The sequence below is a fragment of the Chamaea fasciata genome, unplaced genomic scaffold, assembly GCF_029207755.1.
Source record: "Chamaea fasciata isolate MVZ Bird 193981 ecotype frontalis unplaced genomic scaffold, bChaFas1.0.hap1 SCAF_14, whole genome shotgun sequence".
NCBI classification, from domain to species: domain Eukaryota; kingdom Metazoa; phylum Chordata; class Aves; order Passeriformes; family Sylviidae; genus Chamaea; species Chamaea fasciata.
Window position 1 is genome coordinate 20,706 of NW_027094099.1, and position 72,089 is coordinate 92,794.

The window sequence follows — 72,089 nt, forward strand, 5'->3', positions numbered from 1 at the left end:
CCTGCCGGGACACCCTGCCATCCCAGCGACCAGCCCGGGACTTTTCCACTGTTTCAGCTTGGTGCTCTGAGGATCCTGCAGGGACAGCGAAACCAAACTGCCCTGGGTTTTGTGAAACAAAGCCCTCAAGGTTCTTGGTACTGTTGTCGTTTGTCATTAATGCTGCAGTTGTTTGGTGGGGGGGAGTTTTTGTGTTTGTTTGCTTTGTATTACATACTAGTAAAGAACTGCTATTCCTATTTCCCAAATCTTTGCCAAAGAGCCCCTGATTGTAATTTTACCTGGCAGATACCTGTCTTCCCAAACCAAGACAAGGAGGAAGGACAAATCTCACTCCCTCCGCTTCCAATGAGTGTATATTGTGTGTTGTATACTCCCTTGGGGTGTTTGCCACCTTTCCTGAGGGTGAACTTGTAGGATTTGTTGCAAACTTATTCACAAGAAATGTTGTGTGTACCTATTAGAGTTTTAGAGTGAGTTAGGGATTTGGCAAGGGTGAATTGTTTAAGTTGAAAATAATTTTTGGGTGTAACAGATCAACCCCTGCATACTACAGATAAAAATACTTGCAAGAACCTTTCCCTTTTTCATTTATCATTATGCACACTGCTTCACTGGAAAAGGCCTCACAGGATGTGTTTGGAGAGGAGCCTGCTTTTCCATTAAACAACAAGGAATATTTTACTTTTGAAAGAAAGAGACAAAAACATGCCATTTTTTTTTTTAATGGCACGTTCTTAGTTATCAGATTAACAACATTTTTGGAGGGGTATTCAAGCAAGTATTAAGCGTAAAACATACAAATAAACGTACTCTGACTTTCAGCAATCCTTTAAGAACTGGAGACTTCTCTTAAAGCAGGATCCCTTTCCTTCTGGGTGGATCACCTTTAGGTATTCCTCCAAACAAGCTGCAGCTGTCCCATGTGACACTGGCAGGGGCAGCTCTGGGCCGTGGTGCTTCCCCAGGAGTTTTTGGCGGCTGACTCTTGCTTAGGTAATTTAGTAATTGTGCTGCCACCTTCGGGATCCCCAAAAGGTCTGTCTCCCACATGCCTGCATGTTGCAAGACTCTATTTCATTTCCATATGTTCCTCTTTTCTGTGCACGATTGGTCTTTGGACGGATAAAGGAGGGGTTTTAGCACCTGTTAATGAATTAATTAAATGGTGGATGTACTGATGTAATCTCTACAAAATGATTCTGTTAGATACTTTGGAGACTTCTGTTTTGCTTGTGTGATCTTTACTATTTGAGGGAAACTTTGAAACTCCTGATGGGCCTTGAGTGATTTTTACTTCTTGGACAGACCGTGCTTCTCTTGTCTTTCTACTTGTTGTCCCCTTAATTTTAGCCCCTAGAGGGCTAAACTTTACAGTTTCATTAAATAAATCATAAATACTTCAGTTTATAAATAATATAGATGTTCATTGTATATTTTTATATAATTTAATTTTGTCCCCTACAGGGCTAAAATTTGGAGGGTGAGTGCTGCTCTTCAGGAAAACCTGGTGATGGAACAAATGAGGTGCAGCTGGCATCAGTCAAGGTTTCAGTTAGACAGAGTGGAAACTCTGCAGTTGGACCAAGTGCCTTCATCAGAGCAGCAAGTTCCAGAGCTCCTTCACTGTGGCACCTTCGGGCTTGGTGGTAGGAGAACCTGACACAGTGAGTGTAAAGCAATGACACCTGGGCTTGCAGAGTCTGGCTGAGTAAAATCTGGTCTAAGTTCTGTTGTTTTACAGAAGAAAAATGTTGTAGCTGATCTGTCAAACACAGTAGACTCAAAGTGAGGGCCTGGCAGTGACTCTGTAAGAAGAAATGGTTTCTAAAACAGGGTAAAAAAGTGGGAGCTGGCTGCTGAAGATTGATAGCAGAGATTTTTTTTGGCTTGGTTGTCGCACTAGTGATTCCACGTGGTATATTTTGATGCTTTTCAGTTTAGATTGCTGTACAAGTATGAAGTTAAGGCATTAAAAAAAGACCCTCAAATTTGTCTCTTCAACGGGCTCTAGTACAATTACGTGGTAGTAAATGCATCAACAAATATTGGTTTTAGTTATTTTTTGAAATAGCTCTTAAAAAGCATCCCATATCTTGAGAATTCATTGGAGCCTTCCTTAATTGTTTGGCATTTCAGTGTGTGTAGGCAGTAGAGCATGTGAGCAGCTGTAACCACGTTCGTGCGGTCAGTTTTGCAAATACATGAAAAAACTTGCTCATGGGAGAGTCACAGCCCACTTGTGTTTACAACCTGAGACTGGTACAGTGAGTAAAAACAAGCTGGGATACTTGTAGGAACAACAAAAACCCAGGAAACCTTGAGAAATCTTTGGAATCAAAATCATTGTGTGTTTATGGCCAGTGCAGTGCTAAGAGAGCCAGGACATGTGGCATGTTAATGTTTGGGTTTGGTTTTTTAGTGTCCACTTAAAATTAGTAACATGGCTCAGATTTTTCAATACAGATCTCTTAGGTACTGGAGGTAGTTAAGTGTGTCATACTAAACACTCTGGGAGTTGAAAATGTTGCTTTGTGTGAGTATTTATATTTTCTGAAACTCAGCTGTGCATGCTTTTTGTTCGCCGTTGAAATGCTGTAACCACAGCTGAATTGAAATTGGTCGGTCCAAAGGAGCTGATACAATTTTATCTGTTTGCTCATCTAACTTAGAGCAAGAAATAGGCACAGACTATGGACTGAGGGATGTTCACCGGTATGTTTGAAAATTTGTGTTTGATAATTGAAGTTAAATATCATGAGAAAACCTCATAAACAGGGGTGAAATTCAACATGTAAAGTGCTTGTTTTCCTTTGTGGCCTCGTGTGAACTGTCTTGCAGATCAAACTTCTAACTCCTTCTATGTGAGTTAGCATTAGCAATAAGTGGCAAAGTCCATCCTGTTGTTAAGAATTTGGATGCTGTGTAGGGTAAATCCACCTTTTCCCCCTATTGTTTGGCCTCTCTTCTTACCATTTCTGTAATCATCAATGATTGAGTAAATCCCCAGGAGCATTTTGTGGTAGTGATGCAACCACACTTGCCATTTTGTGAGTGTGTGATAAATACGTATTAAATGGTACCAAATGAGCTCAGCAGAGATAACAGGTTGTGTGCTTTTCTCTAGAGGCAAGAACACCAGGTGTGGCCTGGTGTTGGGATCGTGGATCACAGGAATCAGTCGATGACCTCAGTTTTAAAACACCAGTCTGGCTGCATTTGGTCTGCTCTGCTGTCCTCTGGAATCTCTGCTGTATGTGCAACTACAAACCCTTGATTTATAAATTTACTTAAAACATTACAAATCTCATACTGATGTAAGACTGCTCCTCCGAGGAAAGGTTTATTAAAGAAACAAATCTTACGTGAGAAGACTGCAGAGAAGAGATGCATTTTGCCATAGCTGTATGGCTGAACCTATGGGGGTGGACAGAAATTCTGAATCTTTTCTTCCGGCCCCTGTGTTGGAGGAAGGGTTAGGTTGGAATCCTGCAGTTTTCTAAAGTAGTGTCTTGGAAGAGAGAGGAATGAGTCCCAGGCTGAGCCTTCCTTTAGGAGAGGAGCTGCAGGTATCCCGTCATGCCGTGCGCCGCTTTGCGCCTCGGTGTATCCCGTCATGCGCCGCGCCGCTTTGCGCCTCGGTGTATCCCGTCATGCCCCGTTCCGCCGCTTTGCGCCTCGGTGTATCCCGTCATGCCCCGTTCCACCGCTTTGCGCCTCGGTGTATCCCGTCGTGCCCCGCGGCGCTCTGCGCCTCGGTGTATCCCGTCATGCCCTGCGGTGCCGCTCTGCGCCCCGGTGTATCCCGTCATGCCCCGCGGTGCCGCTTTGCTCCTCGGCGTACAAATGACGTCACCCGCGCTTATTTCGCCGCTCATTTGCATAAGTTTACATAAGGCTGGCGCCTCGGTGAGGTGGGCGGGGTCTGAGTCACGCCCAGGCCCCTCCCAGTACAAACCAGTAACTCCCAGTCCCCGTGGTCAGTGACGTCATTCGCATTTATTTGTGCTCTCATTTACATAAGTTTGCATATCGGCGCGGTGGGCGGGGTCAGAGCCGCGTTGGCCCCTCCCACTTCCTCCCAGTAGAACCAAGTAACCCCCAGGCCCCGCCCAGTTTGCCCCGCCCTTGTTGTCGCTCCATAAAAGGGAAGGGGGCGTGGCTTGATGAGGGGCGTGGTCGGTTTACATGTGGGGGAGGGGCAAAGGGTAAACCACGCCCAGAAACCCCGAAACCAGTTTAAACCAGTATAAACCAGTAACCCCCAAACCCACTCCCAGTCCATCCCAGTATAAACCAGTGACCCCAAACCCACTCCCAGTCCATACCAGTATCAAACCAGTAACCCCCAAACCCACTCCCAGTCCATCCCAGTATCAAACCAGTGACCCCAAACCCACTCCCAGTCCATCCCAGTATAAACCAGTGACCCCAAACCCACTCCCAGTCCATCCCAGTATAAACCAGTGACCCCAAACCCACTCCCAGTCCATCCCAGTACAAACCAGTAACCCCCAAACCCACTCTCAGTCCATCCCAGTATAAACCAGTAACCCCCAAAGCCACTCCCAGTCCATCCCAGTACAAACCAGTAACCCCCAAACCCACTCTCAGTCCATCCCAGTATAAACCAGTAACCCCCAAAGCCACTCCCAGTCCATCCCAGTACAAACCAGTGACCCCCAAACCCACTCCCAGTCCATCCCAGTACAAACCAGTAACCCCCAAACCCACTCCCAGTCCATCCCAGTACAAACCAGTGACCCCAAACCCACTCCCAGTCCATCCCAGTATAAACCAGTGACCCCAAACCCACTCCCAGTCCATCCCAGTACAAACCAGTGACCCCAAACCCACTCCCAGTCTATCCCAGTATAAACCAGTGACCCCAAACCCACTCCCAGTCCATCCCAGTACAAACCAGTGCCCTCCAGTCCCCATTCCAGTGCCCTCACCTGTCCGTACTGGTTTGAACTGGGATCTCTCGACGCTCGGTGACCTCCAGGGAGCGGCTCAGGGCCAGGGCCTGGCGCTGGGGGATACTGGGAGTTAATGGTTTATACTGGTTTGTACTGGTTTGTACTGGTTTGGGGGTTTTCCTTACTGGTTTGTACTGGGAGGGGCTTTAGGGGTCACCGGGATGAACTGGGAAGGGATTTGGGGTGACTGGTTTGTACTGGTTTATACTGGTTTGGGGTTTTTCTTTCCTGGTTTGTACTGGTTTGTACTGGGAGGGGGTTTGGGGGGGTTTTGGGATTTTTGGGGAGAATTTGGGGATTTTGGGGATCTAAAAATTCCAATTTTTAGTGGGAATTTTGGAGTCATTTTCTGGGATTTTGGGGCTCTGAAATCCTGATTTTTAATGGGAATTTTTGGGGTGAATTTTTGGCGTTTTGGGAGGGAATTTTGGGGATAATTTGAGGGATTTTGGGGCTTCAAAAAACCCCATTTTTCAGTCGGAATTTTGGGGTCATTTTTTGGGATTTTGGGGCTCTGAAATCCTGATTTTTAGTGGGAATTTTTGGGTCATTTTTAGGGCATTTTCGGTGAATTTTGGGGGATTTCGGGGCTCTAAAAGTTCCAATTTTTAGTGGGAATTTTGGGGTGAATTTTGGGGGATTTGGGGGCGTTAAAAATCTCAGTTTTGGGAGGGAATTTTGGAGTAAATTTTTGGGATTTTGGGTGGAAATTTTGGGGTGAATTTTTGGGGATTTTGGGGCTCTGAAAATCCCAATTTTTAGTGGAAATTTTGGGGTTTTTTGATGGATTTTAGTTGGGAATTTTGCGGTGAATTTTTGGGATTTTGGGTGGAAATTTTGGGGGTTTTGGAACTTCAAAAATTCCAATTTTGGGGTGAATTTTGGGGATTTTTGAGGCTCTAAAAATCCCAATTTTCAGCGGGAATTTTGGGGTAAAATTGAGGGATTTTGAGGCTTAAAAATTTTCAGTTTTCAGTGGAAATTTTCGGGTCATTTTTTGGGATTTTGAGTGGAAATTTTGGGGTGAATTTTTGAGATTTTTTTGGGATCGAAAAATTTTAATTAAAAAAATTAAATAAATAATTATTTAGTTAATTTAATTAAAATTAAAATAAAATTAAATTTCAATAAATTTTCAGCTCGCCGGTTTTTGTTGTTGTTGTTTTGCTGTCGCCGCGGTTGTTTTTTTTTTTTTTTGTGGGAGTTTGAGGCGGTTTTTGGGAAAATTTTTCCCCTCAGGTTTTGCCGATTTGGGGACTTTTTTTCTTTTTAAAGCGATTTTTTTCCCCAAAAAATGTCGTTTCACCCCTCTAAAATCCCCATTTTCCCCCCTAAAATCTCCCTTTCTTCCCCAAAATCTCCATTTTCCCCCCAAATTTCTGTCTTATCCGGCAAAACCCCCCGCGCGCCGCCATCTTGTACGGCAACCCCGAGCGGCCAAACCACCCCAAAGCCGACAAATTTTCCCGTTCCCCCCCCAAAATCTCTATTAGTCTCTCTAAAATTTCTTTTTTTTCCCTTAAATCCCATTTTTCCCCCCAAATCTCCATTTTCTTCGTTTTTGTACGGCAAAAAACCCCCGCGCGCCGCCCTCTTGTACGGCAAGATCCTCCGGGCGCCGCCATTTTGCCGCCCGCTCCTCACCCCTCACACCGCGCCGCCATTTTGTACGGCAACCCCCAGCGGTCAAACCACCCCAAAACTCCCTAAATTTTGCCGTTTTCCCCCCAAATTTAGAGTCGGAGATTTCCATTTTTATCTCTAAAATCCACTTTTTCCCCCAAATCCCCTTTTTCCACCCAAATCTCCGTTTTCTCCATTTTGTACGGCACGATCCTCAAAACGCCGCCATTCTGTCGTCCTCACGTCTCCCTCAAACAGCGCCGCCATTTTGTACGGCAACCCCCAGCGGCCAAACCGCCCCAAAACCTCCCGATTTTATCCGTTTTTTCTCCAAATTTAGAATTGGAAAATCCAATTTTTATCTCTGAAATCCCCTTTTTCCCCGAAATCCCCTTTTTTCCTCCCAAATCTCCGTTTTCTGTATTCTGTATGGCGAAATCTCCGAGCCGCCATTTTGTCGCCCTCACACCGCGCCGCCATTTTGTACGGCAAGCCCCGGAGGCCAAACCGCCCCAAAACCTCCCGATTTTATCCGTTTTTTGCCCCAAAAAACGAGTCGGATATTTCCGTTTTTTAATTCTTTTGAATTTTCCAGGATCCCGCCTCAGCCCAACGTGTCTTTCCAGGGTCTTTTCGGGGTGTCTGAGGGCGCGGCCGGAGCGGCCCCGGGGGAGCTCAGCCGGTTTTGAGCGAAGGTTTGCCGGAGAGGGCCTGATTAAACAAACAAAAAAACCCCGAAATAAATAAAAATGTAAAAATATCATTCTGGGGAGGGATTCCCCCTTCCCCCAAATTTTTGGGGGTTTTTTTTGGGAGGGGTTTTTTGGTCACCTTTGGCCGCCAGCTGCAGGTGGTTCCGGAGGCGCCAGCGGCGCTGATCGGCCTCGTGCGTGGCCTTGGCAAATGAGGAGACAGGGGAAGGAGGCAGCTCTTAGGGACAGAATTATTCCTTTTATCCTCTCTATGCCTGTTGAAGTACTGCCTTGCCTTAGGGGGATAACTCAAGCAAACACCTGTTGGATGCCATTGTGTTTTCAGGGATGATTTAGGGATGGCTGCCCATTTCTAGTGATCCTGTTCAGAAGTGGTTTAAAATGTACAGTAGTGTAGGCGGAAAGTCAAGCTAGAGCTGCTGTGACAGTGCTTCCATCATCTGTCAGCATCCTGAGTGTTGTGAGCTAAACCTGAAATTTGATTTGAACTGCCTGATATCTGCCAAGGGGCAGGATATCATTGCTGGAGAGAAATCCTCTCATCTTCCGCGACTCCATCCCCAGTCAGATGGAAGAACAGGTTGGTATCCAGAGGTGAATGGCACTGGACCTTTACGGGGCACAGAAATCATCCATATCCCCATGCTTTTAAGGAAAAGGATTCTGAGCAGAGGGCCCTTTGGCTCTGCGGCAGAAACTGTTTGGAAAAAGTTGCTTTAATAATAAGATTCTGACTGAAGAGTTTTGCAGACGATGGTTTGCTTATGGAAATGGTCAAGCGGTCGTTCTGGTATTTGGACACCAGGTTACAAAAAGAGAAAAACTACTGTATCGGTGTACATGAAGTGAATGAAAAAGTAGATTAAAGGAAAAGTTCAGAAGCCAAAGCTGGAGAGAGGTTCAGAGTAACCCAAAATTGCCATCCAAGATCTTGGGGAGGAGGGTTGTAACCTTTCTGAGGTATTACTGTGCGTGTACTCCCTAACTAATACATTGGGTATGTTAGACCAAACCAGACAATTAATTTTTAACACAGAAGGACTTTGAGGACAACTCTGACACCCAGAGGAAAGAAAAGGCTTAATGGAAAGTTTCCATCTTCGAATCACTGCTAAAGTAGAAGTGCTGTTTTGTTAGTGGAAAATGTCAGTGAAATTTCAAATAATTGTGTATTCCTGAGAGGTGTCACTACAGTAAATCCCCTTTGTGGAATAGTTAAGTCACAATTGAAATTTGGTGCTGTGCAGTAGTCCATTGTTCTGGTACTTAAACTCTTTAGGGAACAGTCCCCATAAGGGGTAATGATTTGCTGGTGGCCAAGAAATGTATTTTCTGTATGATCCAGGCGGAGAAGTAAAGGAAGAAATGCTGTGAAATAGACACATTTTTTGTACACCTGAAAAGAGACTTGGATGTGATATGCAGGCAGATATCAGCTTTAAATTCGATGTAGTCAATGTTAATGGTATTAACATAGAGATCTTTATCAGCAGAGGTGTATTCAGGCTTCTTCTATTTTCCTGTCCATTTGCTTCAGTGTAGCAGTGTGAGATGAAAGCCCAAGGCTTTGCAGACTGGCTCCTCATTTGTGCCCCAGTTACTGACAGCTGGGACAGTGGAAATTCTCCTTGCAGTGGCCTTGTTTTAAACACCAAGATGAAAATATAATGCATGCTTAGAAGGTGCAAACAATGTCTAGTCTCATTTCACTCAGTGAAATTTGCTCAGCTTCATCTTGGAGCACTGGAGATATTTTAGTATTTCAAAGTGTATCAAACTATTTGCCCAGTATTTGGAAAAGCTACTCAGATTTAGTGGAAATGTTTCTATTTCAGACCCAAACCACTTTGATATTTGTTAATTTTATTAGTGTATTGAAGTTCATTGACACTGGGAAAAGTGATCCTGTTTCTTCAATTGATAACACCACAGGAATTGCCTTTTTATTAATCTTTATTTGGATGCCTCCCTGTCCCTATGGAACAATGGGGTTGAAGATGCAGTGAGGGAGAACAGTGGAAGGAAAAGGCCAGACTAAATATTCCTTGAAATAAATAGGCCTCTTTCCCTTGACTTCAAAGGAAAAAAAAAAAACCAACCTAATTAAATACAATTGAGGGGAAGAGGAAAAAAAAATGAGAACCTTTGATTTGAACACACTTTGGAGCAGAGCATGGAGAGATAGGAGAATGATCTCTGTGAGATGAATAAGTTGCCTCTCCTGCTGCATTTGTTTTGGGGTGGGTGAATCATTTCTTGAGGATTCTGTTTTTAAAAGTTGGATTTGACTTGGTTGATATTCCTTTCAGCATCTAGATTTTCTATTTTGGCTTGTATTTTTCATACAAGAACCATGTCGTTAGAGCAGATAGCTGGTCCTGCAGTACAGGCAGATCTCATAAGGGTAGGAGGATAAGGAAATACACCGGAAAGGACAATATTGAAGATTTTATCAAGTTTGACCTCCTGGCAGTTGAAGCAAGTTGTTCCTCAAGGTCTTGTGGCAGCTGTTTCAAGTGAAGAGAGCACGAGTCACAAACACTGTGAAGTTCTCTGACTGATTCTAAACAGGGTAAAGAATTAGCCCCTTCACCATCACGCCTGGATTTTTACCTGGGGAGAATGTCTATGGAAAAAGATTGTGGCTGTTGTGAAGGAATAATGTCCAAGGCAGCCGAAAATCTGCGTTGGCTGATGTGTTGTGTGTCCTCCCTCCTCCCAGTGTTTTCAGTCAGTGTGTCAGAGCCTTTCCTGGCATGTGAGACATTCCTTGAAGTGTTGAAATGGTTCCTTGGGACTCCCTCACTCTTGGCAAAAAAAGTAGGAGGAGTGTTGGGGGTTAGGTTTGTTCCTTCTTTCTCTAAAGAATTTTTTCCCGACACGTTACCAAGGAGACCAAGTGTTGGATACTTGAGAGTACTTAACCGAAACAAAGAGGTGGACAAAGGTGGAAGGGGGAGATAACGCAGGTAAAAGACAAAGCTTGAGGCAGCTGCGGGCTTTTCTTTCTCCGGCGTTCGGGGAGACGCGTGTCTGCCGCTCCTCGAGGATCTCAGCCGCCGCAGAGCACGCCGAGCAGAGAACGGCTGTTGCTGGCTGGAGGAGTTTCACTGTGGCCAAAGGGATCCAGTCCTGGGAAATCTACTATCACCAGTTCGGCCTGAATCCTGAGTTTTCCCGGCCACCTGCGGGAGCTGGTCCAGGCCCTGCCTCGCCTTCGGCGCTGCTCCTCTTGCTGCAGCGTGACCCTGCACCCCTGCGCTGCCGGGACATCCTGCCCCTGCCTGCCGGGACACCCTGCCATCCCAGCGACCAGCCCGGGACTTTTCCACTGTTTCAGCTTGGTGCTCTGAGGATCCTGCAGGGACAGCGAAACCAAACTGCCCTGGGTTTTGTGAAACAAAGCCCTCAAGGTTCTTGGTACTGTTGTCGTTTGTCATTAATGCTGCAGTTGTTTGGTGGGGGGGAGTTTTTGTGTTTGTTTGCTTTGTATTACATACTAGTAAAGAACTGCTATTCCTATTTCCCAAATCTTTGCCAAAGAGCCCCTGATTGTAATTTTACCTGGCAGATACCTGTCTTCCCAAACCAAGACAAGGAGGAAGGACAAATCTCACTCCCTCCGCTTCCAATGAGTGTATATTGTGTGTTGTATACTCCCTTGGGGTGTTTGCCACCTTTCCTGAGGGTGAACTTGTAGGATTTGTTGCAAACTTATTCACAAGAAATGTTGTGTGTACCTATTAGAGTTTTAGAGTGAGTTAGGGATTTGGCAAGGGTGAATTGTTTAAGTTGAAAATAATTTTTGGGTGTAACAGATCAACCCCTGCATACTACAGATAAAAATACTTGCAAGAACCTTTCCCTTTTTCATTTATCATTATGCACACTGCTTCACTGGAAAAGGCCTCACAGGATGTGTTTGGAGAGGAGCCTGCTTTTCCATTAAACAACAAGGAATATTTTACTTTTGAAAGAAAGAGACAAAAACATGCCATTTTTTTTTTTAATGGCACGTTCTTAGTTATCAGATTAACAACATTTTTGGAGGGGTATTCAAGCAAGTATTAAGCGTAAAACATACAAATAAACGTACTCTGACTTTCAGCAATCCTTTAAGAACTGGAGACTTCTCTTAAAGCAGGATCCCTTTCCTTCTGGGTGGATCACCTTTAGGTATTCCTCCAAACAAGCTGCAGCTGTCCCATGTGACACTGGCAGGGGCAGCTCTGGGCCGTGGTGCTTCCCCAGGAGTTTTTGGCGGCTGACTCTTGCTTAGGTAATTTAGTAATTGTGCTGCCACCTTCGGGATCCCCAAAAGGTCTGTCTCCCACATGCCTGCATGTTGCAAGACTCTATTTCATTTCCATATGTTCCTCTTTTCTGTGCACGATTGGTCTTTGGACGGATAAAGGAGGGGTTTTAGCACCTGTTAATGAATTAATTAAATGGTGGATGTACTGATGTAATCTCTACAAAATGATTCTGTTAGATACTTTGGAGACTTCTGTTTTGCTTGTGTGATCTTTACTATTTGAGGGAAACTTTGAAACTCCTGATGGGCCTTGAGTGATTTTTACTTCTTGGACAGACCGTGCTTCTCTTGTCTTTCTACTTGTTGTCCCCTTAATTTTAGCCCCTAGAGGGCTAAACTTTACAGTTTCATTAAATAAATCATAAATACTTCAGTTTATAAATAATATAGATGTTCATTGTATATTTTTATATAATTTAATTTTGTCCCCTACAGGGCTAAAATTTGGAGGGTGAGTGCTGCTCTTCAGGAAAACCTGGTGATGGAACAAATGAGGTGCAGCTGGCATCAGTCAAGGTTTCAGTTAGACAGAGTGGAAACTCTGCAGTTGGACCAAGTGCCTTCATCAGAGCAGCAAGTTCCAGAGCTCCTTCACTGTGGCACCTTCGGGCTTGGTGGTAGGAGAACCTGACACAGTGAGTGTAAAGCAATGACACCTGGGCTTGCAGAGTCTGGCTGAGTAAAATCTGGTCTAAGTTCTGTTGTTTTACAGAAGAAAAATGTTGTAGCTGATCTGTCAAACACAGTAGACTCAAAGTGAGGGCCTGGCAGTGACTCTGTAAGAAGAAATGGTTTCTAAAACAGGGTAAAAAAGTGGGAGCTGGCTGCTGAAGATTGATAGCAGAGATTTTTTTTGGCTTGGTTGTCGCACTAGTGATTCCACGTGGTATATTTTGATGCTTTTCAGTTTAGATTGCTGTACAAGTATGAAGTTAAGGCATTAAAAAAAGACCCTCAAATTTGTCTCTTCAACGGGCTCTAGTACAATTACGTGGTAGTAAATGCATCAACAAATATTGGTTTTAGTTATTTTTTGAAATAGCTCTTAAAAAGCATCCCATATCTTGAGAATTCATTGGAGCCTTCCTTAATTGTTTGGCATTTCAGTGTGTGTAGGCAGTAGAGCATGTGAGCAGCTGTAACCACGTTCGTGCGGTCAGTTTTGCAAATACATGAAAAAACTTGCTCATGGGAGAGTCACAGCCCACTTGTGTTTACAACCTGAGACTGGTACAGTGAGTAAAAACAAGCTGGGATACTTGTAGGAACAACAAAAACCCAGGAAACCTTGAGAAATCTTTGGAATCAAAATCATTGTGTGTTTATGGCCAGTGCAGTGCTAAGAGAGCCAGGACATGTGGCATGTTAATGTTTGGGTTTGGTTTTTTAGTGTCCACTTAAAATTAGTAACATGGCTCAGATTTTTCAATACAGATCTCTTAGGTACTGGAGGTAGTTAAGTGTGTCATACTAAACACTCTGGGAGTTGAAAATGTTGCTTTGTGTGAGTATTTATATTTTCTGAAACTCAGCTGTGCATGCTTTTTGTTCGCCGTTGAAATGCTGTAACCACAGCTGAATTGAAATTGGTCGGTCCAAAGGAGCTGATACAATTTTATCTGTTTGCTCATCTAACTTAGAGCAAGAAATAGGCACAGACTATGGACTGAGGGATGTTCACCGGTATGTTTGAAAATTTGTGTTTGATAATTGAAGTTAAATATCATGAGAAAACCTCATAAACAGGGGTGAAATTCAACATGTAAAGTGCTTGTTTTCCTTTGTGGCCTCGTGTGAACTGTCTTGCAGATCAAACTTCTAACTCCTTCTATGTGAGTTAGCATTAGCAATAAGTGGCAAAGTCCATCCTGTTGTTAAGAATTTGGATGCTGTGTAGGGTAAATCCACCTTTTCCCCCTATTGTTTGGCCTCTCTTCTTACCATTTCTGTAATCATCAATGATTGAGTAAATCCCCAGGAGCATTTTGTGGTAGTGATGCAACCACACTTGCCATTTTGTGAGTGTGTGATAAATACGTATTAAATGGTACCAAATGAGCTCAGCAGAGATAACAGGTTGTGTGCTTTTCTCTAGAGGCAAGAACACCAGGTGTGGCCTGGTGTTGGGATCGTGGATCACAGGAATCAGTCGATGACCTCAGTTTTAAAACACCAGTCTGGCTGCATTTGGTCTGCTCTGCTGTCCTCTGGAATCTCTGCTGTATGTGCAACTACAAACCCTTGATTTATAAATTTACTTAAAACATTACAAATCTCATACTGATGTAAGACTGCTCCTCCGAGGAAAGGTTTATTAAAGAAACAAATCTTACGTGAGAAGACTGCAGAGAAGAGATGCATTTTGCCATAGCTGTATGGCTGAACCTATGGGGGTGGACAGAAATTCTGAATCTTTTCTTCCGGCCCCTGTGTTGGAGGAAGGGTTAGGTTGGAATCCTGCAGTTTTCTAAAGTAGTGTCTTGGAAGAGAGAGGAATGAGTCCCAGGCTGAGCCTTCCTTTAGGAGAGGAGCTGCAGGTATCCCGTCATGCCGTGCGCCGCTTTGCGCCTCGGTGTATCCCGTCATGCGCCGCGCCGCTTTGCGCCTCGGTGTATCCCGTCATGCCCCGTTCCGCCGCTTTGCGCCTCGGTGTATCCCGTCATGCCCCGTTCCACCGCTTTGCGCCTCGGTGTATCCCGTCGTGCCCCGCGGCGCTCTGCGCCTCGGTGTATCCCGTCATGCCCTGCGGTGCCGCTCTGCGCCCCGGTGTATCCCGTCATGCCCCGCGGTGCCGCTTTGCTCCTCGGCGTACAAATGACGTCACCCGCGCTTATTTCGCCGCTCATTTGCATAAGTTTACATAAGGCTGGCGCCTCGGTGAGGTGGGCGGGGTCTGAGTCACGCCCAGGCCCCTCCCAGTACAAACCAGTAACTCCCAGTCCCCGTGGTCAGTGACGTCATTCGCATTTATTTGTGCTCTCATTTACATAAGTTTGCATATCGGCGCGGTGGGCGGGGTCAGAGCCGCGTTGGCCCCTCCCACTTCCTCCCAGTAGAACCAAGTAACCCCCAGGCCCCGCCCAGTTTGCCCCGCCCTTGTTGTCGCTCCATAAAAGGGAAGGGGGCGTGGCTTGATGAGGGGCGTGGTCGGTTTACATGTGGGGGAGGGGCAAAGGGTAAACCACGCCCAGAAACCCCGAAACCAGTTTAAACCAGTATAAACCAGTAACCCCCAAACCCACTCCCAGTCCATCCCAGTATAAACCAGTGACCCCAAACCCACTCCCAGTCCATACCAGTATCAAACCAGTAACCCCCAAACCCACTCCCAGTCCATCCCAGTATCAAACCAGTGACCCCAAACCCACTCCCAGTCCATCCCAGTATAAACCAGTGACCCCAAACCCACTCCCAGTCCATCCCAGTATAAACCAGTGACCCCAAACCCACTCCCAGTCCATCCCAGTACAAACCAGTAACCCCCAAACCCACTCTCAGTCCATCCCAGTATAAACCAGTAACCCCCAAAGCCACTCCCAGTCCATCCCAGTACAAACCAGTGACCCCCAAACCCACTCCCAGTCCATCCCAGTACAAACCAGTAACCCCCAAACCCACTCCCAGTCCATCCCAGTACAAACCAGTGACCCCAAACCCACTCCCAGTCCATCCCAGTATAAACCAGTGACCCCAAACCCACTCCCAGTCCATCCCAGTACAAACCAGTGACCCCAAACCCACTCCCAGTCTATCCCAGTATAAACCAGTGACCCCAAACCCACTCCCAGTCCATCCCAGTACAAACCAGTGCCCTCCAGTCCCCATTCCAGTGCCCTCACCTGTCCGTACTGGTTTGAACTGGGATCTCTCGACGCTCGGTGACCTCCAGGGAGCGGCTCAGGGCCAGGGCCTGGCGCTGGGGGATACTGGGAGTTAATGGTTTATACTGGTTTGTACTGGTTTGTACTGGTTTGGGGGTTTTCCTTACTGGTTTGTACTGGGAGGGGCTTTAGGGGTCACCGGGATGAACTGGGAAGGGATTTGGGGTGACTGGTTTGTACTGGTTTATACTGGTTTGGGGTTTTTCTTTCCTGGTTTGTACTGGTTTGTACTGGGAGGGGGTTTGGGGGGGTTTTGGGATTTTTGGGGAGAATTTGGGGATTTTGGGGATCTAAAAATTCCAATTTTTAGTGGGAATTTTGGAGTCATTTTCTGGGATTTTGGGGCTCTGAAATCCTGATTTTTAATGGGAATTTTTGGGGTGAATTTTTGGCGTTTTGGGAGGGAATTTTGGGGATAATTTGAGGGATTTTGGGGCTTCAAAAAACCCCATTTTTCAGTCGGAATTTTGGGGTCATTTTTTGGGATTTTGGGGCTCTGAAATCCTGATTTTTAGTGGGAATTTTTGGGTCATTTTTAGGGCATTTTCGGTGAATTTTGGGGGATTTCGGGGCTCTAAAAGTTCCAATTTTTAGTGGGAATTTTGGGGTGAATTTTGGGGGATTTGGGGGCGTTAAAAATCTCAGTTTTGGGAGGGAATTTTGGAGTAAATTTTTGGGATTTTGGGTGGAAATTTTGGGGTGAATTTTTGGGGATTTTGGGGCTCTGAAAATCCCAATTTTTAGTGGAAATTTTGGGGTTTTTTGATGGATTTTAGTTGGGAATTTTGCGGTGAATTTTTGGGATTTTGGGTGGAAATTTTGGGGGTTTTGGAACTTCAAAAATTCCAATTTTGGGGTGAATTTTGGGGATTTTTGAGGCTCTAAAAATCCCAATTTTCAGCGGGAATTTTGGGGTAAAATTGAGGGATTTTGAGGCTTAAAAATTTTCAGTTTTCAGTGGAAATTTTCGGGTCATTTTTTGGGATTTTGAGTGGAAATTTTGGGGTGAATTTTTGAGATTTTTTTGGGATCGAAAAATTTTAATTAAAAAAATTAAATAAATAATTATTTAGTTAATTTAATTAAAATTAAAATAAAATTAAATTTCAATAAATTTTCAGCTCGCCGGTTTTTGTTGTTGTTGTTTTGCTGTCGCCGCGGTTGTTTTTTTTTTTTTTTGTGGGAGTTTGAGGCGGTTTTTGGGAAAATTTTTCCCCTCAGGTTTTGCCGATTTGGGGACTTTTTTTCTTTTTAAAGCGATTTTTTTCCCCAAAAAATGTCGTTTCACCCCTCTAAAATCCCCATTTTCCCCCCTAAAATCTCCCTTTCTTCCCCAAAATCTCCATTTTCCCCCCAAATTTCTGTCTTATCCGGCAAAACCCCCCGCGCGCCGCCATCTTGTACGGCAACCCCGAGCGGCCAAACCACCCCAAAGCCGACAAATTTTCCCGTTCCCCCCCCAAAATCTCTATTAGTCTCTCTAAAATTTCTTTTTTTTCCCTTAAATCCCATTTTTCCCCCCAAATCTCCATTTTCTTCGTTTTTGTACGGCAAAAAACCCCCGCGCGCCGCCCTCTTGTACGGCAAGATCCTCCGGGCGCCGCCATTTTGCCGCCCGCTCCTCACCCCTCACACCGCGCCGCCATTTTGTACGGCAACCCCCAGCGGTCAAACCACCCCAAAACTCCCTAAATTTTGCCGTTTTCCCCCCAAATTTAGAGTCGGAGATTTCCATTTTTATCTCTAAAATCCACTTTTTCCCCCAAATCCCCTTTTTCCACCCAAATCTCCGTTTTCTCCATTTTGTACGGCACGATCCTCAAAACGCCGCCATTCTGTCGTCCTCACGTCTCCCTCAAACAGCGCCGCCATTTTGTACGGCAACCCCCAGCGGCCAAACCGCCCCAAAACCTCCCGATTTTATCCGTTTTTTCTCCAAATTTAGAATTGGAAAATCCAATTTTTATCTCTGAAATCCCCTTTTTCCCCGAAATCCCCTTTTTTCCTCCCAAATCTCCGTTTTCTGTATTCTGTATGGCGAAATCTCCGAGCCGCCATTTTGTCGCCCTCACACCGCGCCGCCATTTTGTACGGCAAGCCCCGGAGGCCAAACCGCCCCAAAACCTCCCGATTTTATCCGTTTTTTGCCCCAAAAAACGAGTCGGATATTTCCGTTTTTTAATTCTTTTGAATTTTCCAGGATCCCGCCTCAGCCCAACGTGTCTTTCCAGGGTCTTTTCGGGGTGTCTGAGGGCGCGGCCGGAGCGGCCCCGGGGGAGCTCAGCCGGTTTTGAGCGAAGGTTTGCCGGAGAGGGCCTGATTAAACAAACAAAAAAACCCCGAAATAAATAAAAATGTAAAAATATCATTCTGGGGAGGGATTCCCCCTTCCCCCAAATTTTTGGGGGTTTTTTTTGGGAGGGGTTTTTTGGTCACCTTTGGCCGCCAGCTGCAGGTGGTTCCGGAGGCGCCAGCGGCGCTGATCGGCCTCGTGCGTGGCCTTGGCAAATGAGGAGACAGGGGAAGGAGGCAGCTCTTAGGGACAGAATTATTCCTTTTATCCTCTCTATGCCTGTTGAAGTACTGCCTTGCCTTAGGGGGATAACTCAAGCAAACACCTGTTGGATGCCATTGTGTTTTCAGGGATGATTTAGGGATGGCTGCCCATTTCTAGTGATCCTGTTCAGAAGTGGTTTAAAATGTACAGTAGTGTAGGCGGAAAGTCAAGCTAGAGCTGCTGTGACAGTGCTTCCATCATCTGTCAGCATCCTGAGTGTTGTGAGCTAAACCTGAAATTTGATTTGAACTGCCTGATATCTGCCAAGGGGCAGGATATCATTGCTGGAGAGAAATCCTCTCATCTTCCGCGACTCCATCCCCAGTCAGATGGAAGAACAGGTTGGTATCCAGAGGTGAATGGCACTGGACCTTTACGGGGCACAGAAATCATCCATATCCCCATGCTTTTAAGGAAAAGGATTCTGAGCAGAGGGCCCTTTGGCTCTGCGGCAGAAACTGTTTGGAAAAAGTTGCTTTAATAATAAGATTCTGACTGAAGAGTTTTGCAGACGATGGTTTGCTTATGGAAATGGTCAAGCGGTCGTTCTGGTATTTGGACACCAGGTTACAAAAAGAGAAAAACTACTGTATCGGTGTACATGAAGTGAATGAAAAAGTAGATTAAAGGAAAAGTTCAGAAGCCAAAGCTGGAGAGAGGTTCAGAGTAACCCAAAATTGCCATCCAAGATCTTGGGGAGGAGGGTTGTAACCTTTCTGAGGTATTACTGTGCGTGTACTCCCTAACTAATACATTGGGTATGTTAGACCAAACCAGACAATTAATTTTTAACACAGAAGGACTTTGAGGACAACTCTGACACCCAGAGGAAAGAAAAGGCTTAATGGAAAGTTTCCATCTTCGAATCACTGCTAAAGTAGAAGTGCTGTTTTGTTAGTGGAAAATGTCAGTGAAATTTCAAATAATTGTGTATTCCTGAGAGGTGTCACTACAGTAAATCCCCTTTGTGGAATAGTTAAGTCACAATTGAAATTTGGTGCTGTGCAGTAGTCCATTGTTCTGGTACTTAAACTCTTTAGGGAACAGTCCCCATAAGGGGTAATGATTTGCTGGTGGCCAAGAAATGTATTTTCTGTATGATCCAGGCGGAGAAGTAAAGGAAGAAATGCTGTGAAATAGACACATTTTTTGTACACCTGAAAAGAGACTTGGATGTGATATGCAGGCAGATATCAGCTTTAAATTCGATGTAGTCAATGTTAATGGTATTAACATAGAGATCTTTATCAGCAGAGGTGTATTCAGGCTTCTTCTATTTTCCTGTCCATTTGCTTCAGTGTAGCAGTGTGAGATGAAAGCCCAAGGCTTTGCAGACTGGCTCCTCATTTGTGCCCCAGTTACTGACAGCTGGGACAGTGGAAATTCTCCTTGCAGTGGCCTTGTTTTAAACACCAAGATGAAAATATAATGCATGCTTAGAAGGTGCAAACAATGTCTAGTCTCATTTCACTCAGTGAAATTTGCTCAGCTTCATCTTGGAGCACTGGAGATATTTTAGTATTTCAAAGTGTATCAAACTATTTGCCCAGTATTTGGAAAAGCTACTCAGATTTAGTGGAAATGTTTCTATTTCAGACCCAAACCACTTTGATATTTGTTAATTTTATTAGTGTATTGAAGTTCATTGACACTGGGAAAAGTGATCCTGTTTCTTCAATTGATAACACCACAGGAATTGCCTTTTTATTAATCTTTATTTGGATGCCTCCCTGTCCCTATGGAACAATGGGGTTGAAGATGCAGTGAGGGAGAACAGTGGAAGGAAAAGGCCAGACTAAATATTCCTTGAAATAAATAGGCCTCTTTCCCTTGACTTCAAAGGAAAAAAAAAAAACCAACCTAATTAAATACAATTGAGGGGAAGAGGAAAAAAAAATGAGAACCTTTGATTTGAACACACTTTGGAGCAGAGCATGGAGAGATAGGAGAATGATCTCTGTGAGATGAATAAGTTGCCTCTCCTGCTGCATTTGTTTTGGGGTGGGTGAATCATTTCTTGAGGATTCTGTTTTTAAAAGTTGGATTTGACTTGGTTGATATTCCTTTCAGCATCTAGATTTTCTATTTTGGCTTGTATTTTTCATACAAGAACCATGTCGTTAGAGCAGATAGCTGGTCCTGCAGTACAGGCAGATCTCATAAGGGTAGGAGGATAAGGAAATACACCGGAAAGGACAATATTGAAGATTTTATCAAGTTTGACCTCCTGGCAGTTGAAGCAAGTTGTTCCTCAAGGTCTTGTGGCAGCTGTTTCAAGTGAAGAGAGCACGAGTCACAAACACTGTGAAGTTCTCTGACTGATTCTAAACAGGGTAAAGAATTAGCCCCTTCACCATCACGCCTGGATTTTTACCTGGGGAGAATGTCTATGGAAAAAGATTGTGGCTGTTGTGAAGGAATAATGTCCAAGGCAGCCGAAAATCTGCGTTGGCTGATGTGTTGTGTGTCCTCCCTCCTCCCAGTGTTTTCAGTCAGTGTGTCAGAGCCTTTCCTGGCATGTGAGACATTCCTTGAAGTGTTGAAATGGTTCCTTGGGACTCCCTCACTCTTGGCAAAAAAAGTAGGAGGAGTGTTGGGGGTTAGGTTTGTTCCTTCTTTCTCTAAAGAATTTTTTCCCGACACGTTACCAAGGAGACCAAGTGTTGGATACTTGAGAGTACTTAACCGAAACAAAGAGGTGGACAAAGGTGGAAGGGGGAGATAACGCAGGTAAAAGACAAAGCTTGAGGCAGCTGCGGGCTTTTCTTTCTCCGGCGTTCGGGGAGACGCGTGTCTGCCGCTCCTCGAGGATCTCAGCCGCCGCAGAGCACGCCGAGCAGAGAACGGCTGTTGCTGGCTGGAGGAGTTTCACTGTGGCCAAAGGGATCCAGTCCTGGGAAATCTACTATCACCAGTTCGGCCTGAATCCTGAGTTTTCCCGGCCACCTGCGGGAGCTGGTCCAGGCCCTGCCTCGCCTTCGGCGCTGCTCCTCTTGCTGCAGCGTGACCCTGCACCCCTGCGCTGCCGGGACATCCTGCCCCTGCCTGCCGGGACACCCTGCCATCCCAGCGACCAGCCCGGGACTTTTCCACTCTTTCAGCTTGGTGCTCTGAGGATCCTGCAGGGACAGCGAAACCAAACTGCCCTGGGTTTTGTGAAACAAAGCCCTCAAGGTTCTTGGTACTGTTGTCGTTTGTCATTAATGCTGCAGTTGTTTGGTGGGGGGGAGTTTTTGTGTTTGTTTGCTTTGTATTACATACTAGTAAAGAACTGCTATTCCTATTTCCCAAATCTTTGCCAAAGAGCCCCTGATTGTAATTTTACCTGGCAGATACCTGTCTTCCCAAACCAAGACAAGGAGGAAGGACAAATCTCACTCCCTCCGCTTCCAATGAGTGTATATTGTGTGTTGTATACTCCCTTGGGGTGTTTGCCACCTTTCCTGAGGGTGAACTTGTAGGATTTGTTGCAAACTTATTCACAAGAAATGTTGTGTGTACCTATTAGAGTTTTAGAGTGAGTTAGGGATTTGGCAAGGGTGAATTGTTTAAGTTGAAAATAATTTTTGGGTGTAACAGATCAACCCCTGCATACTACAGATAAAAATACTTGCAAGAACCTTTCCCTTTTTCATTTATCATTATGCACACTGCTTCACTGGAAAAGGCCTCACAGGATGTGTTTGGAGAGGAGCCTGCTTTTCCATTAAACAACAAGGAATATTTTACTTTTGAAAGAAAGAGACAAAAACATGCCATTTTTTTTTTTAATGGCACGTTCTTAGTTATCAGATTAACAACATTTTTGGAGGGGTATTCAAGCAAGTATTAAGCGTAAAACATACAAATAAACGTACTCTGACTTTCAGCAATCCTTTAAGAACTGGAGACTTCTCTTAAAGCAGGATCCCTTTCCTTCTGGGTGGATCACCTTTAGGTATTCCTCCAAACAAGCTGCAGCTGTCCCATGTGACACTGGCAGGGGCAGCTCTGGGCCGTGGTGCTTCCCCAGGAGTTTTTGGCGGCTGACTCTTGCTTAGGTAATTTAGTAATTGTGCTGCCACCTTCGGGATCCCCAAAAGGTCTGTCTCCCACATGCCTGCATGTTGCAAGACTCTATTTCATTTCCATATGTTCCTCTTTTCTGTGCACGATTGGTCTTTGGACGGATAAAGGAGGGGTTTTAGCACCTGTTAATGAATTAATTAAATGGTGGATGTACTGATGTAATCTCTACAAAATGATTCTGTTAGATACTTTGGAGACTTCTGTTTTGCTTGTGTGATCTTTACTATTTGAGGGAAACTTTGAAACTCCTGATGGGCCTTGAGTGATTTTTACTTCTTGGACAGACCGTGCTTCTCTTGTCTTTCTACTTGTTGTCCCCTTAATTTTAGCCCCTAGAGGGCTAAACTTTACAGTTTCATTAAATAAATCATAAATACTTCAGTTTATAAATAATATAGATGTTCATTGTATATTTTTATATAATTTAATTTTGTCCCCTACAGGGCTAAAATTTGGAGGGTGAGTGCTGCTCTTCAGGAAAACCTGGTGATGGAACAAATGAGGTGCAGCTGGCATCAGTCAAGGTTTCAGTTAGACAGAGTGGAAACTCTGCAGTTGGACCAAGTGCCTTCATCAGAGCAGCAAGTTCCAGAGCTCCTTCACTGTGGCACCTTCGGGCTTGGTGGTAGGAGAACCTGACACAGTGAGTGTAAAGCAATGACACCTGGGCTTGCAGAGTCTGGCTGAGTAAAATCTGGTCTAAGTTCTGTTGTTTTACAGAAGAAAAATGTTGTAGCTGATCTGTCAAACACAGTAGACTCAAAGTGAGGGCCTGGCAGTGACTCTGTAAGAAGAAATGGTTTCTAAAACAGGGTAAAAAAGTGGGAGCTGGCTGCTGAAGATTGATAGCAGAGATTTTTTTTGGCTTGGTTGTCGCACTAGTGATTCCACGTGGTATATTTTGATGCTTTTCAGTTTAGATTGCTGTACAAGTATGAAGTTAAGGCATTAAAAAAAGACCCTCAAATTTGTCTCTTCAACGGGCTCTAGTACAATTACGTGGTAGTAAATGCATCAACAAATATTGGTTTTAGTTATTTTTTGAAATAGCTCTTAAAAAGCATCCCATATCTTGAGAATTCATTGGAGCCTTCCTTAATTGTTTGGCATTTCAGTGTGTGTAGGCAGTAGAGCATGTGAGCAGCTGTAACCACGTTCGTGCGGTCAGTTTTGCAAATACATGAAAAAACTTGCTCATGGGAGAGTCACAGCCCACTTGTGTTTACAACCTGAGACTGGTACAGTGAGTAAAAACAAGCTGGGATACTTGTAGGAACAACAAAAACCCAGGAAACCTTGAGAAATCTTTGGAATCAAAATCATTGTGTGTTTATGGCCAGTGCAGTGCTAAGAGAGCCAGGACATGTGGCATGTTAATGTTTGGGTTTGGTTTTTTAGTGTCCACTTAAAATTAGTAACATGGCTCAGATTTTTCAATACAGATCTCTTAGGTACTGGAGGTAGTTAAGTGTGTCATACTAAACACTCTGGGAGTTGAAAATGTTGCTTTGTGTGAGTATTTATATTTTCTGAAACTCAGCTGTGCATGCTTTTTGTTCGCCGTTGAAATGCTGTAACCACAGCTGAATTGAAATTGGTCGGTCCAAAGGAGCTGATACAATTTTATCTGTTTGCTCATCTAACTTAGAGCAAGAAATAGGCACAGACTATGGACTGAGGGATGTTCACCGGTATGTTTGAAAATTTGTGTTTGATAATTGAAGTTAAATATCATGAGAAAACCTCATAAACAGGGGTGAAATTCAACATGTAAAGTGCTTGTTTTCCTTTGTGGCCTCGTGTGAACTGTCTTGCAGATCAAACTTCTAACTCCTTCTATGTGAGTTAGCATTAGCAATAAGTGGCAAAGTCCATCCTGTTGTTAAGAATTTGGATGCTGTGTAGGGTAAATCCACCTTTTCCCCCTATTGTTTGGCCTCTCTTCTTACCATTTCTGTAATCATCAATGATTGAGTAAATCCCCAGGAGCATTTTGTGGTAGTGATGCAACCACACTTGCCATTTTGTGAGTGTGTGATAAATACGTATTAAATGGTACCAAATGAGCTCAGCAGAGATAACAGGTTGTGTGCTTTTCTCTAGAGGCAAGAACACCAGGTGTGGCCTGGTGTTGGGATCGTGGATCACAGGAATCAGTCGATGACCTCAGTTTTAAAACACCAGTCTGGCTGCATTTGGTCTGCTCTGCTGTCCTCTGGAATCTCTGCTGTATGTGCAACTACAAACCCTTGATTTATAAATTTACTTAAAACATTACAAATCTCATACTGATGTAAGACTGCTCCTCCGAGGAAAGGTTTATTAAAGAAACAAATCTTACGTGAGAAGACTGCAGAGAAGAGATGCATTTTGCCATAGCTGTATGGCTGAACCTATGGGGGTGGACAGAAATTCTGAATCTTTTCTTCCGGCCCCTGTGTTGGAGGAAGGGTTAGGTTGGAATCCTGCAGTTTTCTAAAGTAGTGTCTTGGAAGAGAGAGGAATGAGTCCCAGGCTGAGCCTTCCTTTAGGAGAGGAGCTGCAGGTATCCCGTCATGCCGTGCGCCGCTTTGCGCCTCGGTGTATCCCGTCATGCGCCGCGCCGCTTTGCGCCTCGGTGTATCCCGTCATGCCCCGTTCCGCCGCTTTGCGCCTCGGTGTATCCCGTCATGCCCCGTTCCACCGCTTTGCGCCTCGGTGTATCCCGTCGTGCCCCGCGGCGCTCTGCGCCTCGGTGTATCCCGTCATGCCCTGCGGTGCCGCTCTGCGCCCCGGTGTATCCCGTCATGCCCCGCGGTGCCGCTTTGCTCCTCGGCGTACAAATGACGTCACCCGCGCTTATTTCGCCGCTCATTTGCATAAGTTTACATAAGGCTGGCGCCTCGGTGAGGTGGGCGGGGTCTGAGTCACGCCCAGGCCCCTCCCAGTACAAACCAGTAACTCCCAGTCCCCGTGGTCAGTGACGTCATTCGCATTTATTTGTGCTCTCATTTACATAAGTTTGCATATCGGCGCGGTGGGCGGGGTCAGAGCCGCGTTGGCCCCTCCCACTTCCTCCCAGTAGAACCAAGTAACCCCCAGGCCCCGCCCAGTTTGCCCCGCCCTTGTTGTCGCTCCATAAAAGGGAAGGGGGCGTGGCTTGATGAGGGGCGTGGTCGGTTTACATGTGGGGGAGGGGCAAAGGGTAAACCACGCCCAGAAACCCCGAAACCAGTTTAAACCAGTATAAACCAGTAACCCCCAAACCCACTCCCAGTCCATCCCAGTATAAACCAGTGACCCCAAACCCACTCCCAGTCCATACCAGTATCAAACCAGTAACCCCCAAACCCACTCCCAGTCCATCCCAGTATCAAACCAGTGACCCCAAACCCACTCCCAGTCCATCCCAGTATAAACCAGTGACCCCAAACCCACTCCCAGTCCATCCCAGTATAAACCAGTGACCCCAAACCCACTCCCAGTCCATCCCAGTACAAACCAGTAACCCCCAAACCCACTCTCAGTCCATCCCAGTATAAACCAGTAACCCCCAAAGCCACTCCCAGTCCATCCCAGTACAAACCAGTGACCCCCAAACCCACTCCCAGTCCATCCCAGTACAAACCAGTAACCCCCAAACCCACTCCCAGTCCATCCCAGTACAAACCAGTGACCCCAAACCCACTCCCAGTCCATCCCAGTATAAACCAGTGACCCCAAACCCACTCCCAGTCCATCCCAGTACAAACCAGTGACCCCAAACCCACTCCCAGTCTATCCCAGTATAAACCAGTGACCCCAAACCCACTCCCAGTCCATCCCAGTACAAACCAGTGCCCTCCAGTCCCCATTCCAGTGCCCTCACCTGTCCGTACTGGTTTGAACTGGGATCTCTCGACGCTCGGTGACCTCCAGGGAGCGGCTCAGGGCCAGGGCCTGGCGCTGGGGGATACTGGGAGTTAATGGTTTATACTGGTTTGTACTGGTTTGTACTGGTTTGGGGGTTTTCCTTACTGGTTTGTACTGGGAGGGGCTTTAGGGGTCACCGGGATGAACTGGGAAGGGATTTGGGGTGACTGGTTTGTACTGGTTTATACTGGTTTGGGGTTTTTCTTTCCTGGTTTGTACTGGTTTGTACTGGGAGGGGGTTTGGGGGGGTTTTGGGATTTTTGGGGAGAATTTGGGGATTTTGGGGATCTAAAAATTCCAATTTTTAGTGGGAATTTTGGAGTCATTTTCTGGGATTTTGGGGCTCTGAAATCCTGATTTTTAATGGGAATTTTTGGGGTGAATTTTTGGCGTTTTGGGAGGGAATTTTGGGGATAATTTGAGGGATTTTGGGGCTTCAAAAAACCCCATTTTTCAGTCGGAATTTTGGGGTCATTTTTTGGGATTTTGGGGCTCTGAAATCCTGATTTTTAGTGGGAATTTTTGGGTCATTTTTAGGGCATTTTCGGTGAATTTTGGGGGATTTCGGGGCTCTAAAAGTTCCAATTTTTAGTGGGAATTTTGGGGTGAATTTTGGGGGATTTGGGGGCGTTAAAAATCTCAGTTTTGGGAGGGAATTTTGGAGTAAATTTTTGGGATTTTGGGTGGAAATTTTGGGGTGAATTTTTGGGGATTTTGGGGCTCTGAAAATCCCAATTTTTAGTGGAAATTTTGGGGTTTTTTGATGGATTTTAGTTGGGAATTTTGCGGTGAATTTTTGGGATTTTGGGTGGAAATTTTGGGGGTTTTGGAACTTCAAAAATTCCAATTTTGGGGTGAATTTTGGGGATTTTTGAGGCTCTAAAAATCCCAATTTTCAGCGGGAATTTTGGGGTAAAATTGAGGGATTTTGAGGCTTAAAAATTTTCAGTTTTCAGTGGAAATTTTCGGGTCATTTTTTGGGATTTTGAGTGGAAATTTTGGGGTGAATTTTTGAGATTTTTTTGGGATCGAAAAATTTTAATTAAAAAAATTAAATAAATAATTATTTAGTTAATTTAATTAAAATTAAAATAAAATTAAATTTCAATAAATTTTCAGCTCGCCGGTTTTTGTTGTTGTTGTTTTGCTGTCGCCGCGGTTGTTTTTTTTTTTTTTTGTGGGAGTTTGAGGCGGTTTTTGGGAAAATTTTTCCCCTCAGGTTTTGCCGATTTGGGGACTTTTTTTCTTTTTAAAGCGATTTTTTTCCCCAAAAAATGTCGTTTCACCCCTCTAAAATCCCCATTTTCCCCCCTAAAATCTCCCTTTCTTCCCCAAAATCTCCATTTTCCCCCCAAATTTCTGTCTTATCCGGCAAAACCCCCCGCGCGCCGCCATCTTGTACGGCAACCCCGAGCGGCCAAACCACCCCAAAGCCGACAAATTTTCCCGTTCCCCCCCCAAAATCTCTATTAGTCTCTCTAAAATTTCTTTTTTTTCCCTTAAATCCCATTTTTCCCCCCAAATCTCCATTTTCTTCGTTTTTGTACGGCAAAAAACCCCCGCGCGCCGCCCTCTTGTACGGCAAGATCCTCCGGGCGCCGCCATTTTGCCGCCCGCTCCTCACCCCTCACACCGCGCCGCCATTTTGTACGGCAACCCCCAGCGGTCAAACCACCCCAAAACTCCCTAAATTTTGCCGTTTTCCCCCCAAATTTAGAGTCGGAGATTTCCATTTTTATCTCTAAAATCCACTTTTTCCCCCAAATCCCCTTTTTCCACCCAAATCTCCGTTTTCTCCATTTTGTACGGCACGATCCTCAAAACGCCGCCATTCTGTCGTCCTCACGTCTCCCTCAAACAGCGCCGCCATTTTGTACGGCAACCCCCAGCGGCCAAACCGCCCCAAAACCTCCCGATTTTATCCGTTTTTTCTCCAAATTTAGAATTGGAAAATCCAATTTTTATCTCTGAAATCCCCTTTTTCCCCGAAATCCCCTTTTTTCCTCCCAAATCTCCGTTTTCTGTATTCTGTATGGCGAAATCTCCGAGCCGCCATTTTGTCGCCCTCACACCGCGCCGCCATTTTGTACGGCAAGCCCCGGAGGCCAAACCGCCCCAAAACCTCCCGATTTTATCCGTTTTTTGCCCCAAAAAACGAGTCGGATATTTCCGTTTTTTAATTCTTTTGAATTTTCCAGGATCCCGCCTCAGCCCAACGTGTCTTTCCAGGGTCTTTTCGGGGTGTCTGAGGGCGCGGCCGGAGCGGCCCCGGGGGAGCTCAGCCGGTTTTGAGCGAAGGTTTGCCGGAGAGGGCCTGATTAAACAAACAAAAAAACCCCGAAATAAATAAAAATGTAAAAATATCATTCTGGGGAGGGATTCCCCCTTCCCCCAAATTTTTGGGGGTTTTTTTTGGGAGGGGTTTTTTGGTCACCTTTGGCCGCCAGCTGCAGGTGGTTCCGGAGGCGCCAGCGGCGCTGATCGGCCTCGTGCGTGGCCTTGGCAAATGAGGAGACAGGGGAAGGAGGCAGCTCTTAGGGACAGAATTATTCCTTTTATCCTCTCTATGCCTGTTTAAGTACTGCCTTGCCTTAGGGGGATAACTCAAGCAAACACCTGTTGGATGCCATTGTGTTTTCAGGGATGATTTAGGGATGGCTGCCCATTTCTAGTGATCCTGTTCAGAAGTGGTTTAAAATGTACAGTAGTGTAGGCGGAAAGTCAAGCTAGAGCTGCTGTGACAGTGCTTCCATCATCTGTCAGCATCCTGAGTGTTGTGAGCTAAACCTGAAATTTGATTTGAACTGCCTGATATCTGCCAAGGGGCAGGATATCATTGCTGGAGAGAAATCCTCTCATCTTCCGCGACTCCATCCCCAGTCAGATGGAAGAACAGGTTGGTATCCAGAGGTGAATGGCACTGGACCTTTACGGGGCACAGAAATCATCCATATCCCCATGCTTTTAAGGAAAAGGATTCTGAGCAGAGGGCCCTTTGGCTCTGCGGCAGAAACTGTTTGGAAAAAGTTGCTTTAATAATAAGATTCTGACTGAAGAGTTTTGCAGACGATGGTTTGCTTATGGAAATGGTCAAGCGGTCGTTCTGGTATTTGGACACCAGGTTACAAAAAGAGAAAAACTACTGTATCGGTGTACATGAAGTGAATGAAAAAGTAGATTAAAGGAAAAGTTCAGAAGCCAAAGCTGGAGAGAGGTTCAGAGTAACCCAAAATTGCCATCCAAGATCTTGGGGAGGAGGGTTGTAACCTTTCTGAGGTATTACTGTGCGTGTACTCCCTAACTAATACATTGGGTATGTTAGACCAAACCAGACAATTAATTTTTAACACAGAAGGACTTTGAGGACAACTCTGACACCCAGAGGAAAGAAAAGGCTTAATGGAAAGTTTCCATCTTCGAATCACTGCTAAAGTAGAAGTGCTGTTTTGTTAGTGGAAAATGTCAGTGAAATTTCAAATAATTGTGTATTCCTGAGAGGTGATTTACTACAGTAAATCCCCTTTGTGGAATAGTTAAGTCACAATTGAAATTTGGTGCTGTGCAGTAGTCCATTGTTCTGGTACTTAAACTCTTTAGGGAACAGCCCCCATGAGGGGTAATGATTTGCTGGTGGCCAAGAAATGTATTTTCTGTATGATCCAGGCGGAGAAGTAAAGGAAGAAATGCTGTGAAATGGACACATTTTTTGTACACCTGAAAAGAGACTTGTATGTGATATGCAGGCAGATATCAGCTTTAAATTCGATGTAGTCAATGTTAATGGTATTAACATAGAGATCTTTATCAGCAGAGGTGTGTTCAGGCTTCTTCTATTTTCCTGTCCATTTGCTTCAGTGTAGCAGTGTGAGATGAAAGCCCAAGGCTTTGCAGACTGGCTCCTCATTTGTGCCCCTGTTTGAGGCAGGGAACAGGTAGACCTGAGAAACAGTGAGAATGCCAGCACAGGGGCTCCTGCTGCACGTGCTGATGCGTCCCTTGTGTGGGATGGAGAGTGCCCACTTGGTTTGAGGATTTGCTTCCAGGCATCTGATTTCTCTGAGATGGTGTCATTTTCTCTGTAAATGTGCCTCTGTGGCTGTAGCTGCCAACAGTTTAGTCTGAACAGTATTCATCGGTTTGATTGTTTCCTGCTCCCTCTGACTTTGTGGTGCACAAGTCGACCTAAATGTCTCAATAATGAATTATTGCTGGGTGATTAATCAGCTTCCCCTGCTTTAGACAGTTGCCTCCTAGAACTTACCATAATTCACCTCCATCAGCCAAGACATACATAATTGCCTCATAATATTGTCAGGAAGATGTCAGGTAGTACTGACAGGGTGTGAGTGCGTCTCTTTGATCTAAGCAAATTTTGTTAGTGTTTTGCCCCTAATCTCATTCTACACATTTATCTTGCCGGTGCCACGAGCTGGACTGAGGACACATCATCAGGGTGCAGTCAGGAGCAATCTGTCCAAATGAACAGTGATTTCACATTTGCAGTGGGAAGTGAGTAATTCCCCAGCAGGTAAGTCACAAAACCAGTTACTGACAGCTGGGACAGTGGAAATTCTCCTTGCAGTGGCCTTGTTTTAAGCACCAAGATGAAAATATAATGCATGCTTAGAAGGTGCAAACAATGTCTAGTCTCATTTCACTCAGTGACATTTGCTCAGCTTCATCTTGGAGCACTGGAGATATTTTAGTATTTCAAAGTGTATCAAACTATTTGCCCAGTATTTGGAAAAGCTACTCAGATGTAGTGGAAATGTTTCTATTTCAGACCCAAACCACTTTGATATCTGTTAATTTTATTAGTGTGTTGAAGTTCATTGACACTGGGAAAAGTGATCCTGTTTCTTCAATTGATAACACCACAGGAATTGCCTTTTTATTAATCTTTATTTGGATGCCTCCCTGTCCCTATGGAACAATGGGGTTGAAGATGCCGTGAGGTAGAACACTGGAAGGAAAAGGCCAGGCTAAATATTCCTTGAAATAAATAGGCCTCTTTCCCTTGACTTCAAAGGAAAAAAAAACCCAACCTAATTAAATACAATTGAGGGGAAGAGGAAAAAAATGAGAACCTTTGATTTGAACACACTTTGGAGCAGAGCATGGAGAGATAGGAGAATGATCTCTGTGAGATGAATAAGTTGCCTCTCCTGCTGCATTTGTTTTGGGGTGGGTGAATCATTTCTTGAGGATTCTGTTTTTAAAAGTTGGATTTGACTTGGTTGATATTCCTTTCAGCATCTAGATTTTCTATTTTGGCTTGTATTTTTCATACAAGAACCATGTTGTTAGAGCAGATAGCTGGTCCTGCAGTAGAGGCAGATCTCATAAGGGTAGGAGGATAAGGAAATACACCGGAAAGGACAATATTGAAGATTTTATCAAGTTTGACCTCCCGGCAGTTGAAGCAAGTTGTCCTTCAAGGTCTTGTGGGAGCTGTTTCAAGTGAAGAGAGCACGAGTCACAAACACAGTGAAGTTCTCTGACTGATTCTAAACAGGGTAAAGAATTAGCCCCTTCACCATCACGCCTGGATTTTTACCTGGGGAGAATGTCTATGGAAAAAGATTGTGGCTGTTGTGAAGGAATAACGTCCAAGGCAGCCGAAAATCTGCATTGGCTGATGTGTTGTGTGTCCTCCCTCCTCCCAGTGTTTTCAGTCAGTGTGTCAGAGCCTTTCCTGGCATGTGAGACATTCCTTGAAGTGTTGAAATGGTTCCTTGGGACTCCCTCACTCTTGGCAAAAAAAGTAGGAGGAAGAAGGACAAAACTCACTCCCTCCACTTCCAATGAGTGTATATTGTGTGTTGTATACTCCCTTGGGGTGTTTGCCACCTTTCCTGAGGGTGAACTTGTAGGATTTGTTGCAAACTTATTCACAAGAAATGTTGTGTGTACCTATTAGAGTTTTAGAGTGAGTTAGGGATTTGGCAAGGGTGAATTGTTTAAGTTGAAAATAATTTTTGGGTGTAACAGATCAACCCCTGCATACTACAGATAAAAATACTTGCAAGAACCTTTCCCTTTTTCATTTATCATTATGCACACTGCTTCACTGGAAAAGGCCTCACAGGATGTGTTTGGAGAGGAGCCTGCTTTTCCATTAAACAACAAGGAATATTTTACTTTTGAAAGAAAGAGACAAAAACATGCCATTTTTTTTAATGGCACGTTCTTAGTTATCAGATTAACAACATTTTTGGAGGGGTATTCAAGCAAGTATTAAGCGTAAAACATACAAATAAACGTACTCTGACTTTCAGCAATCCTTTAAGAACTAGAGACTTCTCTTAAAGCAGGATCCCTTTCCTTCTGGGTGGATCACCTTTAGGTATTCCTCCAAACAAGCTGCAGCTGTCCCATGTGACACTGGCAGGGGCAGCTCTGGGCCGTGGTGCTTCCCCAGGAGTTTTTGGCGGCTGACTCTTGCTTAGGTAATTTAGTAATTGTGCTGCCACCTTCGGGATCCCCAAAAGGTCTGTCTCCCACATGCCTGCATGTTGCAAGACTCTATTTCATTTCCATATGTTCCTCTTTTCTGTGCACGATTGGTCTTTGGATGGATAAAGGAGGGGTTTTAGCACCTGTTAATGAATTAATTAAATGGTGGATGTACTGATGTAATCTCTACAAAATGATTCTGTTAGATACTTTGGAGACTTCTGTTTTGCTTGTGTGATCTTTACTATTTGAGGGAAACTTTGAAACTCCTGATGGGCCTTGAGTGATTTTTACTTCTTGGACAGACCGTGCTTCTCTTGTCTTTCTACTTGTTGTCCCCTTAATTTTAGCCCCTAGAGGGCTAAACTTTACAGTTTCATTAAATAAATCATAAATATTTCAGTTTATAAATAATATAGATGTTCATTGTATATTTTTATATAATTTAATTTTGTCCCCTACAGGGCTAAAATTTGGAGGGTGAGTGCTGCTCTTCAGGAAAACCTGGTGATGGAACAAATGAGGCGCAGCTGGCATCAGTCAAGGTTTCAGTTAGACAGAGTGGAAACTCTGCAGTTGGACCAAGTGCCTTCATCAGAGCAGCCAGTTCCAGAGCTCCTTCACTGTGGCACCTTCGGGCTTGGTGGTAGGAGAACCTGACACAGTGAGTGTAAAGCAACGACACCTGGGCTTGCAGAGTCTGGCTGAGTAAAATCTGGTCTAAGTTCTGTTGTTTTACAGAAGAAAAATGTTGTAGCTGATCTGTCAAACACAGTAGACTCAAAGTGAGGGCCTGGCAGTGACTCTGTAAGAAGAAATGGTTTCTAAAACAGGGTAAAAAAGTGGGAGCTGGCTGCTGAAGATTGATAGCAGAGATTGTTTTTGGCTTGGTTGTCGCACTAGTGATTCCACGTGGTATATTTTGATGCTTTTCAGTTTAGATTGCTATACGAGTATGGAGTTTGTCTTGCCCTCTCTTTGTTGGGCAGCTTTATGGCCATGATACTCAGTAAATGATGAGCTTTCTTTAGGTTGATTTATACTGTTGGCTGGGGATTATTTGTGGGGTTTTTTTCTGCTTGAGGTCTCAACCATTAACAAACGTGTGCTGGACTTCAGCTTTGTACATAAACCTCCAAAGTGGGAAAAAGGCCTCTCATATTTCCTGTATTTCTGTTATAAAGTAGCTATAAGTGGTACAGTTTTGGGGGTGAGTGACTCACTTCTTGAGGATTTTATTTTTAAAAGTTGGATTTGACTTGGTTGATATTCCTTTCAGCATCTAGATTTTCTATTTGGGCATGTATTTTCCACGTTGACTTTAATGATCATAGTGTCAAAAAGTCAACATGCTGTTGTAGAAGTGAGAAGTTTGCCTGAGTGCTTGATTCCAGGGAGGAGAAATAGAAGAAAATAAGTAAATACTGTTGCAATTTGTTTATTTAAAAGCTCTATTCAATACATTTTTTACCGTGTTGCTTGCTGAGTTTAATCAGAGTCCGAATAGATTTCAAACCTTCTCTCCAGTTTTAGGAAGCTTGGAGATGGCAATTTCAAGATTACCTCATCTTGTTGGCGTGGTTTCTTTCTAGGAAGTCTGAATGGTACATCAGAATCTACTTTGTTTTTCCAGAAGCATCAGTACTTCATGGTATTGTGGAAAAGTTCAAGTCATTACCGTGCCAACCCGTCACAGTTAATTTTTTGGCAAAATGAATCCATACCAACACATGGTTTCAATCGATTTCTTATGCAGATTCTGCAGTAGATGTGCAGATCTGTTGATTAGCTCAGCCTGTTGGAAGAGTGGGGTCTGCCCCATTTGTTGTCCTTGGGGACAGTCATGGCTGGGTTATTTCTGTGGGCCTGTCAGCTCACAAGGAAATTCCCTTCAGCTCTTACCCTGACTCAGATCAGCATGAGGAACATCATGACATTATAGTTATTTTTTTAAAATGTTTTTAATGTATTTTCAACTTGTACTGGTGCTGCATAAATTCATTCAGAGTCTCTGTGGAATGCTGAGCACGGTTGTGGTAAATGAGTTTTGCAGGTGTGGATTGGTGGAATTGCAGTTTGCCCTGCAGTGTGTTTTAGTCTCCTTTGTGAGTGTTTCCCCACCCCTCACCTGGCTGTAACATGTATAAGTGCCCAAGTGAGCAGTTATTTACCTGTGGCAAGTCTGTTGTACCTAAACTCAGGAAATTGTGCACCTCCTGGCCCTATTTACCTTGATCTTATTCCATAAAATATTCCTGCTCATAATCTGCGCAGCTCAGAGGCACGGAAAGATGATCTGCAAAAAGAGGGAATACTTGCTCTGAACTCTATGGAGGCCCTCAGGAGTCATTCTGATTGATGTCTAGGGATTTCACAAGGATTTGACCTGCTTGATCTTGAGCTTGTAATTAATTGTCAGAGCTGCTATCAGCTTTAGAAATGGGTTTCTACTAACTGGCCCAAAATAGCGATGTTGGGCTTTGAAACTGTTGCCGTTTATGTGTGAAATCAATTGCACCAAGAGCATGTTGTTTTCATCAGTAACAAAAAGGATCCTGTTCTGTAATGTCATCCCATCTGTTAGAAAATGTTAGCACCTCTCATTTCACAAGGCTTTTTTTTTTGTACACGGCAAGGATGCCTTAAATTTAGTCACGTGCAGGAAGAAATCTGCACCTGGATACTCGTTGTAAAGGCACTAGATATGTGTGATTTCTCTGTATTTTAACACTTACTTGAATACAATAGATGAAGCTGGTCAGATGATGAAAGGGCTCTTTGGCTATTGAAAGTCCTCTTGCCACCTCATCTCTCCTACTGTCAGTGTATGCCTGATAGTTAATAATAGCTTGACACTGGTATAGTTTCAAGCTATTTTTTGCCCATTTCCCTCTTGGTTGCCATCAAAAGAACAGGTTCTATTAGGGGAGCCTTTCTTCCTGCAAGTAAATCGATGTTTAGTGAAGAGAAAATGCATGGCAGTGGTGGAAACTTAGCAGAGCTTCCTGCTCCTGCTGCACTGCTCATCATCCCATTTATCCATGGGGAAGGAGGGCAGTGTCTCTTTAGGATATCATGCCCTGACTCGGGGAGATTTACCTGGTGGTCCCACCCCAGAATGGTCCATAGGAAGCCTGGCAGGCTGCCAATTTCTTGCTTAGACCGAGGAATCTAAGGGACTAAAACCAGGAGAATATGTTCTGTCTGTGTTACATGATAGACATGAGCAACGTGTTATCACAGAGATGTGACAGGGACCTCGTTAGGCCCAGCAGATGTTTTAGTCCTGGCTCTCCTACTCTGAATGTGAGAGCTGGAAACATGCTGGCAGTGTAGTGCACATCCTCAGAGGACGGAAGGTAATTTGACAGCTCACTGTAACCCTCTTCAATAATGTTGACTCTTCTGGCATCGGTTTGTTGAGAATGTGGCTTCTCATGTGGAAAACCGAGACTTTTTGTAGTAAAAATAAGGATTTCTTTTCCTGATTTGTTTTTTTTTTTTTTCTGGCTTAGGTTAGAAGAGAGAAATATTTGAATGTAGCATTGACGTGTTTGATTTCTAAACTTTATTTGGAGACTTTGAAAAAGTGAAAATACGTAAGCATTATTGAAGGAATAAAGTGTTCTTGTTTGATGCATTCGACTGTTCTTTTCTTTCTGAGAATCTGTGTTTTTAGAGATACCAGGCAGCTCTTTTTCCTTTAGCAGTAACGGAGTCCTGCTGTCTGTCTCAAGAGAAGGCAAAAAAGGTCAGATAAGAACTGTTTAGATAAGATAGGTGGTGAACCAGATGAGGAGCTGCGCAAAACTGAAAACAGACAAGTAATGTTGCTCTGTCCCTGTCCCCCAAGTCCAAAAAATCCTCTCAATGCCCTCAAGCTGCTGTCTTTGTGAAGGGCATCTTTTGTCTTGAGTGCAAGTTTAGAAAATGTTTTGTTGTACTGGTTATGCTAATTAAAGCGATGTTTGTTTTCCAAGACTGCGATTCAGAGGGCTGTCCTGCTCTGCATAATTACCTGTCACAGCAAAGAGAAAATATTAAGATGGGAAACTGAGATTGGTGTAAAATTCTGTCTTATCTGCAAGGTGTATCAGCAGTGTATTTCATAGAGCTTGATTGTATCCAAGATTCCAGGGGGCTCCTGGTGTCAGGTGAGAATCCTTCTTTATGGAAAGCACTTGCTCTTTTCCTATTGATATTGGTGAGCCAAAGAAACTGTTTTTTGCTGCTTCTTGTAGCAAACCGAGTGGGAAATGTGAGATGTAACAGCACTGCCTAAGCCTCTCTGGCAGCCTCATGCAGTAGCCTGCTTTTAATATTGGTTGGTAAGATGACAGCACTTTGCTGCCAGTCTGTGAGGTATCCATGTAAGGTGGGTTATCTTTGCTCAGGTGCCTGGAGACTTGTTCTTACAAGAGATACAAACAATGCATTTGAGAATTTGGCACATCTGGGACGTTTTATCTTGCTCTTGGAGAAAAAGGTCAAATGCTCCACAGCCTGTTTCTCTTAAATAGCAGAAAATCCCAGCATGGATTGAAGGTTTGACCCCCATTAAAATACATCAGATCTAACATAGCTGTGTGGTTTTAGCTGTGTACATAAATACATAACTGCAGATGAATATTTAAGCACTCCTAGTGTAAATAGAAATACGCAGATGCACATGCTAGGCATCCTCATGCATGCCTACAGCTGCAGAGAAAATGTACAGCAGGCAAAGGACTTTCGGATACAATGAAATGAATGGCTTTATCAAGATCTTAGTTCCTCATTAAAAATACTGAGAAGTAGAACTTGTATGAAAGACTAAAGCTGGGATTTCAGATTAATGTGTGTGGATAGTCCAGATGAACTCAATTCTGAAACGTAAGAGTGTCTATGGAGATCTGTTGAACTGTGTTCATATATATCACTGTTTTTTCTTGTCCCAAGTTTTTTTTTTTAATTTGGGTTTGCCATTGCAGTTTTAGGAAGGTTAATATTTAGTGCAAGTTAGAAGTCCTAAAGAAAACAATTGTTTTAATACAAGACATTTCTCCCATTGTTTTAAGAGGAAAAAATGATCTTGTGTCAATGGTATGGACTCTTATCCTCCTGCTTCAGTATTCAATTATTTTGATTCTTCTAAATTTTCAGCATCATGTGCACATGAAATTGGCCTCTTAAGTGATAGATATTTTTTGAAGGTTTGCTCAATTGTGCGTTCAGATTTTTCATTCACCTTCTGGTGGCTTGGCTGGGTCTGCATCCACAAGTGCAGGAACTGAACTATCATTAGCAAGTGGTGGTTCAGTTTTTCCTCTTCTGCTCTTTGTGGCCTCTAAATTTTTCTTGTCTGCTGTCTTTGCAAACCAGTTTTTCTGCAGGGTCACTTTAATTTACCCAGTGTAACAAACCTGAGTATGACAAATGTGTGCATTAGGGAATGTGTCTTGCTGGTTGTGGCCATCAAAATAGGTTTCACATGGTAGAAATTTGATAGTATATCTACAGTTCTCAAATCTTACTTTTGCCAGTGTCCTTGAGTTCAGTTTTTTAACAGTCACAATGAGTTACTGACTAGCTGGCATTGAAAAATTTGACTTTATCCTCAGGGGCCACTGTAGGCTTTGTTCTGATAAATACTTGCCCAAACGTCCCCATTATTTTTTCTTCAAGACAGAAAATGTGACACAGGGTGCTGTGCCTGTTATCTCCCACCTAGACTTGTTTGGTTGTTTTACTTTCTTTTTATTGTTGTTTTTTTTTTTTTTTCCTTTGAGAGAAACTTCAACCTTTTTATTCATTGACCTGGTAAATACTTTATCAATGTATTAAGGTCCTTTTGTTAGTGTGGATTTTTTTTAAAGTTTAAAATTAAAGTCAGTGAAATATTCTAATTGTATGATTTATATGGTTGGTTCTACTCTAGAAGAAAGCTTAATTGTTGAAATATTTCTGAGTTCCTGTGTGCTGATTTCTTGAGTAGTCTGTGCTAGGTCTTGAGCAGAAACTTGCAGAAGAGCTGCAGGATTGAAGGAGAGCAGAAGTGACACAAAGTAAAGCTCTCTTGGGAAATCTTATGGAGGTTAAGCAAGTGCAGCAGGATTTGAGCAATGCTGCTTAGTCCATTTGTTCATGTGTGGATGCCAGGGTGGAGGAGACTGGAACTGGGAGCCAAGATCGCTTAGAGGTGTGTCTGTGAGAGAAGCCAACTGCAATCTGCTGGTTTCTGGTGACTTTAGAGGTCCCTGTCCAGTATTAGTCCTGTCTCGTACTGGAGCAAACTATTGATCACCTGGCCAAAAATGTTGCTGCTTTAAAGAACTTCCCCAAACTTTAGGGAATAGTGGGACTGTCATTAAGAAAGAGATATAATTCCAAGCACTTTCTCTTGGTTTTAAATGCTGACTTCATGGGGTTTTTCCCCTAAGAGTAGGAGAGCTTCATGTAAGTCTTGAAACTGCTGGTGGTTGATAGGCTTTTATTTATTTAATCAGGGCAGTGCATGTTACAGAACTGACAGCAAAGGGATCAGGACTGGAAATATTTTTTCTAGACATCAACATGCTGCTGTGCTGTTGGGAGAAAGGGGAGATTGCTTTGCCAGCACCATCTGGGAGCCTCTGCTTGGCTGTATGGTAGGCAGACCTTTTGTGAATCAGAGGAGAATTGCCTTTGGAATAAAGCCTCTTGGTGGCAGGTTTTTTTAATCTGCTGCACTGACAGAATTGCTCCATCTTGTCCTCTTACTGCAAGCGTGTGTGCCAAATCTGCCTGAAGGGCTCTGTATCCAGGAGAGAAGGAAATGGTGATGCCTCTGAAAGGTGCTTGCCTTCTTTTGCGAGACCAAATAAACTTTTGGTGGCTTTGTGGGGCTGCAGTCGGCGCTCTTGGGTTATATATTCTTCTTATATAAATGTAGTACACACTTTAAATTTATTGTTGGAGGAAAGAATAGAAATGTTGGCTGTGACTTGCAGAGGCAAACAGCGTATGCTGTGTGTATAATTGTCAGTTTCCTTAAAACTTATGTTTCAGAGTCTGTTGCTCCTCAAGATGGTGGCAGAGATACCGGAGTGCCCCTGGTGGGCTTCAGGGGTGGAGGGACGGATGCAGTGTTTGCCTGTGGAAAAGGTGGGGTGGCGAATATATCGAGTTGTATGAAATGGCATTTACAGAACTTGCAAATAAGAGCTTCAGCTGTTCAAGCTTCCTGCCCTGAAGTGTTTGTGATTTAGTCTCTCCTCTCTGAAGAGCACCTAGGTAGGTTTTTTTGGTTTTTTTCCCCTGTGTGGGGCAAGGTGGAGAAGAAAGAAGCAGGTATGAAGAGAGCAAATTTAACAGCCAATATTGCCAGCAGCAAGTAACATCTTCAAAGTTTACCTGCAGCTTGTAAATTAAAAATGCCAACTCTTCCTTGCGCTGAAGTCAAGCAAGCAGCCACCAAACATACACCTGGTGAGTGCAAGGAGAGATGGCAGACATTTTAACTGGTACCTTTTTCCAGTGGTCTTGAATTAATGTACTTCCTTGAATGATCCAGGAGCATTTGTCCACAAGTCCTGAAGGCCATCTGCAGTTGCTTAAAGTATTTCCAGTGTTTTTCTTTACTGCAGCTCCAAGTTGGTTGGAACCAGTATTCTATCTGCCTTTGGAAAAAATGTAGTAGATTCCAGCAGAAATGAAATTTCTCTATGGAAATACGAGTGAGGAAATTGAGGCTTGAAAACACTCCAATTCAATTGTGATTGAAGTTCAGTCACAATTTGAGCAATGAGCAACACGCTGGAACGTTCACATCTAAGTAGCATCTGATCTTGTAGGGCTTGGTAACGTGTTAGGGAAGATTTGAGTGGAATCCAGGTATTTTTGGGCAGTGACATTATTCTGAGGGAGTTTTGGATTCTCTTAGGCAGCAGTAGTACCCTAGTACAGCTCCTGCAGGCAGTGGTCTTGTTTCAAATACATCAGAACTTCATTTGCTTTACTGAATATGGAGCAATGTGGTATGAGGAGAAGTGGGTGCAGTTTGAAATAGAATTCCCGTATTTGTGGAATTTAGGTGTTATGCTGGGGAAGAGCCACCAAAAGAACCGTTAGACAAACAATGAAAATAGGCAAAAAGGTGTGGATTTTTGGTGTAGCTTGTCTCCCTGTTGAGCTAAAGAAATATTTCCAGATAATGTAGAAAGGGGCGATGATCTTGCTGCTGAACTACTCTGCCTGCAACAGCCTTCAGGGCACAGTGCTGAGCCAGATCATCAGTGCCATTTTGTAGCCTGTGACTGATAATCCAGGTTTCTTCTTTTCAAGGGATTGCTGAAGAAAGCATGCCTGAATTCCTTTAAATATTTGTGGTGACCAGTAGTTAAACAGGAGAGTGCGCACTTACAGATGTGTCAGTTGGAAAACTCCATATTAAGGAAGGTGAAAATGACTTTAAATACAAATATGGAACTTGGATGTTGACAGAAGTGCTGTAAAAAGCATTAAATGTTGGGAGTGTTTAGAAGACATGAAGGCATCAGGGGTAAGTAAGGAGCAGTGGGAAATGTCCCAGTGGCTCGTGAGAGCTCCTTGTGAATGGGCAGGAATGTTTAGAGCATGACTGAACATCATGAATGATGGGAAGGCATTGTATCCTGTGTGCTTTGTTTTAATAGCCACAAGAACACTATCAGTACTAAGGAAATATTCCAGTGAAAGCACTGCTGGAATAGTTTCAGAAAGTAATAGTCAGAACAGAGGATCTTGTAACCTTTCAAATCCTATTTTGTTGTATGACACTTCTTCGGATGGGAATGTTTTAAAATTGCTCTTAAGTACACAAAGATAACAAAACCTATCCAAACAAGCAAACTCCATGTACGTTTACAAAAAACCCCCCAAAAACCTATGAATAGAAGCCTCCCATCAAAGGGGTGAAAATATTAGGACGAAGAATTCCCCCATGTAGAATAGCATTTCCAGGAACAAGAACTCATTGCTTAGAGCACCAAACAAATAATTTGTTTGTAGACAGAATCCAGAAATGCAGATCATTGTGTGCTATATCTTTGAAGCTGAGCGATATTTTCTTCTGATCATTACAAGCATATACACAAGCTATTTATACAGCTGGTACTAATGACTTAAACTTGTGATCAGTCAGACTTTTCTTTGGCAGTGTATCTGGTTTAAGGATAAATGAGCACAGGTGGTTGCAGAGTTAGAGCTGAAGAAGCAGAGCATTAGTAAGTGTTTGGCTGATCTTGATTGAGCCACAGTCAAGAGCAAAAGACCCCTATGAGCAATTACAGACCTATTGTTTCATAATTTATAATCACTCAATTGATTCGAATTTGATGGGCAGCTACTCTGACAACTTGTGTTTTGCTTTTCTTATTGCTTTTTCTGGTTTCTCTAACTCTGAAATGATACAAGATAGGAGGGCAAAGTAGCTCCTGTCAGTTCTGTTAAAAGGTTGTTCCACTTGACCGTTACGTACTATTTTTCCATCTTTGAAATCTTGGTTGAATGGATTATGGAATCACCGTTACGTATCAGTCATCAACCTAGGATATTTTTAAGTTTGTTTATTAGTCTTTGTGCTGTAAAGTAAGCAACTCAACGTAAAAACTAGTGATGAGGAAGAGTTGCTCAGTTATGGTAACCTACACTTTTCCCCTTCAATCCCTGTTTGTCTTTCATTGCAGTGACTCTCAGTATTGTTTCCAATAATCCTCTTTCCAATGGCAGAATAATGTTTTTAGTCTGAATACAATTCTTGCTATCATGTTTGATCAGGGATGGGCCTCCTGTTATTCTCCATGACCAACCACATTCTGCCCAAAAGATGTGTTGAAAATGTGCACTTTTTTGTGTGTCGGGCCAAAAAAAATCCCCAACCGAACATTTGTTAATCTTTGTGCTTTATGGGAACAGGTTGCTCCGTTGTCCTTAATAGTTGTGATGGAATGACCAAGCAGATTGTGGGTAAAGATACTTTTGGGTTGAGGTGGTTACACAATTAAATGAATAAAAGGTGATATTTCTGCATTGCCAATACATCAAAAGCTTAGAGCTTTTGTAGTAGAATTTTAATGAAATCCATAAGACACTCTCGGCTGAATTGACAAAGCCAAAACTATGCATCACCACTACTTCTGTCCATTTAAGTATTACAATAAATGTAAAAAGAAAGTCATCATTATCATTCAGAATGCTATGAATAGAAATTGGACGCTAACCTGGCTGGTGTAAGCATTTATAGTTCTAAGAGAGCGGAAATAAATCTAAATCCTCTTCCAGGTTTAATGACCAGGCAAATATAGGGTAAAGGAAAACTTTGAAAGTTGTCGTAAGTTGAGTTTTGTTGCGTCTTTTTAGTTCTTGAATATCTTTTAAAGAAAGTCAAATCTCAGAGCTCTGAGACCACCTGTAGATACAAAGCCTTGAATCCTGTTTGCTGACTCCCAAATTCAAATCTCAACTTTGTGTGGACTGCCTGAAGCCACGAATGACACAGTGAGAGCATTCAGGCTCAAATACTCTCTGCTTTTCTCTAGCTCTAGGGGCAGATTAGGCAGCACTTCAAGTCATTTCTCTGGTTTCAGTCCTTCCACTCTTGTAAAATTCACTCTCCGTGCAAGTTGGCCACTTTGTTAATGACTGTATTGGAGTTCAGGCTGTCTTGTGGCAGTAATGAATGATAGTATCTTCAGAGCATGAGCAATAAGTTTTTTTCTTCATCTTTTAAGTGTTTAAGAAAACATGTTGATTGAAATAAGCTCGTTGCCATCAGTGAGACAAGAGAGAGAATGGTGTGCTTGCAAAAGAAAACAGTGCTCCAATTTTGTACTGTTCAGTAGGTGTTCTCGGCAATTCCCTTCTTCCGAGTGGCCAAGGATCAGAAGAGAGCTCCTGACCTTGTGCAGTTTTGCAATTCATAGATGTACAGCATGATTTAGGATTTTGGAATTAAATGGCTTGAGTTTGCTAAGTTGTAATTGAGCTGTTGGATTTCATTCACTAAACATAGTCTGGTCAAACAACTGACCCGTATTTTGGTTGGTTATTTGATGTTCTGAAAAATAACCTGCCTTGTGAAATGCAAAATTGAGGTCAAGCCTTTCATGCGCCTCATTCAAAGGAGCTTTTTGCTCAAAGTCACTTGAATTGAGCCATGTCTTGGTACTGTGGGCAGTTTGTCTAGAGCTAAGGATTATGGTTTATTGTCTTTGAAATCTATTTTTCTGTTAAATTCTCAATGAATACCCTCATCTGAAAGTAGATGTAGTGGTGGCATTTACCGTTAAATTTCTACTTCTTGCTCAAAAGGTCTGTCTGAACTTCTCTGTCTGGTATTGACAAAGTTTACCTTTTTGTCTGAAAAGATCCTTCATAGCATTTGGTTAGGTATTGTTCCTGCCCCATCCCAATATAAGCTTGCAAAAGAAGGAGGTCGGAGAGAGCTTTTAGGGATATGTTTCTCCTCCCTTGCAGTACTATAGTGAGAACAGTTTTTCATGTTTTGCTTCATTGCAGGGAGGTACTCTTTTGGGTAGGTTGTATAACGTGTAAAACCTTTCACTTGCGGGTATAATAACTATGGTAAGGAAAGAGCAGTGAAAGGCAGCCCTGTTCAGTTCATGTCCCGGTCAGCACTGACAGTTGTGCTTCATGCAGATTCTCACTGGGCTGATGGGCTTTGGTACCAAAGCACTGGGTCTCTCATCCTTACGCTATTGATGGTGTGACTGAACTGCTCCCTGCTCTGGCTGTGCAGTTTGCTTTCTTGACAAATATCCCCTGCTCAGGAAAATGGGCACTTCTGAGGGAGCTGCTGCTGACAAAATACCTTCAGTTGCTTATCCTTTTGAAGTAAGGTTTCTTGAGAACCTCAGGGAAACAGTCTGTTTAACTTTTTTCTCTTCGCAGACAGTCATGTTTAGTGGAGAGAAGTATATCAGCCAGATGCCGAAGTGGTAGTAGTAGTTTAGGCTGTAAATTCATAAAAGTCACACCAAACCATGTGCTCTGTGTTGGTAACATCAATACCCTTGCTGTTTCTAAAAAGTATTTGTATTTCTGCATAAAAAAAATAGCTTCTATGAAAGTTGACTCAACTGCTTTAGAAATCTTGTTTTGCTTCCTTTGGATTCACTGTGTGTTTTAGAAGCTCTTAGGAAGGGACATGGTACAATCTGGTCACACTCGTAAATAATTTGTAAATATACTTCAGGTATAGAAGCTGGAGAATCATTTTCCTCTTTGGGGAGTGCATCTGATTTTGTATCAGGAGGTGAAAATGATCTGATGAGTGTGTTACTTATATTAAAAGGAAGTGTGCTGCCCTGTGGTGGAAAGATTGCTGTTCAAACATCTGAAGACCAGCCTTTCAAATTTTTGGAAAGTAAGATAAAGCAATTTTACAGAGATTTATGCACCTTGAGAAAAAGTAGATGTTGAAAAAGTACCATTAATATTGTATTACCTAGTAATCAGCAGTAATGAGGTAGAAAACCAATTTGTGATGCATTTTGTGGTCACAATTTTTGCAAATGAGCCTTCAGTAGCAGAGCTAGATATAAACCATTTCTGTCAGTGTCTTGGAATTGAGATTTGTGAAGTTTTATCTGTGGTGGGTTTTGTTACTGTTTTCTTACTTCCTCTGGCAACTTTTGTAATTTTGTGATACTCTAAAAGAAAGCACAGTTATCCGTGTGTTTTCAAATGGACCAAGAGGCTTTTCGTTCATCTTTGAAAGGTTTACAGTAAAATGAATTTGATTGAATCTTTCAGGGGGTTTTTTTGTATGCACAATTCAGCAAAAAAAGTCTTGGTAATTAATTGCTGTTTCTGATCCACAGGCTGTTTTTCTCCAGTCAGACAGTGGTTCAATACCTGCTTTAGATGTTTACAAATCAGTGAATCAATGACACTCAGCTGTGCATTTATTCTCACTGGAGCAGTGCCCATTCCTACAGAAATGCCAAGGAGAAACACCCAGCATAGAGCAAGCAAGACCAAATGTCACTGGTCAGAAAGGGGGGAATGCTTGAGAAACTGCTTAAAGCTTTCTCTCCTGTCCCTTAAAGTGTGGGAGTGCCTTCCTGTCCTTTCCCAAATTCCTTGGTGTTTCAGGCATTATTGAAATCACTGATTTGGGTTTTGTGGTGAGTGATGGATTTAAACCTCCTGCAAACTAAACCGAAATGTCAGTCTCAGGTAATGCAAGAACAAAGCAAGTGAATTGTGGGGGCAGCCTCAAATTGCTGATGTCTGCCAACAGAACTAGTCAGAGGGAAAATGTTAATTACTTTAAAAATTTAGTAATTCTAAAACCATAAAGGATAAGCTGTTTTCAGAACGGATTAAGCCAGTCTTTGAGATAGGACAATTACTAGGATGCTCAACAAAACCAGCATTTGAAATAATTGTCTCATGTAGCAATTGCACTTAGGGTAGAATGCAGTTTTCTCTCATTCTGACAGTATACTGGATGTAGGAGGAACAGTGAAATTAAATGTGGAAAAATTTAAGTTAGTCACCTTAGCAAAGACAGTTTTCTGCACCCAAACTGAGGAATTTGCAATTCTGCATGGAATCCATGAGGGACTTTGCTCCCAGTACTTCCCCTTCTTAAAATGGCTGCAGATATCAGGTAATATTGGTGTTTAAAACACTGGCTGGGTAAATCAACACACTCTACACAGAGCAGCTCCTGTGCATCAGCTGCCTCATGGGAAGGGTCCCTGAGAAGCCACTGCCCTTTGTTCCTCACAGTTTGTGCTGTGGAGCTGCTGATGTGCATCTACACTTGTCTAGTTTTCTGTGAAATTCTTACAAACATGGATCCTAGTGAGTTTGGATTACAAAAATGACTCGTTCCTTAAGCCATGTTGCAACTGATTTTAAACCTAACTGCTACCCTACATTGACATGTTTGTAAGGCAGCTGTATAGAGTACACTGAACAAGCAGAAAGGACATCCAACTACAGAATTGCCATTGTTATGCCCAATGTCATCCATGTTCACATGCATAAACATAGTGTACAGCAGGTAATTTTCCATCTTGTTTTCCTATGGTCTGTAAAAATATTACAGTTTCCGGTTGGGACTGAGACATTTGAAAGCATACATGTGGTTAGTGGAAATGAATGGCGGCTTTAATGATTAAGCTACTTGGATACTTGCTGGCTGGCAAACTTAGTAACATTTTATAACCAGTTTTAGTCCACTCCTCTTTATGGGAGTTGGGAGGGAGAGTAAAATTCAGGTGTATATTTTTTAAGGACAAATAACTGATTAATAGGGAAGTTCAGTCAGGAACTTGAGAGAAGTGCTCACCTACCGTTAAATTAGTTCAATGTGATGTGTAAAGCTTCATATGCAGTGAATGTCTTCTACCAACACCAAACCAGGAGTGTTTCAGCTGGAGTATGTAACAGCTCAGTTACAATTATGTGCTGGTAAATTAGTGTCTCATCTTCAAAAAAAGAGCTTTTACTATTTATTTGTTGGTAATACTTGGATGCTGTGCCCTCCTGAAGTTGTGACACAATTTGGAAATCAATCATTAGTGGACCTAGAGGTAGAACAGACTGCATGAGTTGTAGGACATAGCTGTGATTTAACTGAAGCGGAAGCAGTTTTTAGTGTAGCTTAATGACACCTGCAGTTCTTGGGTTTGGTAAAAATACACATGTATAGATAAGCCCTTTTCTTAAGTAACTGCAAATTGCATAAATCTGTATCTTCGAGTCTGCTGTATTATCCTACCACTTGTAATTTTAGGCTTGAAATAACAAGTATTTGTGAAATGGATTTAGAAAAGTTGCCTTATCACTGAATTTATATTTTTGTCTCAAAGCCTTTGACCTTTGGCATTGATATTTTATCACAGGGGAAGATGTTTCCAGTAGGCAGTGCTGGTGTGGCTGTGCGTGCAGGTGTGTGCACACAGCCTGGTGTGGACCCTTGTTTGTTCTGCAGGTGTCCTGTTAGCTTGGCTGTTTCCTTCTCCTTCAGCTGTAGGACAGAAGTTTCTCGTTGGCTTGTTCCCTCCTTAAACTGTCTTTCTCCCTCCTCTGAGGTGTTGCTGTGCTGCAGTCTCCTTGTTACATTTCACAGTCTGTAATTAGCCCAGACACAGAAGTCGGGGTTGTCTGGGGCAGCATGATTCCAGTGATGAAAAGGCCTAATAATAATTCCCCCTCAGTTCACTTGCACTTAGTGCTGTTTGATCCTGCGACTCAATAAGGAGTGAACAACATAGCTGTATTTTCCTGCTCAGTTTGCCTGATTAGTGACTGATCTGATTTCCCCCATATTTGTAATTAATTTTCCCACAGAAGGATGCTTAGGTTTATGGCTTAAATAATAAGTGATGGTGACTTGTGCTACTGTCTACTTGTTTTAATCCTTTTCCATGTCCAGATGGACTAAACAAATGCATAGTTGTTGCATCTGCTCTGCTGTAATGATTACTGTGGTGAAGACTTTTTTTTAAAAAATTTTTATAAGCTGCTGTTTTATTTTGCAAGAAGTTATTGAATTACTCCTCCAGAAGGCTACTAAAGTAAGAGGTTTATGGCTTTTATTGTCCTTTGTTATATGAACAGTTAATGGACAAGTAGGAACAAAGTACTGAAAATTTGGGTTCTACTGTAAAAATGGCATCAAATCCAGTCTTTCCTGGATACAATTATTAAGGTGTATAGTCCTATGTAAAAAAAATCCCAAACATTAAAACTTGAAGCAAAATTCCCCAAGTCACGAGTAGATATCGAAGACAGATTTGAAGGCAATTAATATTTGGGAAAACCAGTGAATGCAGCACGATAAGCATGACAAAATGTCCTGGGAGTTGGGTGTGTGTAAGAGCCAAATCTGTGCCATTGATTTATACTCTGAGTTTTCTGGATGAACTTGGAAAGAAAGGCAGTATTGTTGTTGGGAAATGTAAATTGCTGTATTTCATTTCACTCCAAGGGAAAACTTGTCTCTTCAGGAATTTCCCATCCAGTATTTACAGCTGATTCTATCACTTCTGAGTAAAGTTACTTTTCAAATTGTCTTCTTAGTAAATCTTTTTTTAAAAAGTTGACTTTTTGCTATAGTAGTTCAAAATGTAATGCTGTTTTGTGTGGTCAAAGATAGTTATGCTTGTTCTAGAAATTGTTTCATTTCCAAGGAAAACTTGTTGTAGGAGAATTTGTAAGTGAAATGATTATTTAAAGCTACTTGTCACAAGAGGAATTAGCTAGAGATTAACCTGTTGGAGCAGGACTTTTTTTTCTCTCAACTTCCATTTAGACTTTAATTTTATTATCCCTTTTTTTGGCATGAGTTTGTTTTCTTGTGTGCTTGCAGATAATAGTGACATCTGACTTCTCTCAAGACACTTAACCTGCTGTGTTAGAAGGAAAGAGAAATCTCTCCTGTTTCCATCAATCTTGTATGGCTGATGAAGAAAAAACAGTGGATATGCTATATTAGGGGGATGTATTTTTGTTATGCTGTTTTGTTGTTGGACTCATGTCTGTGTTGCAGTGTAGTTGTGAAAGAAATATATATTTATCCTTAAAATAAATAACTTTTAATATGCTGAAGGAAAAAGTGAATTCTCATGCTGGGTCATATCTATTTATCAAGGATAATTTGGTTGGTAGAAATAGTGAACACTGATTATGTGGCTCCTCTAACTGCCAGTGGGTTTCTGGACCTTGTCCTATAAAGAAGGTAAAGCTGAGGATGCCCTGGTATATCTGAAATGCTACTGAAACTTAACAGGCTTCAGTCACAGCATTTAGGAGTTGAAGGGAGTTACTTCTTTCCTAAAATTCCCCTTTTCCATTTTATAAGTGACATAAAGCATGAGTGAGGCCAGGTCTGATAAAAAACCACAGTACTTAAAACTCTAGCACGACCAAGTTCCTTTGCTAGTTAAGTTCTTGTATGTGGTACCAAGACCTGCATTTGCATGCTTAGAAAAAATCCTTTTTAATTCTTTTTTTCTGTGTTTAGAAACTACCCTTGTTTTGCCACCCTAGTCACCATAGAATGGTGTTTTGTGGGCTAGGTGATTTTGCTATTAAAATCTCATGTTATTGTTTTAAATGTGTTGTACTGAACAAAATAAAGCACATGGCTTTCAGCAGTAATTTAAATAACAAATAGTATATATAAAGAACATTTCTTAAAATGCCTCCCTGAAAGTAGATGTTCATAAATATTCAGGGAGACCTTACATCCTTTATGATTAAGTAGTGCTGAAATTATTTCAAAAACTAAATTTTTGAAATGCTGCTGTAATTAATGATTAATAGGGAGCTTAAATTCAGCTAAGTACCTGCCTGAGAAGTACCAGTGCTGCTTGGTTTTCTGTGTTTGCCTCTCCTAGCAATGCTTTTTGTGTTCATGTCGAAACTGGAGGTAAACAGTTTACAGATAAAATGGAGCATCCTCCATAAAACTGCGGCACTGGGGAGATGTCAGGATACATCCAGGTTGGAAACAACCCCTGACTGTTAACAAGAACAAACAAAGCGTGTGACCCATGCCGTGCAGCTGGCGAGGGGGCTCAGAGACTGTGCAGTGATTCTCCCAGCCCCGGTAGCTCTGGCAGCAGGGCTGCAGCACATTTTTGGTGTGGATTTCCTGCAGGGCCGTGTTTATGTTGGAGGCGGCACACAAGCTGCTGTGTGGACATCAAATTATTCTATTGGTTTGAGGATTAATGAGGTTAAATTAGCTCAGTCGTTTACTGCACGTTTTGTTGAGGTTCAAGCTGTCCAGGCTGTTGCAGTTAATAGGAGCAGCCCAGAATGCTGCCGGTTAAATGTGAGTTACTCACCAGGGATCCAGAGTTCATTATTGGAAGGAATAGGACAACTTTACTCCTGAAAAAGTTCAGCTTGTTGGGAATACTCTTCCCTGTGTTGTTTGAGAGGCAGAACTGGAGAGAGTATCATTGATCAGCAGCACGGCAGGATACCTTGATGATAGGTTTAGGGTGGATGTACTGCTCTCTTAATACCTGTTGTACAGATAGAAGTATTGGTGATAAAATAAACTCCTTTGGGCCTTTGATTTGCATAAAAATAATGTCCTGTTCACTAATGAAAAAATTATTTGGAGCTAGAGGGAAGTGAAGAGCTTGGAATGAGTATCTCTGCTTAAAAACCAATCCAAGGTAAAGGCAGCCAACTGAAATGTCTGTTAGAAGAGTTGGGCCCTGTTTGAGAACACCTGGAAGAGACATTCTTTTTGTCTTAATCTTCTTCCCTTTCTTTTCAGAAATACTACTTTTAGAGCTATCCTGATAATACTTTCTAAGCCTAAGTGCATTGTATAACACATGGCATAAGTGATGAGAACATAGGCCATGGAGCTGGCTAAATAATAAGGAGAGATTCTTGAATATACCACATTGGGCAATTCTTTCAATTTCTGGATCTTTGGCTTCTGTTAAATGGCAGTGCTACAATTGAGTGCGATTATGTGGAATATGTCAAATAGAAACTTTGACTCTGTATCACTAAATTAGGAAGCCAGAATAATACTGTATTTTAGACTCTGTAAGCTTTCCTAAGCATTAGTTTGGTTGGCACTGGGTGCTTGCTATGGTTTTTTAACAACAATTTGCCTTCTTTTTTTAGAAGTTCAAAGATTCTCCATGGTTTGTTTGTGGTTTGTTTGTTTGTTTGTTTTAAAATTTTTATTGTAGCTTATTTGCTTTCCCATTTATGTGCCTATTAAAAATACTGGGAAGCTGCTGGAGAGCTTAGTGATCCATCAGGACAGTTGATGCGGTCAGTGACAACAAAGCCATCACCTTTGCAGGTCAGACAGTTTGGATAAGCGAGTTCAGGAAGCAACCTTGAATACAAGTTGTCCTCCTTATGAAAATGATGTTAGTGAGCCTGATGGGGCTGACAGGCAAAGTCTGCTGAAGGCTTTTTTTCAGGTGTTGTCCCTTTGTCACTTCTTAATTGATGCTCACATAGGAGATGCTGTTAGTTATGTCTAACTCTTCAAATGGGTTGGGAAGGTCTTCCTTTACTAAGTCTTTGTGATCTCTTCTCTTACCTGTTTTACCTCATCAGTCCAGAGTGCTCCTGGACCAGAAAGCAGATATCCCATAGAATGGATGTACGAAAGGAGCTGACCAGAGGTTTTCTGGTGAAACAGGATTTATCTGGAGTGGGGGAATGTGGTTTCATAAAAATGGGAGCTTGTTTTGTGTACTTCATTTCAGTGAAACTTTAAAGAGGGCAACCCTGCCACTCTCCCAGTTCCAGACTGTCAAATGTAGGAGGAGGGAAAGGGGAAGAGATCAAATCTTACATGTCATGCTTCTAGTTAATGCTCTGGCTTATTAAACCAGACTCTTGCATATTTCCTGGGGGTACATGAGAAGCAGCCTAAAAACTCTGCGTTATTTTGGGAATAGTGGCCTTTCTGTGACTCGTGTAACAACTTCTGATCCTCCTGAATTTCATTCCATGTAAATGAGGGCAAGATAAAATCTCAGGCAAAGACTTATGGAATGTTGGAACAGCTCTGTTAAAAGCTCAGTAATAAAAAGTAATAAAACCTTGGGAGCTTTAGTTATAGGTTTTCAAAAGTTGCTTAACACTGTTATATTTTATTTTATATTGACTTGGAAGGAAATGTTTTCTGAATAAAATTTAGCATATTCTTAATATTTGCAAAAGTCTGTTGGCCTTCGTAGCCACGAGGGCACAGTGCTGGATCATGTTCAGCTGCTGTAACAAGAACCCCCCAGGTCCCTTTTTGACTGGGCACTGTCCAGCAATTCTGCCCTCGGCCTGTAGCACTCCAGAAGGTTGCTGGGAAAGAAAAAGGAAAAAAAAAAAAAAAGGAAAAAAAAAAAAGGAGGAAAAAAAGAAAAACAAACAAACAAAAAAACACTGCCCCATGCAGCAACCCACTTGGATGCGTCTGCAGTCCTGGAAGCTTGAGTACCCTTTTTTCTCCTATGAATATACCTTGAGCTTGTTCGGGAGTGGTCTCACTTCCTTGTGTCGGCAGACCTTGAAGCTTGACTACCCGTTGTTCTCAAAAAAATTGGACCTTGAGCTTGTTTGGGGGTGGTCTCACTTCCATGTGTCTGCAGTCCTGAAGGTTTGACTACCCTTTTATCTCCTACAAATGGACCTTGAGCTTCTTTTTGGGGGTCTCACTTCCATTTGTCTGCAGTCCTGGAAGCTTGACCACCCCTTTTTCTCTAAAAACTGCACCTTCAGCTTCTTAGGGGAGTGGCACTTTCATGTGTCTGCTGTCAACAAGCTTATGACCCATTTAATAGAAAAAATGGTAGTCAAGCTTCCAGGACTGCAGACAGAGAAAAGTGACACCCCCCCAAAAAAAGCTCAAGGTCCATTTGTATGAGAAAAACAGGTAGTCAAGCTTCCACGACTGCAGACACATGGAAGTGAGACCAGTCCCAAACAAGCTCAAGGTCCAATTTTTGGAGAAAAAAGGGTAGTCAAGCTTCTAGGACTGCAGACACATGGAAGTGAGACCACCCCCCCCCAAACAAGTTTAAGGCTTATTGTAGGAAAACATCAAGTAGTCAGGTTTTAGGACTGCAGACACATGGAAGTGAGACCACCCCAAACAAGCTCAAGGTCCAATTTTTGGAGAAAAAAAACCTCCTGGACTGCAGACACATCAAAGTGAGAACACCCTGGAAGTTTTGCCACCTGTTTTTCTCCTACAAATGGACCTTGAGCTTCTTTTTGGGGATCTCACTTCAATGTGTCTGCAGTCCTGGAAGCTTGACTACCCATTTTTCTCCTACAAATGGACCTTCAGCCTATTTGAGGGTGGTCTCACCTCCATGTGTCTGCAGTCCTGGAAAGTTGACTACACTTTTTTATCCTACAAAAGGACTTTGTGTTTGTTTTGGGGGGTCTCACTTCCATGTATCTACAGTCCCGGAAGCTTGACTACCCTTTTTTTTTATTATAAATGGACCTTGAGCTTGTTAGGGTTTTATGGGGAATAAAATCTCAAAACAGAAGATTCTTATAAAGTGTGTACTTAAGTAATCACTGTGTTCCATGTTGTAAATGTTTCTATCAATTGTTAATGCCACGTCACACCTGTACCCTTGTTAATGCTCTAGTTGCTCATGCTCCATTCCGTAGGGGCATAAGTTACTGTTCCACGTTTACTAGGTTAAAGACTTATTTAAAGACTTATTCATTTGTATCCGTTATCATTCCAAGTTTGCATGTGAATAAGTTCTTTTGTATACCTTTACCCCTATCCCTCACCCCCTATTTTGTACCGGCGTCCATTTTGAAACTGTCTCCTTCCCGTGGGGCCGTGCTTCCGCTGCTTCCCTCACACCCCTGATGGCGACACGCAAACCAGAGAACTCCCTGGGACTGCAGTGCCCACAGGAGGTGGAGTGGACGCCTAAAAACCCCTAGGGCCGGTGAGCCATTAGCCAGACAGGACTCCAAACTACCCCAGTGAGCAGGGAGAACATGGGGCTGCTTGCTGGGGCTCCGTGTCTTGTCGCCATAAGTCAGATAGTGCCCTCTCTGCGTGACTGCCCTCGGCTTGTCAACGAGCCTGTGCTTTCCTGCGGCTCTCGTGGGGACGCAAGCCCCGGCTCTGTCGGGCACCTGGCAAAGCTGTTTCACCTCCTCGTCCTCATCGCTCCAGGGAGCAGTGGCGGTGTGTGTGACCCCTTGGGTTCCCCGCCCAAAGCTGTCCTAATACAGGCATTTAAAGGGAGATTTGTCTCCTGGCCCACTCATAACAGGTGTGGTCTCACTTGGATGTGCCTGCAGTCCTGGAAGCTTGACTAATCCTTTTTCTGCCTCATTTGGACCTTGAGGTTGTTTCATGGTGGTCTCACTTTCATGTGTCTGCAGTTCTAGAATGTTGGCTACCCTTTTTTCTCCTAGAGTTAAACTTTGAGCTTGTTGGGGGGTGGTGCCACTTTGTTATATCTGCTGTCTAGGTAGCTTGACTGCCCTTTTTTCTCCTACATTTGGACCCTGAGCTTGTTTGTTGGCATCTCACTTTCATGTGTCTCCGTTCCTGGAAGCTTGACCACCTGATATTCTCCTTCAGATAAAACTGGAATTGGTTTGGGGTGGTCTCACTAATGTATGTCTGCAGTCATGGTGGTTTGAGTACCCTTTTTTCTCCAAAAACTGGATCTTGAGCTTGTTTAGGGGCTCTCCCTTTCATGTGTCTGCAATCCTGGAAGATAGACTACCCGTTTTTCTCTTAGAAATTGATTTTGAGATTGTTTGGGGGTGGTCTCACTTCCATGTGTCCTGCAGTCCTGGAAGCTGGACTACTCACGTTCTCTTCCAAATCCACCTGGGCCTCGTTGGCTGCTGTATTTGGGGAGTGCAGGTACCATGTACTGTTGACACATGAATGGTTTCGTCTGCTCAGGGGGGTTGTTCTCTGCGAGCAAACAGCTTTAGGATGGATGCCCTCAGACTTGGTGTTGTATGGGGCACTCATCTAGCCTTCCAAATCAGTTAAATCAACCGTGGAGGTCAGTGAGGTGATAGATTTTTCAGCCAGACCACTCTCACGTTCCACTTGGAATAGTGACCTTTGTTTCTGTAATACAGAAAAGCAAGGTTATGTCATTTGTGGCTGTCATTGTTTTAGCATGTAAATATCATTACATTTGAGGCTTGTATTGTACAAAGTTTTGCTCTTCACTCCTGGCAAAGGCCTTCTACGTTTTATGTACAAAGCTCTTGCCATTTTTACATTTCATGCCCAGTGTATAGTGTCACTCATATGTCGGGATGCAGAATAAGGTTTGAAATTGCCTACAGTTCTGATGTTGTACATGCACAGTGTGTTTCTGCTGATTGTCAGTGATGTGCTGTGGAAAATTTTGCCCTCTTGACTGTGCTTGTAGTCAAGAACTTTCTCTCTACTGAAAAAACAAGGTCAAGGCCTTCATATTTTAGATTGTAAGGAGAGGAATGAAGTGGAAAAAAACCATCAAAACTATCACAAGTATATTTAGAAATAATGAACTCTGATTTCATTTTGCTCTTTGAATAAGTCTGCTACACCTAATGACAAGTGAGTTTTCTGGAGGTTCTGAAATGTGGTGACAGGAAGCTTCTCTGAGTTATATCTTGGGCATAAAGGGTCCTCATGCATGCTAGACTGGGGAGAGAGAAAGCAGCAAGAGCCTGACAATGTGCTAGGAAAAAGGAGTGGGCAGAACTGACACAACCAAATAGGAGTTTAGCAGGGTAGTGCCACTAAATCGGAACAGGGAGTGAAAGACTGACAGTAATTGGGAAACCAAAAAAGTGATGGTTTCCTTCAGTGAGCTGCCAGGTACTTGTGGCAGTAGAGGATGGAGCTGCACAGGAATTGTGGGGAAGTTGTAGGTGTGGGACTTATGATGCAGGATTTGTAGAATTTGTAGATGTAGAATGGTGTTTGCTTTCAAAGGAAAAGGCTGAATAAATTTAGGAAAAGGAGGGCAGACAAGCCCTACTTGTACTTTAAACTCATCCAATATTTCTCTGATGTCAAACATACGTCAAGACAAAAAAATAATTTTAGCCAGAAATGGAAATTAAAAGTTTTCAGACTGCAGTACAGTGGAAGGTCTACAAATAGTCCCTCTGTGTAACAGGGCCGGAATATTGTGTTTTGGTAAAAGTTCCTTTTTTGACTAGAAGATCACTAATGTGACTGGCTTGTCAAGTAGATCTTGCTCTAGTTACAGGGAACCATTTTTTCCCCTTTGTGTTTTAATTTTTCATTGGGCAAAAAGTGATTTATGGCAAAGTCACTGCAGTAAAAATTAGCCTATTCTCATTTTTTGTGTACCAGAGAACACTTTTTTCTTTTTAAACACTGTTGTGCTATTTTCATGCCTTGATACACTACACAAGAACAGACAGCTTTTAGTGCACGTAGTATTCTTTGTATTACAGCTTAATTTGAAATGTTTGCCACTCTGGAAAGGAGAGAGTGAAGGAACCTGGCTGCAGATTTCAGGGTGACTCATGAGCTTTATCTTTATATTAAAAATAGAGAATTGCACAAAATCTAGTAAATCAGCAGAAAAAAGCTGGCATTTTGTAACGCTGAACAAAATCCTGTATCTTATGCAGCTGCCAGTTCTTAGCTGTGTTGGCTTAAATACAGCTCTCTTTAATGTGCTTTGAGTTTTGTTAGTTGACTTTTGACTTCCCTGTGTCTGCTTTTCCTTTTCCCTTCCATGCTGAGCTGGGTTGACAAAGTTCTGTTTACCTGCAGCTGTTTGTGTGTGTAATATTTAGACACTCATCTAAAAAAAAAAAAAAACCCCTCAGGTAGTGGTGGATGGTTATGAAGGGGTTCTCCTCCATGTGACAAACTTGTGTCTTAACATGGAAATGACAAATTGAAGTAAAATAGTTTCCACATAAAGTAGAAGCTTGAAGCTTCCTAGAGAGAGTTTAATTTGCTGCTTCTATGGGGTGAGAATTTTCTCTTTTCTCTACCTTTGCATTGATATCATCTGAAACTCCGGTGTGATCCTTCAGATAGGCAGTAACAGGATCCTTTAATGCCCTCTGGATTGGACACTTGTGATGTGATATTGATCACTGCAGCTTTGAATCATCATTACAGACGTGAGCTAATACCTTAAGCTGAGTTTGATGCTGGATGATAACTCCTGTTTTCAGGCTAGAGCAATCTCCTTTGCTCACACCATGAAATTAGAAAAAGCAGAGTGGCAATGAACAATGTGACTTTGTCTTTCTCAGTTGGGAAAATATTGTTGTGTTCTGCTGTGTTTTAAAACAAAATGAAACAAAAAAACCAAAACCCAATGCTTGTTTTATTTTTCTGAAGTTGTTGTTATGCTTGGGGAACCCGGGGATGAAGAAAGATATTATCATAGAAGTGAAAAACTGTTCATGCTAGAAGTAGTATTAGAACCAAAACAATTTGTAGGGGAATTCCTCTTACTTTACAGTCCTTGCAGTGTTCTCTTAATCTTGTTTTCTTTCCCTGTTAATGTGTAGACGTTTGTATGTAGAGAGTTTTCCATAACGTAGGTTCTCTATAACACTGCTTTTGGGGAATGAGAGAGGAGGAAATTTATGTCTTGAAAAGTATTTCAAATCTTCCTGCTGATGGCTCTGTCTGCAAAAACACAGTTTTTCCCACCTCTGCTAAGCTGCAGCTAAAAACGGTTGAAAGACTGGTTTTTTGGGAGCAGAGGACACTGCAGCAACACTGCAGAACAGCTGAAAAAACTTGTGGAAATGTTTAAGTTTTGCAAATTTGCCTTGTCACAACTTGCAGTTCCAGCATTTTCCTTAAAGAGAACGATTTGAGGTTGTGTGGACTGCTCTTATGTTTCCAGGATTGTCCTAACAGTCTTCAAACCATTGTTTTTACTTGTTACTTCAAGAGACAGGAAACTTGGACATCTAGTTTTGTCCAAACTCTGGATGAATCCTTTGAAGGAGTATCTTTAAAAACATATTTCCCGGACCTATGGAGACATGGTGTCCTACAGTCCTTAAGTGTCCTGTAGGAAATAATACTCTTTGTTACAGACTTCAGCTTGTAACAAGATTTAATATCAATGCTTTCAAAAGATTAAAAATAATTTTCCGTCTCTGGTGGTGCATTCTTTTTCAGAGGTTTTTGTCTCACTGTTCTGCCTAACAGTGTTCCGAAGAAATGAATTTTTAATAGGAATTGAGAAGTTGTGGTTTTGAATCTTATTTCAAGGAGGCATCTCCAGGGATAAAATTGAAGTGCAATACATTGGTTTGTTTCCATATCTGGGTTAGTAATTGGACAAACATGAAGACAGTTGGAAACACAGAAATAGGGTTTTTTTTCTTTTTGTATTGCTTCAAATTTAATTTTTTTAAGAAACCAGATTTTGCTATAAGTTAGTTTTTCCTGACTCCTGTCTATCCTTTCTAATAAGTGTTTTTCACTTTTTTAGGGCAGCTTTTTCTTAATGTTTAATTGTAGTGTGTCCCTTACTTGGTAATATTTTGCTCAGGGTGATTTGCAGACTAAAGTAGCTTGCTCATGAAAGTTAATTTTTATCAGGTCTGTACAGCCATGTGCTTTTGTGTGGGAGTGAGAAGAGGGCAGAGAAAGGGAAGAAGGCAAGGATTAAGTGAGTCTATATATGTGCAAGAGATTGCCTGAACTGCAGAGATTAAACAAACCAAAGAAGGGCTCTGTCTAAAATGAGGAATTAAATGTATTTGTGACAAATATCAACATCTGTCTCTGGTTTGTTTTTTACTCGAGAACTAGGCCCTTAGAGACTTGTGAAATCTATTGGCAAACATCATGACTACATTTTAAGAGAAAAAAAATGTGTAAAAGGAAGAAAAAAAAATGGGGAAGGGAGAGGGGCAAGAGAATTATTCTGGTCTGAAGAGGATGGATGACTTTCTAGAGTCTATCTTGAAAAAATATTGACAGATTCAACAGCAAATAACACATGGATGAGAGGTTTTTTTCCAAAGTAAGTGGTGCCAGATGTCGCCCATCCTTTAACTTGATAAAATATTAGTTTAGGTGTAGGAAGTTCATTATCTACACTTAAGAAACATGTCTGTGTAGTACTCTATGGGAAATTACAAAATAAGGTGTTAAAATGGTGGTTGGTAAACTGGACAGGGAATGACTTAAGGGGACAGCAAGAAGCTGTACTTGGAAGGGAAGAATTGGTCTGTTAATACAGATCCTCAGGGTTTGTCTTGAGACTGTCCTTCAGGATGAACTAAATGTAATGGCACAGGATTAAGAGACTTTGGTAGGGTGGAGGAGCAGATAATTACTGGAAGAACTGGATGGTCTCGACAGCCTGGAATGTAAAGCAGGGCACAGTTCAGTAACATGGAGTGAAGTTCATGTGCCAGTGAGAATTGTTGTGAAGAAGAAGATTTTAAAACAAAAAAACCCCACCCACTCAACAAGCAGCTGTGAAGGTACTGGGTCACAACAGGCTGGCCATAAGCAGGGAATGTGTTGACGCTGTGGAAAAGGTTTGGTTTCAGTGGAAAGGAAAACCAAGCTGTTTTAAGATGGAGAGCTGACAACACTGTCAGGCCACAAGTCACATGTGGGATTGGCAGGGAAAAGCCAGGTTTGACTTATTGCTGTTGATTTTCTCACTAACCGAAACTATATTATTTACCTCAATTTTATAGCTTCTAGAAGGTTCTGGAAAAGATGTCCAGTACTACTGTGTTTAAAGACTTGTTAGTTTCTGTTCAAGAAAATAATATTTGTAGTAGTTCTGAAAAGAAATAGCTTTCTTTTATTCTGGATCATAAATTTTAGTGTCACAAACATGGCATGTACAAGAAAATGGATCGAAGCTGAGAAACAGCGTAGAATTATTCTGAGAAACACTTGAAAAAACAGCATAGAATTATTCTTATTCTGAAGCAGAGATGTCATGATGAAGTGAGATCATCTGCAAGGTGTTACTTAGAACATCATGGAGGCATAAATCCACTTAGTGGAGGCATTTACCATGAATCATTTCACTTGTAGATATTTCCATTTAAATATGGTGTGTGGAAGACTTTCTGAAATGAGTCTTTTCTCATAGTTGTGGAATCCAGTGTAGGAGTCTGTCCAAGAAAAGTGGATTATTAATGTAGTTAAGGACTCTCTGGCCGCCATTTACCAAAGGTGTATTGAAGGCTTCTCTGAAGTGTGTTAGAAGTTAGGCTGCCTACCTGCTTTTCCTGGTTTGCCTTTGTCTGGAGCTTCCATTTGGGGTGGGGAAAACATTGGTCTGACACCAGGATCATCTGTTTTCACAACTGTTATAGAAGAGACAAGAACTTTTAATTTTTCTCTGGTCCTGGTATGTATAAAATGGGCTAGAAGGCTGTACTTGTCTTATATAGCTGCATTCCTTTTCCTCTACACCTTTCATTTTGAAGTCTGGATGGCTCAAACTCATTTTCTCCTCTTTCATTGTATTTGCTTCATTGGCATGTATTAGGGAAAGTATTAACACATGTGATTTTTATCGAAAAGAATAAAAAGAGAAAAAAGTATTGTAAAATCAAGATGATGTATAAAGAAAAGTTGTTCTCTTCCTCTGAGTGTATTTGTCATTGCTTTGGATAGAAGACTGAAAGTACGAGAAAGGGACATCGATTTTAACTCTGAGCTATGTTGTGTTTATCTCCATAACCGGCAGGTTTTCTAGTGAATCCCAGTTAATCTAATATTGGATCCTTGGTGAAAATCTCCAAACCAAATAATAAAATAGGTAAAAGCTTTAAAATCCTTATCATAGCATGTGTACACAGTGGAGGATTGGTGTCTTTCTTATAGACAGAGCTTAGGAATCAGAAGAGCATGCTGGACTCAACAATGTTTCAAGTAGATGCAATCATAGGATGGTTTGAAGAGTGGGGATACTTTAAAGGAATCTCTTCATCTTCCATGTGAAATATAATCCTGAAGGAATTTATTTCCTTTTATGCTTTGATGTAAATTTGACTTATCTGTTTCTCTCAGATAAACATGGGCTATCTGAGGCTATTGGATATCAGCTCTTGGATTCTGCAGGCAGTGTCATTTTCATTCCTTGAGGGAGAGAAGGGAAAGGGATGAGGCATTAGGTTATAAAGTAGTGTAAGCTCATCCTTACATAGACCTTCTTACAATTCTAAATACATCTAAACCGAATCTTCTGCATTTCCAGTTGTTGTATTTTTCTCTGATTTCTATTGCTTTGTGTCATTCAGTGCTATCTGATCTTATTAGCCCAAATCCCTCTGCATGAAGTATGTAATGCTGCTCTAATAACAAAAAATGCCCTGTGGGGTTGTTCCCTGGAGGACCTTGTACTGGAGGCGAGCTCTCATCACCTGACAGGGATCTGATGATCACAGTGCTGTCTCTGGGATCAGAGGTGCTGGGCTGGCTCAGGTTCTCCTCCCAAACTCCATGGTGATGGCTCTGTTTGCATTCCGTGCCTTTTTGTATGTCCTCGCTGTGACACAGGCGTCAGGGGAATCACAAAGGCGGCAGATGGTCTGTGCACAGCTCCCTCAAGCGTAAAACAACATTTCTATGCTTGTTGTCAGGACCTTAAATTTCACACTGTTCTGTTTGATTATTTTCAAACCCTGTGTTGGCCATAGGGGCTTGGATGAGAAATATTTGCATATCACAAAGTGGGAGCAAGGGCTGAATTAAAGTGGCAAGCAACTGGATTGAAACTAAATTTTAAGTGGAAGTTGTATGTGCTCATTTTTAACAAGTGTTTATTTTGTTATTTTTAATGAAAGCAATGACTTTCACTAGAATTGAGCAAGACACAGGTTGTGTACAGTGTGTTTATGGGATTTTTTTGCTGCTTCCCCTCACCAAATATACTGGAGTTGTTAATTTTTGCACAAAGCCTAGACTCAACGCCCCCCCCCCCCTGTAATACTGTAACATCTACACCTGAAATGTATATTCAAATGCAGGCTAAAGAACGTAAGTTCCAAATGGGCTTATTATCCTTAATGTTATTCTGCTGCAGTTCAACTAAATGTAATGTATTAGTTGCTCATTGAATGCAGTACCACTTTTAAATATTCAATTTGCTGTGCAGGATTTTTCCCAAGATACATTAGATAATGTCAAGTTTAAATCTGTCCGTGAGTCTACAGAGATCGCCATGCAGATGGAGCTGTGGAAAGCCAAATGAAAGATTTTCATATAAGCACACTGGGCTTACACAAATCTGTTTGTTTTCCTCCCAGCCCCTGTTTTCAACAACTTGAATTCCTCAGATATTCAAAGTTATTTTGGAAGTGTTTAACACAGAAAGTGAAAATGCAGCTTGAACAAAAGGATTGTTATTTTAAGAGAGGAATATTTTGGAAGTGGTGGGAACAAACAAAAGTACAAGTTCATTATGATATGAATTTAGTCTCAGACTAAATGGTTTTCTTCTGTGTCCATGCTAGGACAAAGAGATTGCTTCCCCCAGTTTATCCTTCCCTTGCTGCATGAGGAAATTTCAGTTACGAAATACAGGATCTTCATGCGTCTTAGTACATAATGGCAGTTTAAACACTTTGCTTTGTATAATTTTGTCAGCGGATGGGATAGGGAGAAAAATCTGATTCAGATGATTCCTGGATATTTTTATCAGGTCAGGGCTGTAATATTGGCCCCTGGTGAGTGGCAATTTGTGTTAGGGGAGATTTCTTGTGTTTCATAGCTCCCCTAGATTAGTGTACAGAGGATATTGAGAAAATGCTTGGGCTGAGGTTGGCCAGAGTCTCATGGTCAGTCACTAGGTATTTCTAAGGGCTTTCTGAGCTTCTGTGTCTATCTGTGCATCATCCTGTTGCCCCAATGCAAGGAATTAATTGATCCAGACAGGAAAATGAACTGCCAAGAACAGCAAACCTTTGGTAGATATACAAAATTCATTTTATCTGTCCAAGCACTGATGAAAAGCAGGACCTGAGCTGATGCTTTGCTAGTGTAAACCAGTTCTTGTGTTCGGTAAAGATACTTTCTTAAGGCATTAAAGAAATAGCTCAAATTTGTCTCTTCAATGGGCTTTAGTACAATTACATGGTAGTAAATGCATCGACAAATATTGGCTTTAGTTATTTTTTTAAATAGCTCTTAAAAAACATCCCAAATCTTGATAATTCATTGGAGCCTTCCTTAATTGTTTGGCATTTCAGTGTGTGTAGGCAGTAAAGCATGTGAGCAGCTGTGACTACGTTCATGCAGTCAGTTTTGCAAATACATGAAAAGACTTGCTTATGGGAGAGTCACAGCCCACTTGTGTTTACAACCTGAGACTGGTACAGTGAGTAAAAACAAGCTGGCATACTTGTGTGAACAAAAAAACCCCAGGAAACCTTGAGAAATATTTCGAATCAAAATTATTGTGTGTTTATGGCCAATGCAGTGCTAGTCCTGCAGGGAGGGCAGGAGTAAGATTCCTGGTATTTTCTGATCTTTTGCCTCGTAGCTGGGCATGGTGAGTTTTCAGGCCTCTCCTGCTTGAAATACAAGCTTGGGGTATAAAATATTGTAAAGTAGGGCTCTCCACAAGCCACCATGCTTGTCTGCTTCTCTGCTTTCTTGCAGGGAGCAAATACAGCTGTTCTTTACAGATGGCTTTGCTACTACCCTTCATATTGGGCCATGATCTGTTCATTCATTGACATTGGTAGAGGTTTGGTTGTGGGTGAGGTCTTTGGAGAACAATTACTATCCTCAATTACAGACAAAATCAAAATAATTAATTCTCCCACAAAATTGTGCCTCTGCTAACATAACTATAAAATGCAGTGATTACTGCTGCTGCTGCTCACTCAGTGACTTGTGTGAAAGCTGGATGTTGGCTCATGGGGCACAGTTTTATTAAAAGTGTATTGGGAGTTGTGGGAAAGTTCTAGGAGGTTAAATGTGGATTTTATTTTGTTTGTCTGTTTGTTTTCCAGTAATGGTGATTTTAGTCTTTGTAGTATCTGGGAAGCATTAAGTTGTCAGGTGCCTTGAACTGTGTTAATCCTCTCTGGCTGGAACAATTAGGCACTGAGAATCCCAACTGGCGAATGGTTTTGGTTACTGTGCTTCTCAAGTACTCATAACAGAGCTTCAGGTCCACAGTCAGGAAAAACAGGAATTGCAAAGTTTAAAGTTTTCATTCTTCTCTCTCCATTGCTGATGTTTTTGCAGATTTGACAGTGTTTTGAAGAGGCCAGAAAGGTGAACATGCACACCCTCCTCACTGTGTTTGGTTGTGTCTTGTTATCCAATTAGATATTGAAGTCAGTATTTGGATTAATAATTGTTTAGCCAGGAGCAGAACCCTTAAATATATGAATTCCCTTCTTTGTATAAATGTTTTTCTAAAGATGTTTGCTGGATAAATATTGTGTTTTATTTTAACTAAGATGAAATTATGGAATCAAATTTAGAAGGAGGAAGATAATTTGCTCAGGGTAGCCCCATTTTCTTCTTAAAATGGTACTTGGGCATTATTTGTAATGGTATTTTTCAAGTACTGTCTGGATAAAATGTACTAAGGAAACAGCATGGTGCTGTCTGTAGCAGTGCCTCAAACTCATTAAAAATCTACACTTAAGGGAAAGAAATAGGAAACAATAGACAGGCTGAGATCAAAAGTTATTGATCCCTTTGATCTCACCAAAAATCAGTGGGGGTTTTGACTTGTATGTTATTAGTAGCAGGAACTGACTTTAGCTAAATAAAATTAGCTGGTTTTGGGGAAAAAACCCAAAACCAGGTGATGGTGAAAAGTGGCCAAGTGAAGAAAAAAGTGTAAGTTATTCTGGCTTAAAAAAAGAGGATTTGTGGTCAGTGGGAACAACGAAATAACCTTCACTTTTTCCTTTTGAAAAGTGCCTTTTTCATTACTAGTGCAAATGCTTTACCTTGAGATATGACCTTTGCAGTGAGCAGTTTTCTGAAACATCTTCCATGTGATGTGACCAGTGGCACTGGCAATGAAAATGCAGTGTGTTTTTAAATACGCTTAAAATAGGGATTGCTAAACTACTTCTCTGAAAGCATCTTCCCTTCAGTTCACCAGAAATTACCAATCTGAGCAGTCAGGTGTACTGTATTGCTGTTTCTGCTTAGTGTTGTAGTTCTCAAAACTGAAATGCCATTTGAAGGGATTGTGTGTTGCTCAGTAATGTTAGTGTTGTTCTAATGTCATAATCTCTGTGTGGAAAGCAAGAAATGTCTAAACTATAGATAAGTGGTCTAATAGACAGCAGAAGATCAACCTCTCAACTCAGTATGTGCCTTTCACATATTTGGCTTAGTTTTGTTCCTATTGTGCAGCCACTGCTTAAAGTTGTGTCAGGCTGCTGTGGTCAAGCTCCTTTCTTGTTTAAGGTTCACCTGGTTACCTGACATCAAAGCAACTTCATTCTAGGATGTTGGATGTTGGTTTTTTAGTATGTGGAATACCAAGCTCTGCATGAGCTGCAGAAGTGAGCTGCCTTGGAGCAGAGCATTGAGTCCTAATCTTGCAGATGTGCAAGTTGCACTCACAATTTCAGCTCCATAGGTTCAGAAAAGATTCTGTGGAAAGTTCTGCCCAGTGTTCTTCTATTTAGAGTATCTATGTGGAGAACTCTAAGGAGCTCTGGTCTTGGAATGGGTTATTCAGTTATCCTTTAAGTATTGCTGGAGTGCTGCTTGAAGAGCTGGCTGTGCTAGAAATGGCACTCTGCAACAGCACAAAAGTGATCCATAACACAAGTAACCCTTTGAGACAATGTGATAAAGGAAAATACTGAATCTGTGTGTTCAAGATCATTCAGTTGTAGAGTTTAGTGGAGTTCTCACATCTGCAGTGCTGATTTATAGGCATCGTCTGTGGCGAAAGGCAAAGTTATCACAGACGTTAAGTGCAGCATATGGTTCTGTACAATAAAATTCAACTCGTGCTCTCTGCTTTAGCCTCTACCATATGGTTTTGATTTAATTTGTAGCCATTTGTTATGCCAGATAAGTTTAAGAAAAAGTTACACAGTGATTTATTATTCGAAGAAAACCTCCATGTTTCCTACCCTGTCATTAATGAACTTCGATCAAATTATTTGATCAGTCTACCAAAGTTGTTTGGGTTTACCTATTAAACAGTTAAACAGCTATTAAATAGCTATTAAACAGTTCTGTTAAAGGTGTTAATAGCGCAAATAAGCATAGAGTTTAACTAGTCAGAGACAATCTGATATAGAAAACTTTGTATGTGATTCTCGTGACAGGATGAAAGAGTAACTTGGAGTTTGTTTTGGTAGTAAAAGTACTTAATATTTTTTAGAATAACTGTGTGGGGGTTGAGTGTGTGTGTTTAAATACTTATGCATGTCTACTCTGAGAAATGAGGAGTCAGACCAGTCTCTCCAGGGCTTTGAACATAATTCAGGTAATAGTTCCATGTTTTACCCCATCTTAATTTGAATGCATAGGTCAAAGTGAATCTTTCAGTTCTGTAATGTAAATGGTGACATTTGAGTATTTTTCTTAACTATCGTACATGAAAATATAATACTGAAGAAGTAAGAGTTGCCTCATTACACAGACTGAAATATGGGTGTCCACTGATCTAGCAAAGTTTCTCGGCTTATGAAATGCAGGAAATGTATTTTTATTTTTCTTCTGTTAGCAAGAGATTCTGTTAGTGATTCCTTCATGGATCTTTAGGGGGGTGCACATAGTCCTGACTGCTCTGCTTTCTGACAAATTTATTTGGTGTGCTTTACCTTTGGTGGAAGATTAAAGTGGAAAATACTCTGATATATCAGATTTTCCTTGGAGACAACTTGTGACTTAGTAGTTTGGAACAAATGCTTTCCATGTGGAATAGGCAGTAAAGGGCTCCTTCTGTAACTGTGAGTGGTAGTGAAAGAGTGCTTGTCACCTGATGCTTTGTTCCTTTAAGTATTGTGCGTTTAGGGTATTTTAAACACTTACACTTATGTGTAAGTGTTTACAGAAATGCTTTTAGACCAACAAGTTTGTGTTAATATGAGCCTAAAAGAAAAGTCCTATCTGGTGTAAATTTGATGTTTGTTGGTGGCTGTAAGGTAAGACAGCTAGATGTGGCGCAATACATGACAAACACGCTTTCACAGGTGCTGGTTAGATTCTCCTTTATTTCATCTAGAATCTTCCTGACTGACAAGACAGGATTTATTCACCGTGGCTTTTTATTTAGCATTTGTTACATATTGACTGGCACTTTTCACTTAAAACAGCAGTGTTAGTTGGCCTCTTGTAACTGTATGAACATCTCAAATGTGAAGAGTTGAATCCAGTGCTTTGAACAAAGAGCCAGAGCACTGAGTGCCAGAGGTGGTGCTAATGTGGGCAATGACTTCCTGTGTGCCTGAAGCCAGATTATATCTTTATACTTTTGTCATAGGTTTTATAAAGAGCATATTATTCTACTCCATCTGGGTGGAGCAGAATTGCTTATCTTTGCCCAAATGGGTCAGTGTCTCTTATCAGATGGTGGAGTGCTACTTATCTCTCTTCATTGTTTCGCTACTTCCATGGGAATGTCTTCTGCTAATGAACCCTTAAGAGCTCATCAATGACATGACATATTACACTGAACCATTGTAAGATGCTCCATACAGGGAGGAGGAGCCAAACCATCTCAACCTAGATAAAAAAGGAGCCACAGTCCCACTAGGTATCCAGTTTTTCTAACGGATCCCTGGAGGAAGACCGGACCCATCTCACCATTACTAGACCCTTTTTCTTCAACGGGACCATCTCTGCTCCAACAGAACCACATCTGCCACTCCAGGAGGGCTTACTGTGGACTACTTCCAACACCCTGACCAATAGGGTGTCACGCTGTATTTCTGCCTCTGTCAGGGTTTTCTAGGATTTCTTGTTTGTTTATTTGTTTGCTTATTCTTCTGCATTTTTATATCCCTAGTAAAGAACTGCTATACCTATTCCCAAAATCTTTGCCTGACAGCCTTTTAATTGCAAATTTATGATAATTTAAAAAATGAGGGGAGAGGCTTACATTTCAAGGGAGACTCCAACCTTCCCTGGCAGATACCTGTCTATCTAAACCAAGACAACTTTGCATTGGGATTTATAAAATGTGATTGAGCAGTGTTTTTCTGGATTTGATGCATTTGGAAGACAATTTTTCTTCTGAGCATGTCCACGTGGGTTGTTTTTGGAATTTTAAGATGCCTGTCCTGGTGGGAAGTCAGTAATAAGCATAATAAAAAAAAAAAAACCCTACCCTGTTCTTCAAATTAATTCACAAGCCCACTGGAATTCCTTGAGTTTGATGGAAAAGTGACATTAGTCAACAAAAATTACATTCTAGTCTCACAGCTCATGTATTTTTTGGCACACTGCCATGTGCATCCTGCCTGCTGCACAGCAATATTGGGAACATCTGGAAATAAATTCGTGGGTAAAAGTGAAAATTAATTATGCGCCTAACTCATCTCCACATGCAGTAAAGGATGATATGGAAGTATTCTCTCTGTTAAATGCTAGGCAGGTATTGGATTAGGTGAAGACAAAATTTAAGGAAATTGAATGTTTTGGTACTACCAAGGAGCTCGAGCTCAAAGACTTGCCAGTCCTGGGAAAGAATAACCATCAGCAGTGGGGCTGCTCCAGTTGCATAAGTGCTTCCCAGGAGTAGAAATACTGAAAACTGTACTTGGAACCTTGAAAGGGAATAATATCACCCTGATGCAAGTTCTATTCTTTGTTTGTAGATGAATATGCCCGAGTAGTTCAAGGGGTAATTAAAATTGGATGATTGAAGGATGGGGTTGCATGGAGGAGCTCTTGGGGTAACATTCGAATGCTGTGGTTAGCTCTGTCTCGTGTTTATCTATATTTTCTTCCTTTGCTACCTTGAAATACCAAATATTCCCTGTGGTCTAATGAGATGCTGCTGTCCTAACTTCCCTATGTTTGCTGTTGAGTAATATTTTCATTCTCATCATTTTAACAAAGAAAGATGTAGAGGCAAAGAAAGGCCATCAAAATGAATAATGAGCTTTCTATTAAGTTTGTGTTGAACACTTAATATTATTCATTCTCTATGCTCCAACTGTGCTTGTAATGTTGTCTGATAGTGAAGTATGAGCTTCATACGTAAGAACATGAGACTCTTGCAGTGTGAGAGCACAAGCTCTCCTGGGACCAGATCAGAGTGTGGAGGTTCTGGTGGCTTTTTGTTTAGAGTTTTTTTTGATATGTGGAGTTTCAGAGAAGTTTTCGGTGACTTTTTTGAGCTCTGACAGAAGAGGGAGTATCTGGCTTTACTTTTCAAGACAAAGCAATAAGCTCAAAATGCGTATGTGTACTTTGTTAACAATACCTACTGAAATTTCCCCAAGTGCTTTGATTGAACATCACGTGTAGCAAACCACAGAAACAGAATGATTCATTCCTTTTATTGCTTTTGAATAAAAAGGGGAGATAGAAAAGGGTGTGTTTTATTCATTGATCCTTGAGAATTGTATTGGTATGGGTAGAACCATTTTTAATCTTTTGTCTCTGTTTCTTTATTTGGCAACAGCTGCAGTCGTTTGAAGTAAATTGTCCATTAAAGCACTCTTTTGGCTTTTGACAAATTGCATCAAACTGCCTCCTTCAGGAAGACACAGCCCTGAGTAGTTGTGCAAGTTTATTCTTGTTGTCAGAGGCATAAATTGCCTGAATTTCAGAAGTTGCATGCACAGAGGGCAGCATAAATATGCAAAGGGAAGCTTTATTTCTGGTCAAGTTCAAGTAGAGACATAAGAAGCCTGTCCTTGGTTGGTTTGATGGCACAAAATTGCATTTTCACTCATATTTGTTTCAAACACTTGTCAATCTGTAATAATCTGAGTAACTGTTAGAACCACGGAAACATTCTTGGATGAGTATCAGACCCGTGTTGTGTGTCTCTCCCCTGGGACAGTCCCCCTTACCTGGAAAATGAGGAACTCAAAAAGGGGCAGCACTGGGAGGAAAGTTGAGATGAGAAATTTAGAGATAGAACAGAGGCAGTCAGTTCTTTAAGCTTACAGTTATCAAAAGTCACTGCTGGCTTTAAAGTGTGGATCTTGGACACCTACTGTAGAGTACATGTAAAATATTCACATTGCTCAAGCAATTAATTTACTATAAAATGAATATGTCTTATAACCTCAGAATGTAACCTTTATTAGCACAGGAAATTTAGTCATAATGTTCTATTCTTATGAAAATTTTATTGCCTGATCTCATTAGTCTGTTTTGTCTCATTTATATGTTCATTTAACGGATTGGAAGCCTGTGTTTTCACTAAATATGCTTTTAAGAGAAGCAATATCAGTCCAACTCTTGCTCTTCCTACAGTTTGTGCATGGGCAGGGACACTGACCAGGGCATCTCAGCTTTGCAGAATGACTGAGTAGGAATTTCGTGAGTGTTGATAAGTAGTCAATCTACAAGAGGTCAGCTGTGATTAGGGCTGTGTGTGAGGAAAAACTGCAGAGGGGAGGAAAGACAACTTGAGCATGTGGCACAGGTAGAGTTTGAGCTAAGAACAAACTGCCAAATGAACAAGCCAGAACGAGTAAAATTGTAGGTTTTGGAGGAGAGCAGAGTCATGTCTGTGCCTTGTGCATTTGCCAGTCATTGCTGGTTGTAGGATCTTGGCTGCCATAAAACAATGGGTATATTCTTTCAAGAAAAGTGTCTTTCTTTGATATTTAAAATTTTTTGGTGCTTGGGGAAGAAGGTTGTTCCACCTTTTTGGAGGTAGTATCTTGTGTGCAGGTGTGTGTCCAAAGCAATAAAAACAACCTGAGTAACCCTTTTAGGAGGCAGAGATGCAAACAGAGCTTGACAGAGTTATGTGCCTCAGGCTTTCTTAGCAAAGAAAATCTCCCTCAGGGGACTCTAGGGGCAATTAAACGGAAAAAAAAAACCAAACCCAAACCAAACAATTTTTTTTAAAAAAAGACCCAGATGTAATTCATTCTCGCAACAAATATTTACAAAATACTCAGCCTCAAAAAGGTGTTTAGACAGTGGAATGTTTTCTTATTTACATTCAAAAAACTGCATGCAGAAGAGAAAAAGCCTTACTGGTCCTTAATGGACTTCCTTAAGAAATATTAAATCATGTGAGACAAGATGCGACAGTCTTTGTTGGTTTTTGTTGGACTTCTGTGAAAAACAGAAAAACTCATGGGGTTTTTTTAAATGGACTGTAATGAAAAAGTGTGCTATTGTCCAGAGAGTCTGTCCAAAAGCTGAAGACAGCTGCATCATGGGGATGGTTGTGGTTGGAAGGCACTTCTGGAGGTGGCTAAGTCCAACTGCTCGGCTTGGAGCAAGTTAACTGGGGCAGGTTGCTCAATGCTGTGTCCAGCTGGGTTTTGAATATATATATATTTTGAATATAGCAGCAAGCTTGGGACTTGACAATCATTCTGATGCTTAAGGAAGTTCTGTCTCTGATACAGTCTGTCTGACCACTTCTCCCGCCTGGAAAGGTGTCTTTGAAAGTCAGCACCACCAGCTTTTCTATCAGCCAATCTTCCTAGTTTGGTATTTCCAGAGTGGTGAAGGCCTATGCGATCCCATCATCAAGGTGGTTAGTGAAGGACAGCAATATTTGCCCCAGTATTTGCACCTTGACTCTACCACTGCTGGCCTTTGTGCTCCTGACAGCAGCATTTTGAACCCAGCCGAAGTTGCAGGGGAAACCCCGAAATAATAAAAGGAGTCGGCAGAGCAAACGCAGGTCCAATCAATACGATTACTACTAGGTTTCTCCTTTATTCTATGTAAGATGGCAGGTTTTATACACTCTACATAGTTTACATTTTTAGATACATTCTCATTGGAACATGGCACAGGAAAGAATGCAAACACCTATTGTTTTATAAACTGTTTAAGGTAGTGTTATAAGTTTTGTAAAGAGCATATTATTCTATTCCATCTGGGTAGAGCAGAATTGCTTATCTTTGCCCAAATAAGTCAGTGTCACTTATCAGATAGTGGGGTGCTACGTATCTCTCTTCATTGTTTCAGTACTTCCATGGGAATGTCTTCTGCTAATG